The sequence below is a fragment of the Equus przewalskii genome, chromosome 1 (genome assembly GCF_037783145.1).
Source record: "Equus przewalskii isolate Varuska chromosome 1, EquPr2, whole genome shotgun sequence".
In the NCBI taxonomy this organism is placed as follows: domain Eukaryota; kingdom Metazoa; phylum Chordata; class Mammalia; order Perissodactyla; family Equidae; genus Equus; species Equus przewalskii.
The window spans coordinates 109,836,556-109,908,644 of record NC_091831.1 but is presented as its reverse complement, the minus strand read 5'-3'; the positions used below and the strand labels follow the sequence as shown (position 1 = coordinate 109,908,644).

Here is a 72,089-nt window from a genome sequence, read left to right as displayed (position 1 = left end):
CATATAACGGATTTGCTGGGAGCTGGCATTGTATGGCGGTGCTATTCATTGACTCCAACTTCAGTGAGAACAACTCGGCCCCCCTGGTAGCCATTTACTGTGTGGGATGACCAACAGCATGGTGGACTTAAGGCTAAATCTAGCATAATCCTGAAAAAGAAATGGCTAGTGGAAGAACATAATCTCTGAGGAATTTATAGATTTAAATTGGAGGAGGAAAATAGCATGCTTTAGTGAGCGTAGAATTGTCACAGACTGAAAAATGAACTTACTTTCCCAAAGATATCCACAGCTAGTAACTGTCACATGGCAGAATTGGTGATGGGGAACGGGAGGGTTCTGTGTCTAGAGTTGGCCTCCCTGAAGTGGTTCTAAACTCCTACCAAACTGAGAAGTCTTATATGGACTGACAATTAACCAAGAAGAGGGACCTGGAAACCGTGAAGTATGGTGGTATCCAACCTGTAGAAGCAGATCTCTGGGAATATATAGGAGGGACATATCATCAGGTACCATGAAAGAGCTGCTTGCCTTTGAAAAGAAAGATGTTTCTTGGGCATAACAAGTCTGATTTCTCATCCTTTAAATTACCAGAGAAACCACTAAAACTTCATTTTCAAATGATTTTTTGATTATGTAAGGCAATAATAAAGTTAGGAGTGTGTATATGCCTTCATCGGGATTCATAAATTACCAAATTTGAGGGACACTGGCTTGGTGTACCTCAGGAGGGGTAGGGTATGGCTTCCATCATTCTTGTCTGCCCCCTTGTGGCTTGCAACCCCTAAGCTGCAAACACCATCTTCTAAAGTAAACATCCTGATATTTAGTGTTTTGTATATTTCCAGAAAACTACTCACCCAGAACTGAGACTGTCACTTCCTTTCAGCATGAAGTTGGACAGTGTTACTCAATAATTTTCATATCTTCTACTTTATCTATTGATACATCATCCGTCTAATTTTTATATTGATTATGTCCATGAGTAGATTTCCCCCCAATTTTTATTTTTATTCTTCACATATTTTTCCTATATATTAACCTTGGATCAATTCATTCACTCATTTTATTATTTTCTAGTGCATTGTTTTCATTTTCATTTTTACAATTTATTTTTTGCTCTGCAACTGATGAACACCACCAAGAAACTTGCCCTTTTCTTTCATCCCAGCTATTCCACAAGAATTTTTCCTGATACTAAAAATAGTGCTCTCCCTTGATTTGTGGAACATCTTAATTTCGAGGATTTCTTTCCTTCTGTCTCTAGTCTTCGCCATCCCCTTTCTCTGCCTATGTCTAGAAATGCCTGCATTCCTCAAGACATCTCTCAGGAATTTCTCTTTCAGCACTCTATTTCTTCAACCACATTCACTTATGCGGTTCTACTTTCATGAGGAGTACCTTGATCCCCAGCTCATTTTTCTTCTGAATCCCAAACCATTATCCAAGAGTGTCTACAGAGTATCTCTCCTTGGCAGTCCCGCAGCACTGTAAATGCCCATGTCCCAATCAATACTCATCAATCTCTCTTCCTATGTGCCTCCCACTGTGTCCCTACAAGAATCAACTGCATCACAATTTCCTACACTCCCAGGACAGAGACTTATATGCCTTCTCCATCTCTTTTACTCTTACATTAAGTTATAATAGCTGTCTACTAGACTCCTGAATCTCTCATAAATATCTATGTACTTTTTTCATCCTCCGGTTCCGGTTTTGCTGTATCTGAGCTCAGACCACACCATCTCTCTTCTCATGGATGCCTTCCATGTTCCCAGTGGTCTGTTCCCACTCTATACTGCAGTACAGTGATTTCTAAAACATAGATCTGTTCCTGTCACTCCCCTGTGAAAACTCATCCATAGAGAGTCTGACCAAACTGCATTTGGGGACTGGACAGAGCGAGAAGAGATCTTGTGTCAGCCAGGATTTCTGGTAGACGCCCCTATGCACTATCCACTTGTGGTGGTCGGGGGCGGGGAAGGGGCGGGATTGAGCCCCCTTCCCCCCTCCTCCTTACTGCGGAAAGCTGCAGAGCTAAGGGCACTCACTTCCTATTCACCAGTCAGCAGGGAGGGATCCTCTGAGCAGCCACGTAGGCATTCTCTTCTCTCTGGAGGAAAAGGCCCAGCAGCTGTCGGAGGAAAAGGCCCACCAGCTGTCAGAGCAAAGGGACATGTCGCAGCTAAGTAAGAATTTGGGTGATCCGAGTCCCCCGGTGGAGGGCCCTAAGCCTCCGGTCTATAGCCGCCCTACGGTTCTGATGCGGGCCCCGCCCGCCTCCTCTCGGGCTCCGCCAGTCCCTTGGGATCCACCTCCGATTGATTTGCAGGCTTCATTGGCCGCTTGGCAGGCACCTCAGCCTGTCTGGGAGGCCCCACAGGGCCAGCCGCCTGCCCCAATGGCTCCGATGGCCCAACCTCCGGCCCTCGGTGGCCCGATGGTCCAGGGTCCCCCTCTGGGAGGCCCGATGGGTAAGCCTCCGACTCCCGGAGTCCTGATGATCCATCCTCCCCCTCCGGGAGCCCCGATGGCCCAGCCTCCGACTCCGGGAGTCCTGATGATGCATCCTTCGGCTCCCGGAGCCCCCATGGCCCATCCTCCCCCTCCGGGGACCCCGATGGCCCATCCTCCCCCTCCGGGGACCCCGATGGCCCATCCTCCCCCTCCGGGGACCCCGATGGCCCATCCTCCCCCTCCGGGGACCCCGATGGTACATCCTCCCCCTCCGGGGACGCCGATGGCTCATCCTCCCCCTCCGGGGACACCGATGGCTCACCCTCCCCCGCCGGGGACACCGATGGCCCATCCTCCCCCTCCGGGGACCCCGATGGCCCAGCCTCCGACTCCGGGAGTCCTGATGGCCCAGCCTCTGACTCCAGGAGTCCTGATGGTCCAGCCTCCTGCTCCGGGAGCTCCGATGGCCCAGCCTCCGCCCCCGGCAGCCTTGATGGCCCAGCCTCCACCTCCGGGAGCCCCGATAGCCAAGCCTCCAGGTCCCGGAGTCCTGATGATCCATCCTCCGGGTTCGAGAGCTCCTATCAGCCAGCCTCCAGCTTCAGGAGCACCCATGGCACAGCCGGCAGCCCCACCTGCGCAGCCTCTGGCTTCCTGGGCCCCACAGGCTCAGCCTCTGATTCTACAAATCCAGTCACAGGTTATAAGGGCTCCTCCGCAGGTTCCCCAGGGCCCACAGGCCCCGCCGGCGCAGCTGGCAACACCCCCGGGCTGGCAGGCCACCTCGCCTGGCTGGCAGGCCACCTCGCCTGGCTGGCAGGCCCCGCCCCTGGCATGGCAGGCCACACAGGTCACCTGGCAGGCTCCGACCATCACCTGGCAGGCACCACCAGTGCGCCAGGGTCCGCCGCCCATCCGACCCGGCCCGCCACCTATCCGACCGGGGCCCCCGCCAGTGCGCCAGGCACCTCCCCCAATCCGCCAGGCACCACCACTGATCCGCCAGGCACCGCCGCCCATAAGGCCTGCTCCGCAGGTGCTGGCCACCCCACCACCACTTTGGCAGGCCCTGCCACCGCCGCCGCCGCTGCGGCAGGCTCCACAGGCTCGGCTGCCCACCCCGCAGGTGCGGGCGGCACCTCAGGTGCGGGCGGCCCCACAGGTGCCCACTGCCCCGCCAGCAACGCAGGTGCCCTCTGCGCCTCCTGCTGGCCCGCAGGCACCCCAGGCTGTGCTGTCGGCTCCGCTGCCGGCCCCACCAGCTGCGCATTGCCCGCCTATCATCTGGCAGGCCCCCAAAGGCCAAGCACCGGTGCCACAGGAGCTGCCCGCGTCGATGGAGTTCCAAGAAGTGCAACAAGCCCAGCCGCTGGCCTGGCAGGCTCCGAAGGCCCCTGGGCACTTCTGGCAGCCAGTGCCTACCCAAGAGGCCCAGAGGCAGAGCCTACCGCTAGTTCAGCTGGAGCAGCCCTTTCAGGGGGCCCCAGCCTCCCAAAAGGCCCTGCAAATCCAGCTACCCACCCAGCAGGCCCAGCCCTCGGGCTCGCAGGCAGAGCTGCCCACCTTGCAACTCCAGCCCTCCTGGCAGGGCCCCCCTGTAGCCTTGCAGGGCCAGCCAGGAGCACCCATAGCAGCGGCAAATTTTCCCGTAGGCTCTGCTAAATCACTGATGACTCCATCAGGAGAATCCAGGGCCTCTTCAATAGAACGCAGGACCTCTTCAAAGGACCGTAGGACCTCGTCAAAAGAACGCAAGGCTCCTTCAAAGGACCGCATGATCTTTGCTGCCACTTTTTGTGCTCCAAAGGCAGTGTCAGCTGCTCGAGCACACCTGCCGACTGCCTGGAAAAACTTGCCTGCCACACCAGAGACCTTTACTGCCACGTCAAGTGTCTTTCCAGCTACCTCCCGGTTCCAGCCTGCCTCTTCTAATGCCTTTAAGGGCCCGCCTGCCATCTCAGAGACCCCAAAGTCACTGCCACTTGCTTTGCAGGATCCATATGCCTGCGTAGAGGCCCTGCCTGCAGTTCCTTGGGTTCCACAGCCCAACGTGAATGCCTCAAAGGCATCCAAGGCAGTGCCCACCATCCTGATGGCTACGGCAGCTGTCTCCCCAGCAATGGCCACCACTCAAGAGGCCTCAAAGACCTCTGCGGAGCCTCCACGTCGCTCGGGAAAAGCTACCCGGAAGAAGAAGCACCTGAATACTGAAGAAGACAGCAGTGGCCAGATGTTGGCCCTGGGTGACTGGCGGGCCCCCAGGCCCTGGGAAAATCTAAACCTGAATGACTGGGAGGTTCAAAACCCTATCCAGGTCCTGGGTGACTGGGAGGGCCCAAGCACCTCCCGTGGCCTGAGTGGCTGGGAGGGCCCTAGTACCTCCAGGATCTTGAGTGGCTGGGAAGGGCCCAGCACATCTTGGGCCCTGAGTGCCTGGGAGGGCCCAAGCACCTCGAGGGCCCTGGGTCTCTGGGAAAACCCAGGTAGCCCTCAGCCCTTGATCATCTCTGAGCTCCCTAGTCTCTCTCAGGGGTTCAGTGCCACCCAGGATGAGCCCAGGTTTGAGACTCAGCCATTGTCTCCCTTGGATGAGAGGGCAAATGCGTTGGTGCAGTTCCTCTTGGTCAAGTACCAAGCAAAGGTGCCCATCAAGCGCTCAGAGATGGTGAAATTCATCATCCGTGAATATAAAGATGAGTGCTTAGATATCATCAACCGTGCCAACAATAAGCTGGAGTGCGTCTTTGGTTATCAATTGAAGGAAATTGATCCCAAAAACCACTCTTATATTATCATCAACAAGCTGGGGCATCATAAGGGTGAACCAGTGGCATCCAATTTGGACACACCCAAGTTAGGCCTCCTGATGGTAGTCCTGAGTCTCATCTTTATGAAAGGCAATTGTGTCAGGGAGGACCTGATCTTTAATTTTCTGTACAGGTTGGGGTTGGATGTCCAGGAGACACACACTCTCTTTGGAAATACCAAGAAGCTCATCACCGAAGTGTTTGTAAGGCAGAAGTACCTAGAGTACAGGCGAATTCCCTATACTGAGCCAGCAGAATATGAGTTTCTCTGGGGCCCCCGAGCATTCCTCGAAACCAGCAAGATGCTTGTCCTGAGGTTTTTGGCCAAACTCCATAAGAGAGATCCCCGGTGCTGGCCGTTCCAGTACATTGAAGCGCTGGCAGAGTGTGAGTCTGAGGATGCAGATGATGATGAGCCTGGCTCCAGTGATAAATGTGGTGACCCCACCAGCGGTTCCCCTCCCCGCTAATGAGGTTTAGCAGCCTCCCTGCTAATGAGGTTTAGCAGATATCTCATTGCTTTGGGTCCCCGGCCAGAGGCCACACAGGGTGGGGTGGGGGGGGCGTTTTGTTTCTGGTGTTTATGTTCCAGTTCTTTGTGTGTGAGTTTAGATTTCAATTTGGTTTCGTATCTGCCAAAGCTTTGTACATTTTCATGTGGTGTTGATTTCAATCGGCTACTGTTCTATTTGGTATTTTGGCATCTGTATCTTTAAGTGAGATCTGTGATTCTCTGTTTTGTGTTATAATTGTTATGTTTTGGTATCAGAGTTGTGCTGGCTTTGTGAAATGAATTAAGCTATCCATCTCATTCTGGTACGGATTATGTAGCATTGAAATAGGCTGTTCTTTGAATGTTAAAATGACTCATCAGTAAATGCTGTCTGCAGAGAAATAAATATCTATATCTATATATAAATATACTTTCAGCATAACATGGAAGTGTTTGTCTTTATTCTAATTTTTACTCTGGATGACGGGAGCCAAATTTTACCATACTCTCTCAATAGATCTGAATATCAAGACTACTACTAGTGATAGTAGAAACCACGATGATGAAATTGTTTTTCAAGGACAGTGCTACATTCATCGTAATGACACAGTGATTTTGATGGGTGTGAAATGTAATATTTCCATTAAACCAAGAGTAAAACTTTACAAGTCAGTGAGGTTGATCCAAGAAAATGTTGTATACCTTGTCTGATTTAATCTTCACAATAATCTTTAAAAATAGGCATTATTATTCCCATTTTGTCATTGAGTGTCTGAGGCTCAAGCAGATTAATTAAATGGCATGTCATTGCAAGGTCAGTAAAGTTGTAATTCGAAGCAGAAAACTTCCTTAAGGTTACGTAGGAAAGGGGGACCATTTATCTGCAAGACCACAAGTATCTGTGTTTGTTAGCCATATGAATGAATTGGCTAAAGGGGCATTTGTCAATCACATGGCCTGTGGTGGGTGCACGGGAAATTTGGGTTTCATCAACACACTGATACTGGGATGGAAACATGCTCCCTTAAAATTATCCCGGTTTGTAACAGGGAAGAGGAAATACCAGGCTTCCAATGAACTAGGGATCCTGCAGATCACACGCGGTGGGGTTGGAGGGGAGAGAATACCTAACCACAGGGAGGTCTAGGGGAAACCTCTGGGAGGGGGACATAAACCTTAACATACAAGGGAAGTCAGCTGGCAACTTCTGAGCTTGCTAAATAACCATAGTCCCGCCCTTGGGTGCAGGGCTTGATGTAGGAGGGAGGGGGATGGCAGAGTGAACAGGCCTGAGTGTTTTGGGGAAAGATATTTGTGCACACGCTGGTCTGGTGTATACAAAAGGACTTTCCTGAAGTTACTACTCTGTTCATGTGGATGGGGATCATCAGTGCTGCTGCCGCCTCTACTGTCCTATAAGGATCAAGAACCCCAACCCTAAACCCCCCTTCTCTGGCTAAAGATGAATAGTGAGGTAAATGGTGATAGTGGAATTCTTCTGCCACCTAGTGGCTTGTCACTGTTTCTGTCATTCCTGCACCTGCACAGTGCAGCCTCTGTCGCGGTGCTTAAATTCATATCCCAAATACCTGGGTTGCAGGTACAACTTGCTTCATAAACTTTGCCTGTAATTTTACTTACATCTGTGCACAAATATTCCTCTTTTTCTCTTATATCATAGGACAAGGTGAAACCTCTTTTCCAAGTCCAATCAATTGGCACTTAGGAAGCTGAGCTTCTAGAGTAGGAGAGAAATTCGTAAGATGGAGAGTCCATTCCTAGTAGAGGCAAAGCTGAGCTTTCTAGGATGACTGGCCTCATCCCAGGACCTACCTGACTACAGGAGATCCTTGTCAAGTTGTCCCAATGGCCAGGTTTTCCAGAAATTTAGAGGGAGTTTCTTGCAAACTCTTTGAGTCAGAGAGTACTTTACTTCAGCCCAAAATCAATCTAGGTATTTTGACAATAACAACAAATGTGCATTGAAGGCAACATCACTTCCCCAACTGAGAACTATCCCCAAAAGAGGCTTTGCTGCACCAGTAAAGTGGCACATAGATCTGGTATTTCTCATTTGTTTTTACTTTATTTATTATTGTTTCTCTAGTTTTCTCCAAACTATTTACTCATGGGGTGCTTGAGCAAGTTGCTCTTTGTGGAGCAAAATTTGGAAAGTAGCATTATGTATAACTTTTGTGCTATACTTAATGAGTGGCTCTACCCCATGATAGAAAGGATCACTTCCCATTTGTAATCCTCCATCTCATTTATCTCATATCTGATATAAAGCAAATAACCTTATTTAAGCAATGCTAAAGAGCTATGAGCTGAATTGGACTAAGTTGTAATGAGAGACAAATTATAATAAGAATGAATTTTTAACTACAAATAAACTAAATTAGACAAATATACAACAGAAAAGCAGAACACCTGACATTATGAAATCAGAAGGCAGAAAGCAAAAATCCGGGAATGCATGAAAATACAGGATAAGAAGCTGTGGGAACAAATTCAAAACACATTTATTTGAGAGCGCTAAAATTAAGATATGTAGTTAAATGTAGTACAAGCTTTTTATTGTAAAATGGAGAAAAAATAAAACCGTTGTAACTAAATGGGCAAAAGGTATCAGATAACAAAGACAGAAGAAATACAACTGGCAAGTAACATTGAAAACTGTTTCACCTCACTAATATTTAAAGACATAAGTATTAGTCCAGGCTTCCCATTTTCATTTATTAAATTGGCATAGAATAAAATAAAAGCCCATGGAACATCCAATCTAAAGAAAGTTGTTATGAAACTGGCACCTTTACACGCTACTAATGGAAGTATTAATTACCACAATATTCCCTGAAATAAATTCAGCCAAGTACAACTTCAAGAGGTTTAAATATGTTAATACTATTTTATCTAGAATTCCCTCATTAAGGAATACATTGAATTGAAATAACCTGCAGTGAGAGGCAAAGAGTTCTTTACAAAGAGCGCTGCTTTGAAAGCAGAGGAGACTTCCTATGATAGGTACACCATCCAGCCCCCACAACCACACCAGCATCAAGGCAGTCGAATGAGCTTTCTTCTGAAAAGACCAAATGCTTCCTCAGAAAATGAGTGCAGTTTGCTCCAACACAAAATTATGTGCTGTAGAGCAGAGACATAACAAACTGTGACGGAAAATTTTAAAAGTGGTTGCTAGTAGACTCGCATCAAAGCCACAAAATGATTTCAATAGAAGTCATTTCACATTAAACTGTATGACTCTTAGTGAAGAAAAATTTTAAAAAATTTTCTCAAGGTGACAAAATCTAGTGCACTCTTCTGTAGGGCAAGTTATAAGTAAGTTAATATCTTAGGATATTTACCTAAAAATTATGATCTTAATTTTGGAATAATTTTACTCTAAGCCGTTCCTACTAAGAGCAGTAGAGACAAGGGCCAGTCGCTTGTCAGCGCCAAACATAAAGCAACCTTGCCAGCACACAGGAATTAACAATTGTAACTGTGATGGACAGAGCACTCTCCAGGGTCCCTGCAGCATTTACCGGGCATCTAACCCACACGTTACTAACTTATCTTTGAAATTGTAGGCACACCCACAACTCATGGCACCTCCTCATCTATTGTCATAGTACTCAAAAGGATCATTCCTGACACTCCTTCACTTAGTTACCAATGCCAAAAACCTGGGCTTCTCCCTCATATGATCAGTCGCCCTGACATGCCAGTTTTGCCTTCTTGCATGGTAAGTATTCTCCCTTCTCTCCATCCCTGTAGGCACTGTTTCCTGCCTGGACTTGGCAGAGACCTTTGACGTGGTCTCTATCTTCAGTACTGCCCTTCACACAGACTGCTACTTTGGCTGCACAGATCATAATGTTTCACTCAGTTTAAAGCATTTGGTGGCTCCCAGTTTTCCTTAAAGTTAGATGTAACTCTCCTGAGTTCACCTTCCTCACCCTGAGGGTCAATAAGCACCTGTTTAGAGATGAGTTTGCCTAAATCAGAAATTGGAAATGAGAACAGGGTTCCCTCTGCTGGATGGCTTCAGGAACTCCTCAGAATCTGCATTGAAACTCCAGATCTATCAAAACCGTGGGTCCTAAAGAGAAGGCCTTGAGATATAGATCACAGACCCCTTCTGCTTTCTCTTGCCCCAACCCAGAAAGTCACATGGGAACAAGAAATAAATGGTTAGGAAAATAGTTCTGGCTTATCTGCAGAGAATCTCTAGGAAAGGAACCCTAGAGTGGATCCATCTTCAGAACTCAAGCCACATTACCCTGAGTGCAAGCAATTTCTTTCTTCCAAATCTTCCAGAGAGCTCTGTTGTGAATCCCATGAAGGTATCTATAAAACTACTAATGCATTGGTCCAATCCTCAAATTATTTTAGATTCTGAAAGTTATCCGTGCCCCTTTCTGTTTAAGAGATAAAGCATATGGGGAGCCTCCTTCATCATCAGATTCCTCCTGTTTAGCTTGGTGGTACTGCAGAAATCATTCTTGTGATCTCAGTGAGATGCTCTTCTCAATGCAAATGAGTTCGCTTTGCAAGCTGCCAATCTATCTCCCACTGAGACTGGGTTTCTATGCTGTCACTTGTTCAGAGTGAATTCAGCTTGAGTACCATGGTTAGCAGAAGGATTGGTGCCATTCAACCAACCAGCAAAACTATAGAAACATTTCCTAGACCTAGTAGACTTCCTGGAGCATGCTCTATGGTGGCTGAGAATCTTCTCCTAAAGTAGAGTTAGTTGGGGACACAAACCTGTGGGATTTGAACGTTGGCTTTGTTGGCTTCTGTGAGATATCCTTAAAAACATTTTCTTTTGACGTAATTATAGATTCACAGAAAATTGCAAAGATCGTACAGGACAGTCGCAAGCACCCTTCATTTGTTTCCATTTTATAGAGCTGTAGTACAATATCAAGAACATTGACATTGGCACCATGTGTACATATAGTTCAATGATACCTTATCACAAATGTAGATTCTGTAAACATCACCACAATCAACAAATAGAACTATTCCACCACCACAAAGATTTCTCTCATGATAGTTATTTATAGACACATGCATCCCTTGCCCACCACTCCTAATCCCTGGCAATCACTACTCCGTTCTTTTTCAGAAAATTATTTTATTGAGGTCATATTGGTTTATAACATTGTGTAATTTCAGGTGTACATTTTTATGTATAAGTTTCTGTATAGACTGCATCGTGGTCAGCCACAATAGTCTAATTTTTATCCAGCACCGTACATATATGCCCCTTTACCCCTTTCTCCCTCTTCCTCATCCCCTTCCCCTCTGGTAACCACTAATCTGTCCTCTTTATCCATGTGGTTGTTTATCTTCCACATATGTGTGAAATCGTACAGTGTTTGTCTTTCTCTGGCTTATTTCACTTAATATAATACACTCAAGGATCATCCATGTTGTTGCAAATGGCATGATTTCATCTTTTTTATGCCTGAGTAGTATTCCATTGTATATATACACCATATCTTCTTTATCCATTCATCCACTGATGGACATTTGGGTTTCATCCACGTCTTGACTATTATGAATAATGCTGCAATGAACATAGGGATGCATAAATCTCTTTGAATTGTTGATTTCACATTCTTTGGATAAATACCCAGTAGTGGGATAGGTGGATAGTATGGTATTAATATTTGTAATTTTTTGAGAAATCCCTCACTGTCTGCTGATGACATGATTCTATATATACAAAAACCCTAAAGAATCCACCAGAAAACTATTAGATATAATGTTCAACTACAGGAAAGTTGCAGGATACAAAATGGACATTCAAAAGTCATTTGCAGGGCTGGGCCTGTGGCCGAGTGGTTAAGTTTGGGCACTCCACTTCAGCGGCCCAGGGTTTCACTGATTCGGATCCTAGGTAAGGACATGGCACCACTCATCAGGCCATGGTGAGGTGGTGTCTCACATAGCACAACCAGACACACTCATAACTAGAATATGCAATTATGAACTGGGGGCTTTGTGGATAAGAATAATTAAAAAAAAAAAAAAGAAGATTGGCAACAGACGTTTCCCTCAGGTGCCAAAAAAGAAAAATAGGAATAAATTTAACCAAGGAGGTGAAAGATCTATACACTGAAAACTATAAGACATTACTGAAAGAAATCAAAGAAGACATAAAGAAATGGGAAGCTATTCCATGCTCATTGGTTGGAAGAATAAACAAAGCTAAAATGTCCATATTACCTAAGCAAATCTGCAGATTCATTGCAATCACAATCAGAATCCTAATGGCATTCTTAAAGGAAATAGAACAAATAATCCTAAAATTCATGTGAAACAACATAAAGACCCTGAATAGCCAAAGTAATCCAGAGAAAAAACAACACAGCCAGAGGCATAATAATCTCTGACTTCAAAATATACTACAGAGGCATAGTAATCACAACAGCATCATAAAGGCAGAAAAACAGACACACAGATCAGTGGAACAGAAATGAAAGCCCAGAAATAAAACCATACATCTATGGACAGCTTATCTTCAACAAAGGAGCCACAAACATAAAACAGAGAAAGGAAATTCTCTTCAATAAATAGTATTGAGAAAACTGGGCAGCCACATGAAAAATAATGAAATTAGATCATTATCTTACACCATACCCAAAAGTTAAACTGAAGTTCACTAAAGACTTGAATATAAGACCTGAAACCATAATACTCCTAGAAGAAAAAATAGGCAGTACACTCTTTGATATTGATCTTTGCAGCATCTTTTCGAATACCATGACTACTCAGGCAAGGGAAACAAACAAACAAAATAAACAAATTAGTCTATGTCAGAATAAAAAGCTTCTTCAAGGTAAAGGAAACCATGAACAAAATGACAACTCACCACCTGGGGGTAAAATTTACAAATCATGTATGCGACAAGGGTTAATTTCCTAAACATACAAAGAACTCATACAACCCAACAACTAAAAAGCAAACAACTTGATCAAATAACGGGCAGAGGATAAAAACAGACATTTTTACAAAGAAGATATACAGATGACTAACAGGCACATGAAAAGATGTTCAACATTGCTACTCTGTTCTTCATCTCTGTAATTGTGTCACTTTGAGAATGTTACATTAAAGGAATCAGGCCTTTGAGAATGGCTTCTTTTCACTCACTTTAATGCCCTTGCTATCCATCCAAATTGCTGCATGTCAATAGCTCATTCTTTTTTAATGTTGATAAAATGTTTAGCTATTATGGACATTTTGGTTGTTTCCAGGTTTTTTTTAAGATTTTATTTTTTTCCCTTTTTCTCCCCAAAACCCCCCTGTACATACTTGTATATTCTTCGTTGTGGGTCCTTCTAGTTGTGTCATGTGGGACGCTGCCTCAGTGTGGCTTGATGAGCAGTGCCATGTCCGGGCCCAGGATTCGAACCAACGAAACTGTGGGCCGCCTGTAGTGGAGCACGCGAACTTAACCACTTGGCCACAGCGCCAGCCCCCTGGTTGTTTCCAGTTTTGAGCCACTGCAAAGTTGCTATGAACAATCTTGCGCAGGTTTTTGTGTGGATATACCTTTTCATTTATCTGCGATAAATGTCCATGGGTGTAATTGCTGGGTTGGATGGTAAGTATATGGTTACTTTTTAAAAGAAACTACTAAACTGTCTTGCAGAATGGCTGTAATATTTTACATTGCCACCAGCAATGTGTGAGAGATCCTGTTTCTCCATTTCCTCACCAGCAATAAATGTAGTCACTTAAAAAAATGTAACTGTCCTAATAGGTGTGTAGTAATATCACATTGTAGTCTTAATTTGCATTCTCCTAATGGCTAGAGGAGTTGAACGTCTTCCCATGTGCTTTTTTTTTTCATTTGTACACCCTCTTCGGTGAAATGTTCGTTCTTCTCATTTGCCCATTTTCTAAATGAATTTTTCTTTATAATGTTAGGTTTTGAGAGTTCTTTATGTACTCTAGATTTGAGTCCTTTATTAGATATACGGTTTGCAAGTATTTTATCCCAGTCTGTAATTTGGCTTTTCATCATCATAATTAGGCCTTTCACACAGCAAAAGTTTTAAATTTTCGTGAAGCCCAATTTATTGATTATTTTTCTTTTATGGATCATGCTCTTGGTTTCATATCTCAGTAGTCTTCATTGGACCCTTTGTCCTAAACATTTTCTCCTATGCTTTCTTGTAAGAGTGTAATAGCTGTATACATTTAAATTTATGATTCATTTGAGTCTATTTTGTATAAAGTATGAAGTTTAGTCAGACAGTTTCTTGTTTTCTTTTGCCTATAGATGTCCAATTGTTCCAGTAATATTTGTTGGAAAGACTATTCTTTCAGTATTGAATTGCTTTTGCACCTTTGTCACAATTCAGTTGGCTACTTGTGTGGGCTACTTCTGAGTTCTCTATCCTGTCTTACTGATTTATGTATCTATCCTTCCACTGATACTACACCATCTTGATTACTGTAGCTATGTAAGTTAGTTTGAAATCAAGTGCAGAAATTCTTCCCACATTATTCTTCTCTTTCAAAATTGTTTTTAGCTATTCTAGATCCTTTAACTTTCCATATCAATTTTAAAATAAGCTTGCCTATATCCACAGAAACCTTGCTGAGATTTTTATAGGAATTTAATTAAATTTGTATACCAGGTTGGACAGTGTTGATACTCTTACTGTGTTCGGTCTTCCAATCCATTAGCACAGTGTATCCCTCCATTTATTTAGATCTTCTTTGATTTCTGTCATTAGTATTTGTATTTTTCAGTATACAAGTCCTGAATATGTTTCTTAAATATTTACCTAAGTATTTTGTTCTTTATGAGTGATTGTAAATTATATTACATTTTAAATTTCACTTTCCACCTGTTTAATTCTTGTATGTAGAAATGCAATTGAATTTTGTAAGTTGGTCTTGTAGCATGAAACTTGCATGTTAGTTCCAGGAGTTTACATGTAGATTCCCTAGTATTTTCTATGTAGAGCATTGTACCATATGCTAATAAGGACAGTTTTATTTCTTGCTTTCCTTTCTGTCTGCCTTTTCTTTTCTTTCATTGCCTTATTGTGTTGGACTTCATGTAATATGTTGGACTGGAGTGGTGAAAGCAGATGTCCTTTCCTTTTTCTGTTGTTAAAGGGAAAGCATTCGGCCTTTTACTATTAAATATAAGTACAGCTGTGGATTACCTGACACCCTTTATCAAACTGAGGAAGTTCTCTTCTATTTATGTTTTTCTTAGAGTTTGTATCATGAATGGCATTGAATATTGTTAAATGATTTTTCTGCATTGATTGCTATGACCATATGCTTTTTCCCTTTTAGCCTATTAATGTGAAGAATTACATTAACTTATTTTTTTAATATTTATCAGTCTTGAATTCTTGGAATAAAACTCACATTTTTATATTTTATTGTTGAACTCTCTTTAATAACATACTGTTAGGATTTTTGTGTTCGTATTCGTGAGAGATGTTGGTCTGCAGTTTACCATTCTTCTTTTCTTTCTTTCTTTATTTGGGGGGATGATGTGTTTGTCTGATTTTGCTATCAGGGTATTACAAATCTCATAAACTGTTCCTCCCTCTTCTATTTTCTGGAAGAGATTATGTAAAATTGGTGTTAATTCTTCTTTAAATACTTGGTAGACTTCTCCTGTGAAACCAGCAATTTTTCAAGGAAGTATTTTATAATATAGTTATGCTTAAAGATTGAGGGAATTCTGCTGCACATGAGCATAACATTGAGTGGAGATTCCAAAGAAAAGATTTCAGCCTATCCCTTAAGATGCTCCAAGAATGGGTGTCATTGTTTCTCCTTTAGGATTACACAGGTTCAGCACCAGCTCTTCCTTCATGGCCAAGGATAGAGTCCTGGTTAGGCTCCAGCCTATGATTGATGTCTGAAATTCCAGTATATCACATGCTTTTTCGTCTCTGTTTTCTGTTGCCAGACAATAGGGTGTTTGGCCTTGGTCTCTGAGATATTTATCTTTCACTCTGTGTGTGGCTCATTTTCACGGCATTAGGAATTTCTATATTTAAAAATAAAGATATCAGCATCCTTACCCAGAAGAATTGAAATTGTTAAGGATACATTAAGAAAAGAAAGTGCTTCTCCAACATAGTGGTGGTAAAGGCAGTGAGTTCCATAGAAGGAACTCTAGGGCTCAGCCACTATAATTACGCCAGCTACTATAAATTTTTGAGGTTTCTCTGCAGTAAGTAGGCTCATATTTGAAACTTCGTTCCGCTGCCACAGAACAGTCGCGCTGAAAATCTGAAGATGGTAGAAGTTCAAGGAAAATAACTGTGGACACTACAAATGTTGAACAATACACACATATTCCAAAATGCTGTGAATGCCATACTCAATTTCTTGGAGAAAATGTGTTGCACATGTATTACATGACAGTACATGGTAAACATTTTTTGTAGATGATCACATCCAATTTTCTCACAAACCCTAGAAGATAGGCCAACTATTTGTTCTTATTTTACAAATAAAATTGAAGCTTATAAGACTGTAGTAAATTTTTGAAGGCCATTCAACTGGTGATGCTAAAATTCATAGCCAGTCTGTACAATCAGCAGTGTTATGAAACTAGGTGCTGCTCTCCTTCTCATCATATGTCTTCTGGCTGCTCACAGGAGTGAGCATGGCTGTGGCTTCTCTGTATGTGGTCCCCATATGTCATGCATTGCCTCTGGAGATTTCTCTTTTGTGGCTTTCTGTCCTCTTGGATATACCATGCTGTTTTTAGCCTCCTGGGGTGACTAGACTTCCTTGGTTTGGATAACCAGCCTTGTCAAGGATTGATGTGAGTGATCAACTTTTTTTGAAGACTCATACCCATAAATGAGCAGAGTAATTTTGGAACATTAATTTGTCATGTTCTCCCATTATCTGACTATAGGTTAGTACATAACACGCTTGCTTTTTGACTGCACACAGGATCCCTTAGGAAGGTTAGTCATGGAAATGAGTGGACTGAGGCTAAATTAATCAGGTTCAGGTTCCAGCTGGCTTTAATGTCACATTTACCACTTCTTTCATACCTTAGGAAAGATGGAAGTAACCATGATGTTTTTAATATGATGTACACTCCTTAGTAGTTTTTGGACCTCGTGAAAAGGATATACTTAAGGGAAGTGTTCCTTCAAGTCATTGAGAGAAGCCATTATTCAAAGCTGATAGTAGTTTTAGAGATGGCTACCTCAGTGTGTGGACAGAAAGTGGATATATTCTATTAGTTCTAGAAAAATAACCTTCCTCGACAATCTTTGTATGAGTAACATTTATGTGGATTAGGTGTCAAAATGTAATCAAGTCCGGGTTACAGAATTCACTGAAAGGTTTATACTGTTTTCATGGAGAGGCAAATAGTGCTAGTGGCATTTCTAGGCCAGGAAAACATGCTGTGTGCTGATGCCTAGAAAGATAGAGCTTGTCAAAGATAAAGTCCATCATCACTGGTCATTTTGAACCCTTAGATAATGTTTCTTCCATATTAAAATCTCTAAGCCTTGGTTATAGATTCCTAACATCTGGGGAAGAGAAGAGATAAATTATAATGTGAACTAGAAGTCTGCAGGAATGAAAGGGAAGCAGGTTGCATTCAGGAGAATCACATAATAAAGCTGATAGTTCCTAATTGTTTTGGAAGCCAGTGGGGAGAAATGCACCATCTGAAACCAAGGTCTTATGACAGCACATAAAAGGCTTCCTAACAATGTCATACATTTTGAATTCTGTTTCTATGCATCTCCATCAAGGTAATAAAAAATTAGCATTTTAGTTCAGCTCTGACATGTAAAGAGTTTGGAAGTAATCGTTCTTTTCCTCAATGAAGAAAAATCTGCACAAATAAAATATCAATGAGTTTTCTTTGACACATCAGAGAACAGATGTTGCAAAGAAAACCAACCACCTTGAAACCTGGAGAGGTGACTCCAGAGAGATACAGGATGTGAAATACTGGGGCAAAGCTACTGGTTCTTATAGACTGCAGAAAAGCCTTCAATAGAGAGCAATACTGAAATCTCATCCCACAAGGAGGAAGGGAAGCCTACTCACTCCAGCCTCACTGCAGCCTCCCTGTGTCATCTAAGGAATGAAAAAGCTGTAGCCAACTGGGAGAAAGCTCCAAGGAAATAGACTGGGAGCATCATAGCCAGGAAAGATAGTAGGATACTGGGAAAAATTATCTCCCTTGAAGAAGGACAGAGACACTCACGACGATCCCAAAGACAGAAGCACACTGTACCCTCCAAAGACTAAGACTTAATCAGAAGTTTGAGAACACTATCTCCCTCACACTCTACCACCACACTAGCAAGCCTCAAGCAATAATAAAAGGCTATTAGAACAAGGGTTGCAGGTGCACAATCTCTCTGAGGAGTAGCACAAAGGGCTCAAATTCAACATCCATGCATGACAAACACTCTCAAAACAGTAGAAATCGAAGAGATCTTCCTAAAACTAATAGAAGATATGAAAAATGTACTGCTAATGTCATGCTTAATGGTTAAATGCTTTCCCCCTCAGATCAAGAAAACGTGACATTGGTGAAAGAATAGACACATAGATCAGTGGAACAAAACAGAAAACCCAGAAATAGACCGTCACAAACATAGTTAACTGATTTTTGCCAAAATGCAAAAACAATTCAATGGGGAAAGAATACTGTTTTCAACATATGATAGTGGAAAAATTAGAAGTCCATGTGAAAAAACTGATCTTTGACAACGACTTCACACCTTATACAAAAAGTAACTCAAAATGTATCATAGAACTAAACATAAAATGCAAAACAATATAATTTTTAGAAGAAAATAGAGGAGGAAGTTTGCATGCCTTTGGGTTTGTTGACAGAATCTTACATACAACAAAAAATTGTGATCTATGAAATAAAAAAATGGATGAATTGGAATTTTTAAAAATGAAAATTTTTTCTTTGTGAAAGTCACTGTTGAAGGATTGAAAAGACAAATCACATCCTCAGAATATATTTGCACATCATTTATCTGATAAAGGAGTTATATACAGAATATATGAAGAACTCTTAGAAGCCGATAAATAGAAAATTAATCACCCAAATAATAAATTGTCAAAAGAACATCTCACAAAAGATTTTTAAATCACTTCTAGATAGTCTGTAGCAAGCCCCAGTTTATTTTTCTTTCATTGTACCCTTCTCTATGAATACAATCTCTAAATACAAGTGTCCAGGAGCTATCCCAGAGGATGGCAATGAGATCTCTATATTTTTCTAGCTAAAGCCCGAGAATAAGAGTACACATTTTTCACACATGCACTTTGTTAATCTTTATCCTAAAATGAGTACTTATCCATCTCAGGAAAATCTTATGTAACTCAAGTTTTGTAGGATCCTATAGCATAGCTTCTTAGGGTCTGAACTTATTATTTTGCATAATGTTGTTGAGGATTATTTCCCATTCCCAGCAAACAGCAGCAAAGATTTTTATAAGGTAGAGTCTTCAGTCAGATGTATTGGGTCTGTATTGCATTCTCTGAGAAGCAGATTCTGTTAGGGCCATCTGGTGGCCACTGGGTAACCCAGCAGGTTTTTGTGTTTCCTGTTGCTGTGAAGACCTTTAGGTGTACTAAAGCTATATGAAGAAGTATAAAAAGTCTAAAACTAGGACTTGCTGCAGACTATCTGCAAGCATCCCAAACATTTAACAGAATTCATGGCCCATATATTTTGTTAACATATTAATTATACTATACATCTTACATATAAATATTACATAAATCTATAAACCATGTGATTTCCCTAGACTTGATTCATTAAATTACTCAGTGAAATATATCCATTTTTTCCCTTTCCAACACAGATTTCTAAGTTGCTAACATCTCTTGCTTGGAAGACTGCCAGTATCTCCTAACTAGACTATCTGCCTCCCCTCCTGAACCTTATACTCCATTCTCCAAAGAGTGCCCCAAATTATCTTTCAAAAACATATGTATCAGTATAAGATCATATCTTTTCCTCACTTAAACTCTTCCAATGATATTTCATCACAGTTAGAGTGAAATGTAAGCTCTTTATCACTGCCTACAGAGTCTTAAATTATCTAGTCTCTACCTACTTCTTCAACATGATTTTCTATCCCTCTCTTCTTCATTCACTAAAAATCAGATGCACTAGTTTCTTTCTGTTTTTTAAAAACATGCTCCCAGACTGAGGTCTTTGTATGTGCCATTTCCTCTGCCTAGAATTATTGGTTCTTGGGCTATGTACATGGATGTCTTTTCCATAAAATTGTGGGTAATTTTGGATAAATACCATGTTCTCAGAGATATATCCCTTCTAAGTTACTCAGAGAAATTAACGCTAGCTACAATAGCAAAGAAATTCCCAAATATCAATGGCTTAGCTATACCATATAATGTTATTTTATGTTATTCCATGTCATGTCATGTCTTATTGCATTATTATTGACTATGAAAAGTTCAGTATGGGTTAAGGAGAGTGGAGATTGAGAAGCTCTGCTCCAAGCAATTATTCAAGGACTCAAGCACCTACACCCTTATGACTCTGCTCTCTACTTGGTTCTCAGAGTCTACGCCATTAACCTGTCAGATGAGGTAAAAGAGCATGGAGGATTATGTCAGAGGTTTTTAAGGACCAAATATGGTAGTTAAGCACTTCCGTTCTGCATACATTCCAATTGTTGGGATTCAGTCATGTGGCCTTCACCAACTGCAACTGTGGGTGGTAACTGTAGGCCAGCTGTGAGTCCAGGGGAAAATAGGATTTGATGAAGACATAGCATGTTCTCTGCCAATGTAGCCCTTTTGTTCATCAAATATTAACTTCACTCTTCTTCTCACTGCTGAACATATTCCTTTCATAAGGGGGACAACCCAAAATTCATCTAAATATTGAATCCAGTTGAAGTTCAGGATTTCTGAATTAGTACTGAATTTCTGATGTGGTTTTTCATGGTCACAGACTTGGGAACTAAAAGGATAGGTTATCTTCTCCCATCATTAAATAGTCAATCAGAGAAAAGGAGAGGATAACCGTAATGAAAACCCTCATTTGGAAGAGGAAAAGAGACACACAACACTCATTGACCCATAGAAACTTTGGAGTCCCACTGACAATGGCGATTTACCTGTGAGGCAAGTGGTAAGTGGTATTCCAGAGGAACATAGATGTGGGATGTATTCTAGTTCTTACCTTTTTGGGTAAGAGGGGTGAAATTGGAGGGACTGGAATAAGAAGTAAATTTCTTTACATTTAAATACTGAACAGAGAGAGGACATGTGGCTTGATGAAAGGCTTATTGAAGCCTTTTTCTGCTCATTTCACATTCGTCTCCCCTCCCCTTTTCCTATGTGTTTTCTGCGGTCAGACTACTCATAAGCGTGAATCGGCTGCTTTGAAGGAGTGGCCAAAACTCTGACTCCAAAGAATGAAGCTTGATGTTTGAAAAGAAATATTCTATTGCATGCTTATGTAGCTAACTTTTCAGTTCTTGAAAGCTAAAAAAGGACCTAAGATATGGAGAGACCACATTGATGTATGAGAGAAAGGAATGGGTAATATGTGACTGTGAGAGGTAAGGTGATGGTTGAGGGTGACGGTACAGTAAAAAGGAATATTCTTTTAGAACATGGATCCTTTTTATAACATGTGCCCTGACTCATGACTTTCACATTTATCCTGGGACTCTCTCTAGCGAGAGGTCAGTCTTTAGCCATTGAGTATCTAGTCTGAGATGAGCCTTACCTGTATTTCATTGTTTGTATCCAATGATTGTGGAAACTTGTAAGAGATTCTAGGACAAAGGGTAGGTTATCTGGACATACTGGGGAATGACAGTGTAATAAGAAAGCCTAATGACCTAATCATGGACAGTTGAGAAAGACTCATAGAAATGAAAGCTCTGATTCAGAAAAGGAGTATATACTTTGCCTTTGCTACTTAGGATACCACATAGTACTTATTGGAGCTCTATGATTATCACCTATCTTCCCTATAAGGCTGCAACCTCTATGATGGCAAGAAGGTGTCTCCTTTTCTCACTATTTATGTCTGCTCTTATCACAGTGCTAGATTTATAGTAAATTCTCAGTAAATGAGTCGCACAAATTAATAAAATTTCCAGGAGCCATTGATTTTTAAACTGAATGAAAAACAATCCTTGGATACTCCCCATTCTCTCTGTGTGTACACAATACGGTTCACAGTCAAATGTCTATGACACATATTTGACATCCCTAGGACCTTCTTTAGAAAGAGTTGGCTATGTCGAATGTTCTATGCTTAAAATCTTCAGAGTTGACCATATAGGTGCCACCATGTCTAACAATCGACCCACTTTCATCATCTAGAATAGATCATTGAGTTGGAGGGTGAGTGTTAATTCTTGGCAACAAAAACTTAAAATCTGTATCACAACTGAGCTCTCAAGGAGCAAACTTCATTGCATAGACTTATGGGCATTGGCCTACCACTTTGTGTTGGTAGCATTTTCAGATAGCGGAATGGTTTTTGAGTGGAGAGGCCACCTATGACATGTATAGTAGAGGGTCATGTGGTGAAGAAAACAGACACCATCCATGTCTTGTGGGCCTCCCAGACTAGTGGAGAGGGGAGGTAGACGTTAGACTGATCCATCATAATTTAAGTTTAATGATAACGAAAGTATAGTGGATTATGGAATCACAAGTGAGTGATATTTAACCAAATTTAAGGAGATTAGGGAAGGCCTTCCAGCAGAAGTGTCACTAAAACTGAAACTTGAAGGCTGAGTAAATGTTAAAACACTGAGAGATCAGCTGTTGCAGAGGGGAAGCAGGAACGAAGGCCCAGGGAAGGGAGGGATCATGATGCGTTTGAGAAACACAGAGGCAGAGACACAGAGGGAGAAGGAAGATGATGTACTCTGGGGAAAGTATTCTGCATTCAAAGAACTGAGAGAAGATCATTGTTGCTACAAGTTCAAATGTGTGTGAGTGAGTGTGTGTGTGTGTGTGTGTGTGTGTGTGTGTGTGTGAAGGTGTTGGGAATGGAGAATATTAAATCTGGAAACATTAGCAGAAGGACTACAATAAAAGATTTCTGTACATTATAGAAATAGGTTTGGTCTTTATTCTAATAGCAACAGGAGGTCTCGAAGGATTTTAGTCAGGAGAATGGTATGATCAGATTTACATTTTGAGAGAGATGAAATGACATCTGTCTTGCTATCCACCCAATTTTTCCACTTCCTAGAGATCCTTTTATCTGGTTGAAAACCCTGGGACTTAAAGATAATTGATTTGAGCAAGTCACCAATCACTATCAATAGTACAGGGGGCTTTAAAAGTAAACAAGGGCTCAGAACGCACCCTTAGCATAATAAGACCATTAACACTAAGCTGGATTGTCTCTGATGTGTTTGTGTAGATTCAGATTCTCATAGAGAAAACCAGTTCTGGCTCAGAAAGGATACCCTTTCCTTTACCACCCATGGAATGAGAGTACATCCTCCTCCTCCCCTACAGAGCCAGCAGGCAATGAAAAAAAAAAAAAAAGAAAAGAAAAACAATTGTTCTCCTCCACACTGACTATTGACTTAATATACACTGAGCTGAAGCAAAAATGACTAAGATACAGTGGACATATGAAGTTGTGGTAAAGGTTCTTGGTGTCCAGGACCCCATTATGCTAGAAGAGGTAGTGGCAAAGGAGGAGAGGGCAGACCCTCTGGAGAGTCCAGAGTTTTAAGGGAGATGATTGTGGTAGAGGACATACAGAAAATGAGAGTTAAGAGATGATGGAAGCTGCTTCATATGAGCCCTCTTCCCAGAGCTGGGGCATGAGAAATTGTTCATAAGATTGATGGATCATCGCACAACCCGTGGTATCTGCCCCTGACTCAAAATTCTAGATCACCTTGAGGTAATTGGAAGAACTCTGCAGAAAACACATGTTTAAACATGATTTGTGATTTAGTAGCTATTTGGTTTGAAGAATGAAGGTGAGAAATCGTCTGTGTTCTTTTTTTTTATTTTTTGAGGAAGATTAGCCCTGAGCTAACTGCTGCGAATCCTCCTCTTTTCGCTGAGGAAGACTGGCCCGGAGCTAACATCCATGCCCATCTTCCTCTACTTTATACGTGGGATGCCTACCACAGCATAGCTTGCCAAGCAGTGCCATGTCCCCACCCGGGATGCAAACTGGTGAACCCCAGGCTGCCGAAGCAGAACGTGAACACTTAACTGCTGCACCACTGGGCCAGCCCCTCATCTGTGTTCTTAATAGGAAGGATGCATCCCACTCTGAGGCAATTACATGGTACTAGACCACACCCAAATCTTATCCTTCTTGGCAATGAAAAGTATCAACTAGTTAATTTTCTATCTGAAAACTGTAAGGCTACCCTCAACCCTTCTATCCCCAGAGTGAAATTTGTGACATACACCTAGGGAAAGAACAGAGGATCTTTCCTATTAGGTTAGAAAAATCATCCTGGCTAGCATAAAGAGAATGGATTGGGCATGGGGGATAATTAAGGAGGAAGGGGAGCCAGATGGAAGTTGTTCCAATTACACAGTAAACTATACATATATATATATAGTTTGGTTCCAGGGCAATCTGACCCAAAATGTTCCACAACGGCGTGTTGATTATTTTGAATTACAGTTGCTTGATAAGCAGCTAATGCAATAGGGCATTTCCTTCTCCTCTCTCTGTTAGCCCTTGAAAGCCGGAAATGAATCATCCATGTGAAATGTACCTTCCCCACAGCAGGAGATAGAGACATTCTTATCATCAGAGCTAGTGAATTCAGGGCAAAGAAACCTGTATAAACAAACTGTGTTACTTTTACTAATTTACTACCTCAAGCTTGAAACTCCTCTTAAATTCTTCAGTAACTGTGTACCACAAACTTAAGTTTCTTTGTGCTATCAATTCCTCACAAATTTATGTTTTGTGTGTAAACTGTTATAAAAGCAGCCTGCTTTGCACGTCTCAGAGAGGATCATTTTTATGATCTCCATTATGTACACATTAAATTGTTTTTTCTCCTGTTGACCTGGTCTTGTGTAAATTTTATTATTAGTCTAACCATAAGAACTCAAAAGGGGTGGAAGAGAGAATTTTCCCCGCCCTTAAAGTTTTGGTGAGCCAGCCAGGAGTATCACCAGCTGGAAAACTTTCTACCTGTGACTACTGCATCTAAGAGATCCTGGGACATCTGACACAGAGTCTGGGAAGAAAAGGCAAATTTTCTTACCTTGTCAACCTCCCAGATCTCTGCCTGCAGTGTCCAATGGAAATGAAAATGGTGAGAATTGTATTTTTCTCTATCTCTGAATTTAGATCAGGAGAAGAAAATACTTGTGATACAAGCTTTTTGGGCAAAAGCCACTCTGATAAAGATTTTGGATGAGTACATTTTTTTCTGTTGATCCCGTTCCTCCCAGAGATGGTCTTTATTTCTCACAGCCATAGGATGCTTACAGCTGAGTAGGCTGTGGATCCAAGCTTAGGAATCTAAAAAAACTTGGGGTGAACTTTTGGCATGGTAAGTCACCCTATTCTGTTTAAAACTCAGTGGGAGGGGAGAGGGGCATGTGATTCCCTGTGTTTTGGAGTGGCTTTTTAAAAACAGAGCCCCCTATAGTTACTGCCTTTAATTTCTTAGGCTAACTCTGGGAGTAAACTTTTTGGATCTTTTGAGGGCTTCATTCTTTGCATTCTCCTTTGTGGATTCTTCTTCTTGCCATGGTTAAGCAATAAAAAGGCCTATTGGCTTGAGTTGCTGTTAAGATCCTACTCGTCAATGGCCAGATGATGGATCCTTTGAATTGGAAAAACCTCTAAATCAGAAAAAAAAAATTTAGAGTGTTCTCATATCAGTATAATGACTAGCTATAAAGCTCCTTCATAATACGGAAGAACAGAAATTAAAACAAAATTCAAAGTTCTCTTAGACCCCTTCCTATTTGTCTTCAGAAATTTTCAAATATTGCAGAAAATCAGGACATTGGAAGTACAATTGTCTAGCACTTAAGAAGCAAAAAGAAAAAGAAAAAACTAATATAACAGCTGCACTTAGGGACTCCCAAGCAAATAAAAGGACAAAAATTTAGACTTAAGATAAGAATCCAGTGTAAAGCCTACTTTGTAAAATATGGCCCCATCTGCCTGTTCTAGATTCTCTTTTCCTGCAAGATGTACAGAGAGCACTCCAGCCTAAACTCTAATACAGGCTACTCATATAAATGCTGAAAGCCAGAAAATAAATTTAACAGAAGCACTTGGGATACACAGTAGGGCTTGCTTTGCTGGGCTCTATAATCAGGCTCTGTGAATGTTAGGACTTCCTATACAATATCCTTTACAGATATACCCTAGAACCCCCTCCCCTGGGAATATATGGACAACAGCCCTATTGCTTCCAGTCAATGGCCAGTCTATAATGCACAATCAAAATAGGAAAATAAGATTTCATGCTCCCCTTCCTTTCCAAATGCAGACTTGCTGGTTACTGAGGCTTTCTCGCCCAGGGATAGCTATTGCCTTCTTGCTCATCTACTTTTGTGTTAAGGACCTGCCTTGCCTTTCTACCTACCTGGAACATGCCGGCTATTGGTTCTTTCCTTTGGCTATCTTTGGGAATGACTCTGGATCTTGAAAATTTAATAACCATTGAGGATGCCTCTTTGGGCCATGGAGTTGTTTAATGCCACCAAAAATATTGACTGTTTGTCTGAGCTTAAAACTGGCAATATACTTAGAAGGATTTGTTTTTAGTAGCTATGTGGTAAAAAAAAAAAATTGACCAAATTGGAATCTGATATTCATAGTCCGACAGGATTTGTTATAAGCCTTCTTCTCCAAGTTAAAATAAAACTACGTACCCAGAGGGAAAGGAGCCAATTAGGGACACTGTAGTTACATGAGTAGATGTCCTCTAACTTATGATGTCATTTAAGTTACAAAGTAATTTCTGAGGAATTGGTAGCTACTGTCCTTATGTTACAAAGCTTTGCAAAATTGTAAATGTGGCTCTAGAGGAAGATTCTACCCATTTTCTTCCACCAATTCCAAAAACTCCTGTGTTTATCTCAAAAGGCTTGTAATTTCTCAGGGAGCTCTTATCTATACCATTCCCAATTCGAAAGACTGAAAAAAAATTTCAATAGCAATTATCCCAAAACTCCTAAAAAAAAAAAAACCCTGCATTTTTTTAATCTAACTTCTGAAGTTTTAAATTTTACCATGTCTTTAGAAAGTAACACCCCAAAGATAACAGGCCATAATTGCCTGGGACTAAGCCCATTTAGCTCAATAAGTAAAGCTTGAGGTTAAAGAAAAAGAAGAGGGCAAAGCTTTCTGTTTTAAAATGCCAGCTTCTAGAAAGTCTCCTTGCCCAAAATCTAATTCACAGCCTCCTTGTCTAGGACAAATAAACTTAAAATTCTTCTTCACAAATATTAACAAAACACCTTTTAAGCAGGTTGCCTTAATTTGTTCAACCTGCTAGAAACAGAATTACATATAAACTAATGAGTATCATATTGTACCTGATTCATGGTTGAAGTTTTGAAACAAAGCTATAAGATCTCTGTTGTGTATGCCTATATATATATATGTATTACATTGTTGATACGGCGTTTTTCTACCTCTGGATGATATAATCAAAATTAATTTCTAAAGAGCTCTAATTGATTAGCTTAAGTGAGCACTTATATAAATCAATTTTAAATATCATAGAAACTAACCCAAACATTTCACAAGTTAAACTTATATGAAACAATCTTTGGTGTTAAAAGTTTGCTTAAGTTTATTGGTTTAACCAAAGTAGGCACGTCTTCAGAGTCATTATTTTGGATATAATGCAAACATGCAGCTTTTTTTCTACCTGTGTTATTAGTCAAAAAAGCTCATGTTATCTCTGTTACAAAATGTGTCAGCAAGAAAAAAATTAGCAAGATAATGGCTAACTGCCTTATTGTCTCATGAAATTCTTATGATTAATATAATTATGATTGTTAAGAACAAATGAATTATATATGTGTACGTGAAATAAGAATTTCAGGTGCAATAATTATGTTTTATGGTATATGTACTTAAAAATAGCTTCCCCAAATATCTTTGGTAATTTGAAACTTTATAGATTTCCTAAGTTAAATTAAATAATGGGAAATTCATTGAATATCGAGATCGTTTCCTAAAAGATAAAATAGGAAAGCACTAATTATTGAACAGAGGTTTATCTACTTTTGGCTTCTTTAGGGCCTGGGCCTTGCTTGCTCAGCAAAAGCCAACAAGCCCATTGCAACATATGTCCTTCTGGCTCTGTTCTGGGCAGGGTGCCCAGCTTCTGGGATGTGTACCAGTTCAGGGCCTGGCCAGCCCAGATCTTTCATTACCCTCACTTAAAGAACATTGCATCTTAAAGGGACACAGAGCCCCTTCATGTAAGCTACTGTTCCTACGGATGCTGGGCGTACCAGGGACAGCCCCTAGGCAAGCAAATGGCCTTTGTGTCCTCTGCCTATATAAGAATATATAGTGGACAGTGCATGTTGCTGTAGAGCTGGCCACCATTGGGCCTGCCTGTAAGTAACTCCCAATAAACCTATATGACTCGTTTCCCAGCTCAAGGGCTTTTCTTTTGTCTCTCTGCAACCTATGCCACGCTGCTCACCCAGCTGAGTGTGTGTAGGGGCAGCTTCTTACTGCAGAGAAACTAAAGATAAATTTGAGGGTGTTTATAAATATGTCTTGTGCCACGTTGAAAGATTACATTATAAAAAAAGATATGTTTCCAGAAATTATAAAATGGATTCATAAATTTGCCAATCTAAACAATATGGGTATAATATACAGTTGATAATTGGTTACTTCTTAGCTTTCACTAGAAATTAAGGTTTCTAAGGTTTAAGGATTCTATTTAGTAAATATAATGAAAGCTACTAAAATAATAAGGAAAAATCTCTGTATGCAAAGAAAATAAGATGTATGTTTTTGACAAGAAAATGTATGAGAGATAGAGATGTATTTTTATTGAAAGAAAAGTAATTTTGTTTCAAATAAAGCTGGTTATTTCTGAATAAAAAAAGAGAAAAATGGACAAACTAAAATGGGCATAGAAAGTTACAGAGGGCTTATGGAAAAGGAATATTTGGAAAGGAATATTATATCTGGTCAGGGCTGACTAAGATTGGAATAAATTTAGTTAAGTGAATCAGTTTTAATATCAAAAGGAAGCTGGTACAAAACTAAAATTTGGTTTTCTATCTCATGTAAAATGACAAATCAAATAGAAAGTGAAAAAAAAGAGAGAACTATCTTACCTTGTGTGGTCAAGTTAGATAAAATTAAATTGTCATTTTAAGAGTTTTAAAGTTAAACCCTATAAAATTAAGCTTTAATATCAATACTGTACCTATATAAGATTTGAACTTGATTTTCTTTTCCTTTTGAGTCGTCTGCCTAGAAGATGAAGATTCTGTGTTTTTTCAAAATAATTTCTTGTGTTTCCTGTCTTTATCAGGCCCTTGAGTACTTAGGAAAATGGTCGTTTTAATATTAAAAGAGTTATTTTGCTAACAGCCAAGTGACCTTCTATATTTGCCTTTATCTTTTTTTTATTATCACTTGGTTAAATGAATAACTAAGTATTGCTTCAGAGTGACCTATGATCCTATTTGATCTGTGTTTTAAAATATTTTCAATATTTTTAAAAAACTTCCCCAAATCAAATTCTAAATGAAGTTTTTTGACCTCAACTAATTGAAATTTTTCAGAGAGCCCATAGGACATCTCAAAGAATATATTCTCTCTCATATATATATATATTTAGAAGATATTAGACTAATTAGGATTACCTAACATGTTAAATTACATTGGGAGCATTGTCAAATAAGAAGTGACATTAAGTCTTCTCTATGCCGTGTCTGTATATGTTATGATTTCCAGCAATTACCTGAAATTCCTAACATTTTGATACATCCTAGTATAACATTATTAATCATAATTCTAGTTATCTTAAAGTGTATGTCACATGAATGAACAAATTTCTTTTCCAATTGCATTATAATGAGTTATTTTTAAGGTTTTTTTTTTTTTTCATTTATAGTTACTTTGATGCTTTTGCAAAAATGCTTGATAGAAAGAAACCTCATAAAACTGGACTGCTGTCTCTACCATTAAAATTTAGGCTCACACTAAGTGGAATGAATCTGAGTGCATAGAAATGCCCTGGCTGATTTTCACACAAAGACAGCAGCAACAGAATACATAAAGACTATGGCACATGTGAAAGAAGTCCATTCGGCTTCTGCTGAAAATCTTTTGTTCTTCTAGATTTAAGAAAACTTTTTTTTCTTTTCTCTTAAACTATCTATATTTTACAGCAATTTAGTGAATTGTGTCTTTCTTCACAGAATTGAAACAGTTACTTTTTCTCTCTACCTCATCCCTCCAGAATTCAGAAACTCTCAGTGAGTATTCTTATTTTCATGGCAATATATTTATTTGCATAAGTTCAATAAGAATCTGTTCTCCTTCTAATGGGACACAATTGGAAACATCGGTTGTATTACCAATGCTTCGACTGGAACATCATGCTTAAGAGTGGCATGCATAAACTTAGATATGATCAAACATCTTTAAGGAGCTAAGGTTGACTTCATAAAGCCAGTAAAGCTCCTTGGAAAAACAGCCTCATATCTTACATTCAGGGTTCCTGACAGCCTAATCAAGTGAGTAAATACAGTAATTTTTTGACAGGTGCAAGAAACTCAAGATATATTGGGAGCCTCAATAAGAGAGGAACTCACCCAAATCTACATGTATTGCAGGCAGAATCAAATGGCAAATGTTTGGTTTGGCTTTTTAGCCTTGAGAGGCTATTAAAAGTTCAATCTGGAAATTCCTTATAAACTGTTCAAGCAAAGTAAATTTAAAAGAGCCTATTTCATCAATTTCTATTCTTGCCGTACTTATGTAAATAACTAAGCCAAGTTTATTGAAACTAGACTTATTTTGCAAACATATTAGTCTTAATTTACCCATCTTTGGCAAAAATGAGTTTAATTTGAGAGGGAAAAAGTATATTTCAATAAAAACTTTAATATACACTTATGGATATTAGATTTTAGTGCTATTAATTTTTCTTGAAGTTTTGTTATTTACCTAAAAACTGGACTAGATCTTAAATTCTTCTTGTTTCCTCCAATATTTGGCTGCAGCTCTCAAAACTAATGCTTGCAATCTTTCTTTCACTTTAGACTCAGAATCGTTGAGAACTAAAGTTACCCTTTTCCCTGAAGCTCTACAAACTGAAGCTGAACAACTTCATATAAATTTGAGAGATCACCACAATAGCTCATGTATAGACAATCTTCATGCCAGTTGCTGTGTAAGCCACTCAGAAAGTTTACCTGGACACCTGATGACATCAGAGACATTTTAAACTGCAAAAGATGCTTTGATCATGACACCAGAAATATTTTTGACTGGCTGCACCCTAGGCGCAGAAACTGGTTTATAACTTACTCCAAAGATTAACCTTTGTATTTCTCTGTTTCCACAGAGATGTATCTTATTAAATATCTGATTGTTCGCACCATGGACCTAATTTTGTTATCCTACCTGCATCAGCACCTCCTAAAATGAGACACAACTGTTAAACCTCCTAAAATGAGACACAACTGTTAAATTGAACTGACTTATGTAAGGAAGTAATGGAACAAGTTACCAGCTCAACTTTTAATATGTGAAACTTCTAGGGAACTTTCAGAGGTGGGAACTGTTGCTGCCTAGGGCAGGTTGCCCCCAAATACCCCACAATGGCATATTGATTATTTTGAATTAAATTTACTTGAGAAGCAGCCAGTGCAGAAACAGCATTTCCTCTCCTCTCCCTGTTTTCCCCGATGGCAGAACATAAATCTCCCCTGTGAAAGATAACTTCCTTCCACCAGGAGATAGAAGCATCCTTAAATCCAGAGCCAGGGAATTCAGGGTTTATAAATCTGTGCAAACAAACCTTGCTACTTTTACTAATTTACCACCTCAAGGATGAACTCCACTTAAATTTCTCACTAATTATGTACCCCAAATGTAAGTTTCTCTGTCCTATCAATTCCTCACAAATGTAGTGTTTCTTTGTGTAAAAAGATATAAAGGTAGCCTGCTTTGTTCATCTCAGAGTATAATTTTATGGTATCCAATATGTACATATTAAATTAATTTTGTCCTGTTAATCGAGTCATATGTCAATTATATTAGTTTAGCCAAAAGAACTCAAGAAGGGTGGAAGGCTGAATTCCCTCCCTTCCCAACTGTATACATATATACATATGTATATACACATGTGCACACACATTCACACTTATATATAAAATACATATATTAGTAAAAGAAAATATGACAGCTACAGTGATGAGGAATGTAGCTGAGGGGAAAATCTGCAAACTGTCTAGGCCCTGCCTAAATGTTTCTTCTTTAAAAGATCTTCCCTAATGCCTTAGCCTGATACACTGTCCTCATTTTTTGTAGTACTTGTTTTTATTATTACAGTCTCAGAGAACATTACAACTGGCCTGATTCTCTAGTTGTTTGGCTAACTGAGGGGAAATTTTATTAAGAATATGAGTTTCTCAAAGGCAGGGTTATTGCTAAGATCTCATTATCTGCCATCACCATGTATCACAGCACAGGTGGAATATTCTAGACCTTCTGGTTTGTTGGACAGATCATGAGAATACATATGGAATACTTCCAACTACAGGGAGTTTAATTGACCTTAGGGCCCCAACTGCTGTGCTGTGAAATCCATTACTGAATTTATGTCAAAGCAATGCTTCCCATGGGCTACTCCCAGCTAATTCCTGAAGGTGACTATGCCTATTTCTAAGGGTTATGGGACTCCAGTGATGGTGGACTGTGGTTTAAGGACTTAAGGATGGCCCTGATGAGCCTCCACTAGACTGCACAGCAGTCCAGGATGCTTCCATCCTGCCTTCCCTCTCTCTCTCCTTCTCTTGCAGTCAGATATGGTCTGAAGTATCTCCTAGTCTTCCTGGACCTCTCCCCATTTTATCTCATGGGAATTTACCCAAATAAAATCTTTGCACATTTAATCCTGTCTTGGTGCCTGATTCTCACAGCACCCAAACTACTACCCCTTGTTAACCATTGGGTGACATCATTTTGGAAAATATAATGTTGGAAGAAATAAGAAAAGCTATAGTTAGGGAGGCTGAATCATTAGCACAGGAAACAAACAAGCATAGCAAGGAGATTGTTGTTTTCCAAATCTGAGGAACTAGACAGAGTTCAGGCAGTGAAACAATTGGCCTCTTGTTTAGAGGCTGTTAAGATGGAAAGATAAGATCCAGAGAGCCCTGCAGTCTTTTATTCCCACCAAATCAGGGATGCCCAGTCCTTACCTATGTGAGTGGCCCATCTGCAATGAAAGGATGTGTACTTTTCTCCAAGCATCTTTTTGTAGGAGACCCTCCCACCCTACACATACACATACTCAGTCCACATCAAAAGGGTAGGGTAGGCAGAATAGGAGGGGGCAATCAACTCAAGTGTTCTAGAAATGTAAAATCCAGGTTCAAATCCTGTCCCCATACCTTTCTGGATGTGGGCCTAACCATGGGTAAGTTGCTTAACCTCTCCTTCATTATCTGATCTGGATAATGGTAAGAATAACAGTACACTACTCTGAGTGTTGTTTTGAGAATTAGGTCATCCTTATAGACTCATTTTCACATTGCCTACTACCTGGTAAAAACTTATTCAATGGTATCTATTTTTATCAGAAAGACGGGTCATGCAAAGGCTTCTAGGTCAGGGCTTTTGGTCAGTGATCTTTCTTTTTTTCTGCTATCTCGGCCACAGAAGTGAACTTTTCCATTTGATGATTGTAGGATTCTAAACATGACAATTAAGTCTATAGTGTTCACTGCGTTATTTAAATCCTTGTTGTTAGTGTTGTCTACTCCATTCTGACTCCTAGTGAACCTGTGTTCATCAGAGCAGAACCCTGCTCAATCTTTGTTGTACCATCCTCTCATCTTCTGTCACTATATCAGACAATGTTCCACTGCTATTCATAGGAATTTTGTGGCCAATTTTTTAGGAAATTGGTGGCCGGGTGCTTCTTCCTAGTCTAAGTCTGGAAACTCTGCTGAAACTTGTCCACGATGAGTGACCCTGCTGTTATTTGAAATATTGGTGGCAAAGCTTTCAGCATCATAGCAACACAAAGCCACCACAGTATGACAACCAATAGATTGGTGGCGTGGTTCCCTTACTTGGAAACAAACTCAAGCCATGGCAGTGAAGCATCAGATTTTAACCAGTAGACCATCATATTTAAATCTAGTCTTTCAATATTGCTTTTTAAATAAGTGACTGCATAAGGCATGTTAAAAATATTCACCAATCTTATGTGTTCTTGGATTTCCCCTATTAGTTCTATCATTTTGTCTTTGTATTTTCTGAGGCTATGTAATTACAGGAATACAAATTTAAAATGCTTTTAATGTATTGATGCATTGAACATTTCTTATTTTCTCTCCTAACACCTTTGCCTTAAAATTAACTTTATCCAATATAAATAAATCTAGAAAATGTTTCTTTTGAATTACTTATGTTTAGTTTCCAATATTACTGTTTACATTCTATTTTTCTTGCCGTTCTATGTCAATTTCCCCTTCTTTCTTACTTCTTACAAATATATTATTTTTCAGTCTCCTTTTCCCGCGTTTTAGTTACTATTTCAATAATTTTTCAAAAAAAATTCTTTAGAGAGAGCTCAGGAGAATTTAGAATATTAAGTATAAAGACCTGTACATCTGAGTCACAGGCTGAATTATTACAGGACAATAGCAGAGTACCAAGCTTTATCAGCAAACTCATATCTACAGCTATGGGATCCCTGAGAGTCATCTATGTTGCCATATTGACTAGCAGCACTGAGTCATTGCTAGGTCCTTACATTAGAGTAGCTTTTAGCTGAAACTGCTTAAAATTTTTTCTCAATAATCAGTCACATCTAATCAATCACATCGTTGCATCTTTTCTTCACGCAACCCACACTCATAAAGGAACCAATGTACTAACGATTGACATTCAGTTTTCAGCTCTGTATTTATTTTACATACATACATGTATATGTATACATAGCCTCCTGTGTGTATATTTACTTAATTATATATATTTTACACACATGTATTTGTATGCATAGATAGCTCTATACATACATGCATATATATATTTAAAATTACACATATTCTTTCACAAATGATTTTTCAGGAGAATTTTAGGCACATATAAGCAAAGTCACCAAACATAATTATATATATAAGCAAAGACATTATATATAATCATCACTGCCTTTATATACAAGTAATATAATTCCGTAAAGTTCTACACATTTAATGCCTACTTACCACTATGTTTCCAGGTCAGCGCATGCAGATTTGCTCATGCTTTTTTGTTTGTTTACTATTTAAATGTGACTTCATAATATTCCACTGTATGTCTCTGCCATTATTTAACCATTGCCTGCTGCTGGAATTTTTAGTCATTTCCAATTTTTATTGTTATAACAAAGGCTGCATTTACCATCCTTGTACTCGAATGATCTTATATGTGTAGAATATACCTGTAAATCACATTTAAACAAATAGAATGGCTGGTCAAGTAGGTTATATATGTGAATCTATGATTTGATTGACATTATCTTATTTTCCTCTATGGAACGTGTACCAATTACACTCCTACAAGCAATATATGAGGGTGCATTTTTTTCCCCAGCTGTCACTAGAGTGTGCTTTCAAATGTTTGGCTATTTGACAAATTGAAAGGAGAAAAATGAAACTCCATGCAGTTTTAATAAGCGTTGATAGTAGTGATGGTTAACTTTTCCTATCTTTAAAACTATTGGCATTTAATTTTCTGTGCAATATCTATTCATACTTTTTGTTAAGTTGGTCTTTTGTTTTATTGGATCACTTTATGAATTATTGAAATAAGTTCTTGACTTGTTTTATGAATTCTACTTTTTAATTGTAGTTTGATACTTTCTTCTGATCTTTCTCATGTCAAATTTGTCAGTTTCATTTTAAGGGGGTCAAATTTGTAAGGTAGTGCAGTGGCTGAGAGGATGGGCCCCGGAGTCAGATGTCATCAATTTTGTGGCCATGAGCACATCTCTTAAGCACTCTGAGCCTCAGTTCTCTCAGCTGCTACAAGGGGATAAAAATAATACTTACTGCTTTGGATCGTTGGAAGAATTAAATGAGATAATATTTCTTAGAACAAAACCTGGAACATAGTATGCTCCATACAGCTGCTACAGTTGTAGTCAAAAGTTCCTTTAAGACTTCTGTTAATCGTGTCATAGAAACATGTTTGATCACAAGACTTTAAAAGACAAAACTGTCCTATGTTATTTCTGTACATGTTTTATTTCATATTTAGATTTCAAATTTTTATGTAAGTGGAAATCATACCAGTGTGATGTATGATATACTGATGCCATGCATTAGTTTTCAAGATGACTCCTAAGTTTACCTACAACTTTTATTGAATAAACTAAGTTATTTTGTTATAATCCTTATCATAAGCTCAATTCCCATAACTATTTGTGTCCATTTCTGTAACTATTTAATATATTTTTTAATCCCTCAATTCAAGTGTGAATACCTCATTCTTCATAATGCACGCACATGATATCACATTTTAAGATTTGATAGGGATTAAAGACTGGTTATTTTTCTGCCAGAAACAAAAGGGAGAATAAAGGAAGGCAGGAAATAAGTCAATGCATGATGCTTGAAGGAATAAAACATTTTAATGTCAAAGATAGAAGTATATATTACAATTTTAATTATTAACAAATGTTCAATTTCTACTGGCATTTTTTCTTTGTATGAACTTCCACGATAATTTTATTTATTTATTTTAGCTATTCACAATCTATTTGTATTTGTCTTGTCTGTTGTGCTGCTATAACAGAACAACAAACATTTATTTCTCCCAGTTTGGGAGGCTGGAAGTCTGAGATCGGAGGTGTTAGCATGACCGGGTCCTTGAGGCCCCTCCTCCTGGTCTGCAGATGGCCTTCATCCGTCGGTGCCCTTCTTTGGCAAAGACAGAGAGATCATCTCTCAAAGTTTTTCTTACAAGAACCTTAACCTCATTCGTGAGGGCTTGACCCTCATGGCTTTCCCGAGGCTCCACCTTCAAATACCATCACCCTGCAGATTAGGGCTTCAATATATGAATTTGCAGGGACACAAACATTCAGTACATAGCATTCCACTCCTGGCCCTCAAAATTCTCACATGCAAAATACATTCATTCTATCCAACAGCCCTGAAAGTATTAATTCATCCCATCCTCAACTGTAATGTCTGAATTCCAAAATTTTATATAAATATCATCTAAATCAAATATGTATAAAACTTGAGACACTATTCATTCTGAGGCAAAATTACTCTCCAACTGTGAACCTGTGAAACCAAACAAATCATATGCTTCCAAAATACAGCGGTGGGACAGGCAAAGGATAGACCTTGCAAAAGGGAGAAATAGGAAAGAAGGAAGGTGTGACAGGTCCCAAGCAAGTCCAAAACCTAGCAAGGCAAACTGCATCTATCTTAAATTTAAGGAATACTCATCTTTGGCTCTATGTTGTACATTCTGGACCCACTGGGGCAGTGATCCTCTCCCCACAGCTCTGCCAGGTGGGGTCAAACCCTCAGGGCCCCACCAGATGGGAGTCATCCCCTCAACGTTCCAGACAGACCCATCCCCACAGCTTAGGGCAGATGTTGTATAGCCTGTTGAAACCAAGGTAATGACACCTCCTCTTGAAACTAAGGAGGCGGCCCTGATGATCTCTGAATTGCCTTTGTGGTCATTCTCCCTTGTCTTGAAAAATTGAGCATTTACAGAGCCAAATAGCTCTTATGGTTCTGTCCTGTAAAATCCAAGAATTCCGACAGTCTTCCTTCATTCTATCTCATCTCTGTTCCCTTAAGTTCAAACTGGCAGTGTTCCTGCTGGGATGGCTGATTAGGTCCGTGGTTCACACTCACACTAATCTCCTTATCAACTGGTTGGTCTGATACATCTTTAGTTTTCTCTTTGGAACACATTTCCTTATTTTTTGTAATGTGGACAGGCTAAAAGTTTTCCAAATCTTTATATTCTGATTCCTTTTTCCTTATCAATTCTGTCTTTATTTGTCTCTTCTCACATTTTATCATAAACAATCAGAAGCAGCCAAGCATCTCCTTCAACACTTTTGCTTACAAATATCCTCAGCTAAATATCCATTTCATCACTCATAAGTTTTACTTTCCACAAAATACTACTAACATGAATACAATTCAGCAAAGTTATTTGCAAGTTTATAACAAGGATCCTATTTTCTCCATTGTCCAATAACATATTCCTTATTTCTGAGACCTCGTCAGAATGGCCACTACCATCCTTATCCCCACCAACATTCTGAAGATGATTTTTTATATATTATCTAAGAAGATAGAAGCTTCCCTTATAGCCATCCTCTTTCTTTTCTGACTTCTCACTAGAGTTATCCTTAAAAGTTTCTTCATAGGGCCAGCCCTGGTGCCCTAGTGGTTAAGTTTGGCACACACTGCTTTCGCGGCCATTGGCCAGTTCCCAGGAGTTGACATACACCACTTGTCCATCAGTGTCCATGTTGTAGCAGTGGCTCACATACAAAAAGAGGAAGCTTGGCAACAGATGTTAGTACAGGGCGAATCTTCCTCAGCAAAAAAGAAAAAAAGTTTCTTCACAGCAAGTTCAATTATTTTAGCACACACCTAAAAACTCTCCTAGCCTGTACCTATTACGAGTTCCAAGCCACTCCCACATTTTTAGGCATTTGTTAGAGCAGCACTCTACTTCTTGGTACCAATTTCTATCTTATTCAGTTCAAGCTACTATGGTAGAATACCGCAGACTGGTGGCTTAAATAACACATTTATTTCCCACAGTTCTGGAGGCTGGCAGTCCAAGATCAGGGGTCAGGTTCTTGCTGAGGGCCCTCTTCCTGGTTTGCAGATGACCACCTTCTATCTGTATCCTCATATTTCGATGAGAAAGATCATCTCTCTTGTGTCTCTTCTTAAAAAAGGCACTAATCCCACTCATAAGGGATTAGTGGGACCTCAAGACCAAATTACCTCCAAAAGGGCCCACTTCAAAATACCATCACATTGGGCATTAGGGATTAAACATAAGAATTTCTGAGGACACAAACATTTAGTCCATAGCAGTACTTTATTAGCATTTTATCAAGGCCATTAATAAAGAATTGACAGTTTAAAGATGTTGAGTTTCCCGAACAAATTCCCACATATTGTTTTTTACAAGTATGAGTGCATGTGTTTGGCTATATGGCCTATATCCTCTCTGACACCATGCTGACTCCACAAAGTATCTTGAGTGAAAATTTTAGTTTTCTAAGACTTTCTGCCTCATTGGCAACTTTTCCATGAGAAAAGTCCTATCAGTTCAGGAAGATGAAAAAATTCTGGAGATGGGTGGTAGTGATGGTTGTACAACAATGCAAATGTACCTAATGCCACTCAACTGTACACTTAAAAATGGCTAAAATGGTAAATTTTTCAACATGTATATTTCACTATGACAAAAATGTAAAAAGTAAAAAAAAATCCATGTCATACATTTTCATTTCTTCAAGTATTCTTTAAGGAAACTTGGTGTGTTTAAATGTTTCTTTTTGTAGTTTTTTAGATTTATTTTTAAGTTTACTCTTATGCACTTTAAATAATTGATTCCATAAATAAGAGGTCTTCATTAAATTTTTATATAGTTATTTTTAATATATGAATGTTATTATATTTTCTTAGCTCTTTACTGATTTTTGTATTTGAAGTTTTCCAGACAGTTTTGAATTTTCAACATACAATATCATACCATCAATCAGAGAGATAAATTTACATCTTTCTTTCACATTTTTATGTCTTTTTTTATTTTTGAGGAAGATTAGCCCTGAGCTAACATTCACCATTGATCCTCCTCTTTTTTCTGAGGAAGACTGGCCATTAGCTAACATCCATGCCCATCTTCCTCTACTTTATATGTGAGATGCCTGCCACAGCGTGACTTCACAAGTGGTGCGTGGGTCCGCACCTGGGATCCTAACCAGAGAACCTCAGGCCGCCCAAGCACAACATGCGAACACAACGGCTGTGCCACTGGGCTAGCCCACATATATGTCTCATTTTTTATTTTGTATGCAACTGTATTTATTATCAAAATGTTAGCTGTCAACAAAGAGAGTGATCTACTTGATTTTTCCTGATAACAAGAGATGATCATATGATTACTTTCTTTTGACTTATTAAAAGGATAAAAATACACATTCTTATTCTGATTTTTACTATTTTTTTTTTTTACTTTTTGGTGTCATTTTTCATAAATAAAGTTTATCAGTTGCATGTGTGTGTACTACCTTTGTTATACTTTTGTATCAATTATGTGTCACACAATGGAATATTATTCAGCAGTAAAAAAGCAGGGAATCCTGCCATTTGTGATAACTTGGATGATCCTTCAGGCATTATGCCAACTAAAATAAGTTACAGAGAAAGAGAAATACTGTATGAACTCATTCATATGTGTAATCTAAAATAAACAAACTCATAGAAACAGAGGGCAGAGGTTTCCAGGGGTTGGGGGTGGGGGGTGGGGGAAATGGATGAAGGTGGTCAAAGGGTTTAAACTTCCAGTGGTAAGATGAATGAGTTCTGGGAATGTAATGGGCGGCATGGTGACTTTAGTTAACAATACCGTATTGTATATTTGAAAGTCACTAAGAGAGTAGATTTAAAATTTCTCACCACACACACACACAAATGTAAAGATTAACTGATGGATATCTAAACTAAATGTGGTGATCATTTTGCAATATATACATAAATCATTACATTTTAAATTTAAACTTACAGAATGTTATATGTCAATTATATCTCAGTAAAGCAGGGAAAAAAAAGAAATAAATTAATGTAAGTGGCCCTTCTTTCCATCTCTAATTTCTGAATTGCGTAAAGTAGCACTGAAATTATCTGTTCTCTGAAGGTTTTATGAAAATCCCTATTTTTTAGATAAAAATGCATAATGTGAAATAATTTATTAATTATATGTTAAATGGTAGGTTACATTTTAAATATACTTTGTAGCCAATATTTGATGGATTATATATGCCCTGAAAATGACCAATTTCAGATTTTGCCATTAATTGACATCTGAATAACATTTTTTCTAATGTTTCTTTAATAGAATCTCTCTTTTTGATGACTTCCTCCTATTAGGGGGGTGTGGGTGATTGTTTATGTGCTTTTTCTTTCTATATTTTCCTCATTTCCTTAAATTATATAGTTATCTATTTTATAAATTGTTTTCAAAAAATAAAATCAGCTTTAATATTTAATCTTTTTATTATTTAATTTCTACTTTCACCCTATTTACTTTCTTTAGTTATACGTTTTGTTGATGTGTGCATTTAAAAAAAGTATAGACATGTATAAAATAAATATGTATACACATACATATATATAGATAATATTTATAACTTATGCATCTATATTACCTATAAAATAATCATATTGATCATGAATTTAGTGTTTTTTTGGATATATGAAGATGCTTGTATGATTATTTCTCTGGATATATTAAGATAAAATATTTTCTCTTGTTCTATTATCCTTTTTTTCCTGGAATATAACATAGTCCTTCCTGATGTCTTATTCTTCTACTACAGTGTTATGTTTTGTTTGTTAACATTTCATTTGCAATTTTTGGAATCAATACTCATAAATAAGATTGAGATATAGTTATCTTTGTAGTGTACTGTATTGGTAACATTTTGATACCAATGTTATGTGTCATTCATAAGGGCCCCTCTTCTGTTCTCTCAAATGGTTTATACAGCATTGTAATATAGTTAAGGTTTTAGTAAATTACTAGGTAAATATCTTTTCTTGCTCTTCTCTTTTTTTGGGACAGCAGAGTAAGTACATTCATGACAACTTTAATTTTTCATCAGTAACTGGTTTGATTTACTTTGTCTTCTGGATCGATGTTTGGAAAATTATGTTTATTTTGTACATTTTAAATCTATTTCACTTTTCCAACTGCATTTGCCTCAGTATAACAAGGATTTTTCTCCCATTTCTCTAGAGTCCTTTTATCTTTGATTACTTCCTATTTATTGTTTCCTATTTTGTTTAATTGCACTTTCTTCTTTATTTTTGATTAACTGTTTATATGTTTATTTTTTCAAAGCAGCAGCGTTTATCTTTCAATTTTCTAATCCACTGATTTTTGCTTTAATCTTCCTTAATTCTATCTGCTGTGTGTGTGTTGTAGTTTCTTTAAAATTTACAGATTTTGTTACCTATTTAATTATGCAATTTGTCTTTCTAGACAATGTATATTAGTATTTAAAATTAGTTTTACTCTGAGCATAGATTTGGCCCTATCCTATAGATTATGGTAAGTATAATTTTCCATTAATCAAGAAATATTAATTTAGTCTTTGCCATAATGCTAGGTTATTTTCCAAACATCCCTTTTCCCATCTGTACCCCAACTCCACGTCACACCAAGGTTTTAGTTTAGCATCTGCTGTGGAAACAGTACCACATCTCTGAGATATTTTACAAAAGTGCAAAATGGAAGAGCACATGGGCATTGATTATGGAATGAGACTGTTTCCCTTTAACTCATTGAAATTAAGTAAATGGATTTAGTAACACGTAAGACAAAGTGGTTTCCACATCGTAGAGAGGACAGAGTAACAAGTAAACTTTTAGCGTATTGCTAAGTCTGTACATCCCTCAAATTTAGACACCAGGAGCTCAAGCAAATCAGACTTGCTTCACCCAGGCATTTTTCCTGTGGGTAGAATGATACCTTTTATACTGACTCCCAGGCTAAGTCTTGAGTCCTTTAAGAAGGGGTCAGCACACACTGACTCATTCACAGAACAAACTTTTGTTTGCAAGTGTTCCTTTGTTCCTGACTACAACAGGGATAGCCCAGCTGTCCTCATGGGAAGGCCTCTGGAAGACTTTGTCCAGCCTTCATGGCTGTGACATCCCTGTTATTTGATTCTTTCTGAATGATCTGAGGTGGGAATAGGGAATCCCATTTTTTTTAAACATCATCTTATTTCTTATTTTCCTCATGTAGGCATCCAAATAATACATCTTTTTTGTTATTTACTATATTTTCAGCAATTGAATAGCACACTTTTAACTGGATGACTTTTGCTGAAAAAATTACTTGGTCTTTTTGAAATTATGAAAATAAAGGTAATGAGCTCCCTTCCTATGAAAGTAATCATAAAATAATAATGTTACCTAAACACAAGTTGCAAAGATTCCCAATGAATAAAAATTGGTGGAGTATTAATTCTGGGCCAGCTCTTCTCAGATCCACTAACACACACTAATCTCTTTTTTTATACATGCCACTTTAAAAATACCACCTGTGTTGCAAGCTATTTGTCCAGCTTAAATTTGATCCTCACAAGAACCCTACAAAATAGGTGGTGTTATACCCATTTCTCATATAAAGAAACTGAGGAGTAGAAAATTTAAGTGACTTGCTCCAGACTGCACAGGCTGGTAAAAGGCAGAGTTAGGATTCTAATCACCCTTTGTCTGTCGCCCAAACCATTTTATCTTCTCCTAAGCCTGGCCCTACTATAGCTCCTGAACTTCATGATGATGGTTTGGGTAAAGATATTATCTGAATAAAAATGAGAGGGGCCAGCCCGGTGGTTCAGTGATTAAGTGTGCACGTTCTGTTTTGGCGGCCCAGGGTTCACCTCGGATCCTGGGTGTGGACATGGCACCACTTGGCAAAAAGCCATGCTGTGGTAGGCATCCCACGTATAAAGTGGAGGAAGATGGGCACGGATGTTAGCTCAGGGCCAGTCTTCCTCAGCAAAAAGAGGAGGATTGGCAGTAGTTAGCTCAGGGCTAATCTTACCCCCCCCCCAAAAAGAAGTGATTATGTCACAATGTTAGTGTATATTAGGACATAGTTTTCAAAGTGTCCCATGCTTGGCTTAAAAACCCCTCCTTGACAGCTAAGCCACTACTCAGAGCTCTTTTCTTTTTTTTTTTTTTTCTTTTGAGGAAGATTAACCCTGAGCTAACATCTGCTGCCAATCCTCCTCTTTTTGCTGAGGAAGACTGGCCCTGAGCTCACATCTGTGCCTATATTCCTTTACTTTATAGTGGGATGCCTATCACAGCATGGCTTGCCAAGCGGTGCCGTGTCCACACCAGAGATCCGAACCAGCGAACCCCAGGCCACCAAAGCAGAAGGTGCCCAATTAACTGCTCCGCCACTGGATGGCCCCAGAGCTTATCTTCTGAGCCTTTGGTATCAGTACCGTCTTCTGGAGTGCCTCATCCGGTCCTGTTCTTTGGTTGGTTGGTCATCAAAGCCCTATTTCCCCTGCATGACTAGGGCAGCCTTGGAGGTGGGAGAATGTTTGTATTTCATTTTGAATCACTCACCCTACATGCCAGTAATACCCAGCCATCTATGGGCTCCAATTGGTGAATTCTTTGAATAAGAGAAAGCAAGAGGGAAGGAATATGGTAAAGAATCTAGTGAAACAGGCTGAGATAGTTACCCATAGAATCAGGAATCATATCAGAAGGTAGGGAGTGTAAAATATAGATGGCATATCCTTAGCAGTGGGCTAAGAAATACTGAGTCTGGCACAGCTAAAGCCCCAAGCCTCCCACATTTAGTAGGAGCTTATTTGTGCCCATTTTGTCCCACTTAGCTGAACCTAAAGATTTCACATGTGCTTCCAGTAGCTATATTCAGCTGGTCCACCCACTCCTGGTCACATATGTGGGTGAAGAGGCAGCATAGTGCCTGTGCTCTGGAAATACACTACCTGAGTTCCATTCACTCTTCCACTAGTTTATACATATGGGTCATAGCTACATGGGCAGGTAATTTAATCTCTCTACCTTATTTACCTCATTGGGATAATGAGAAAAATCATACCACATACCTCATAAGGTGGTTCTGAGAATTAAATTGGTGCTTTGGAGAGTGCTTAGTAAATGGTCTAAAACCTGTGAATGTGCCCTGTCTTTGTTGGATAGTCAGGCCAGTCTGAATTTCCCGGGACTCCGGCCCCCCACAATATTTTCAGCTATCTTAGCCAAGAGCATTCTGCAGTTGATGCATACAGCATTTTATACTGATCAATAAGGTAGAATGTTAAAATTTTGCTGTTCAACATACAGTCTTTCTTTCTTTGCTTCTTCAGTTACTGAAAAGATGTATTAAAATTGTCCACTAAGATTTTCTATTTTTCTACTCTCAATTCTGTGTGTATCTGATGCTATGTTATTAAATGAACACAAAATTGGAATAGTTTTCTTCCCAGTAAATTATAGTTTGTTTATATACCATCCTTATTTATGTTCAGTAATGTGTTTTTCTTTAATATGAACTTTGCCTATGACAAAAGGTCAAAGCACCTGTTTGATTTTTTCATCTTCTTATTTTTAATGTTTCTGTATTCTTATATTGTACATGTGTATGTTAAAGAGCATACAGTTTCATTTTAATTTTAATCAGGTCTGATAATGTTTAGCTTTTAGTTTTTAAACACTTTTCATTTAATTATGGTGTATTTGTGTTATAAACTTTACATATTACTATGATATTTAGTTTTATTCCTTTCTATATTCCACTTTAAATTTTTCCATTGTTGCATTCAGACTGGTTTCAATATTTTTATTATTTCGTTTTCTCTTTTATAATCTTGTCATTTATACATTGAAATTTTTGTCAAAATCCTTTGTTTGGAATGTCTATAGATAATAAAAAATATTGGATACAAAGAACTGTGTGTCTGAGTCCAGGATTGTACTGTTATAAGAAATAATAAGATGGTGCTAAAATGCACAGGAACACACACTTCTGTATTTATAATAGCAGAGTGAGCTATTAATGCCATCATAGGAATTACCAATATCATACTTTGTAAGTCGTTTAAGATCTGTGTCTGCCACATTTGACCACAGCCACTTGAATAGCTGTTTTCATTAGATGCTAAACACTGAAGCCTGTGAAAGGGACAGAAAGATTATTCACACACCTCACACACACACAACAGTGAGTCCTACTAGCATCTGACCTTCAGCTTTCAGCTCTGTATTTACTTTATTACATAAACATTATATCATAGGATGGTGTATATCTTTTATATATATATTTTCAAATACATAACTTTTATACACGTTTATATGCATCTCTCTCTTTATATATATAATTCTTAAATATATGCTTCCAAATATAAATAATTTCACATCAAGCTAAACAGGATAAAAACATGTAAACATATGCACCTGGTTCTGGTCAAGCAAAACACAAAACCACAAGGTAACCACAAGTTAAAGAGTGCACTTTAAGGGGAATGAGGGAAGGAACAACATGTAAACAACAAGAGATGAGCAGCTGCACCACAAGGCCCCGCCAGGGTCCATTTCTTAAGGCTGTAGTAGCAAAAAGCTCCTTGTTCAGTTAAGACTTCTCCCTTCACCCTGTCACATTTATTCTTGAGGGACTTCAAAATGAGTGTGGAAATTCTGTAAACACTAGACTAGAACTGAGTCAATCCTGTTGAAAACAGAGATGACAAAATAAACCATAAACTGACAGTAATATTAATTTCACCAAACAATAACATTAAGGACTTTCTATTACTTTTTAACACAGTGAGACACCATAATCGTAGCAGGAAACAAATGAGGATGGGCAAGAAAACAGTGATGGATGCTCAATGGAAATGACTTCAACGGCTCCTGTAAGTGACAGATGTGTCTATAAACAGAAAACAGGCAATAGCGGATGACAGAGCCTCAGCACACTAGACCACATGCCACAGCATAATGCTACAGACTCAAATTTAAATATTTTTTCTAGCTCATAATGAAGCAAGTCCCACTGGTCCTCCAAGAAGGGGAGCTCATTGTCTCCCACTGAAAGAAAACACTTAAACAACAGATTGGCCAGCCGAAGCATGACAAGCTCTTTTTTACAGCGTTTAAAGGGCATGTTGCCCTCTCCCACCTGCACAGGCTCCTCTCCCAGGCCCTCAGGGTCTGCATGCTTGTAAAAGCAGTTCTCTCCAAATGGGCAAAAACCCCCACTTTGAGCAAAATACCTGCAGGTCTTGTTGCTCATTGCCTCCTTGTACTGCTGAATAAGTTTCTGCTTCTCTTCTTCTTCCTCCACCCAGAACTCACTGGGTATGACAAAGTTGGAGGTGACCCTGCACTGTGGGCAGGATTTGACCAGCCTGCTCCCAAAGTGTCTGGCACTCCTCCACCTGCGGATACACCTAAGACAGTAGGCATGGTTGCAGTTGGAGAGGATGCCAAAGCGGCGGTCACTGGGGTTGACTCTGTCATAGACAACCTCCATGCAGATGCCACACACTTTGTCCATACTGCGCTGCACAGCAAACGAGAGTTCCATATCCTTCTCATGTGCTTCAACACAGGCCCTTATGTGCTCTTCCCTCTGGACAGCATCCACCGGGTGTAAGACCTGCAGCCCACACATATCGCATATCTCTCCATGTTGATACATACAGCTCTCCCCACGAAAGCACCGCCCCATGGCAGCATCGCGGCAAAGCTGCTCCCCCACGCCCACAGCAATCTGCTCCCTCGCAGTCACTAGGCTCTGCAGATGAGCCTCGGGAACAGTAAAGGTGCTGCGGCCCCAGTAGGGTTGCCCGGGAACAAACTCAACGGCATCTGCCCAGCCTTCTGCACCTGCTCCTCCTGCAGCTTCCAGGCCTACATTGTATCTGGCCACTTCAAAGAAACCCCTTTCAGCAGCTGAGCCAATCACAGGCAAGGAGCGTGAGGACGCAGCAGGGGGGGCTTCCGCTACTTCCTGAGGCAGGGTCTCAACGTGCGCAGCCGTACTGGCACCTCGGTCTGTAGAGGCCTGAGGCGATGAACTGCGGCTCTCCCTGGCCATCTGCCGGCCTGAGAGGTCGTGGGAGTAGCGACAGTTCTCCCCCTCCTTGCACATCCCATGCAGATAATACCTGCAGGTGATTTGCTTTGTCCAGCTGCCGGTGCTCCGGCTAGGCAGCCAGCTGGGCCCAGCCCCTCCCCCTGAGGCCTGGGCAGGCCTCCGACGTGACGTTCGGAGGAGGGCTGGGCTTGGAGCCACAGGCTGCCGGGAGGCCGGGCGCACGGGGACACTGGGCCCAGCTGCACCCTCCCCTGCTGCCACGGCACCCACAGGGGCCCTGGCTGCCCCAGAGGGTTCAGAGGGAGCTGCAGGCTCTTCCATGGCAGCTTCTTCTGCCCCAGATGGTACCGGAACTTCTCCGGTGGCTCTTCCTTTCAGGCATGAGGCCCGGAGAGCACTAGCTGCCCGGGGTTCATCTTTGGGAAGTGTGCATCAATTTTCCTTCCCGTTGCTGTCTGCTTCCTGTGACTATGTGTTCCTACTTCCTATTCTGGGCAGGCGCAGCGGACACTTCCTGTGGGGACAACATCAGTCCTCTACGGTGTCCGTACAGTGTGTACGTTCCGTACGGCTGCGATGGGTGTCTGACCGGAAGCCTTCTTTGTTCATATCGGGCGGGGATGCTCAGCCCCAAGTCTCCAGCCTCTGCCCTGCACCGCTGCACGCCGGCTGGTCCCTCTTCCCCATGTCCGCCGTCTCCGCTGGAGGACGTAATCACATTCTTTGAGGTTTTAATTTAATCTCTTCTAGTGTTCGTTCAAACACATTTTATTTGATTTCTTTTTCACATATGTCTATTTTGAAAAATGATAACCGTTGCCTCCACAAACCGTGATTAAAAATTCATCTTGTATTTTATACACGTGAATTTTATAAAGTATTTTTCTGTCAGTCTATTTTGTCTGTGTGGATCAAGTGGTTCGCGTTTTTTCTTTTTTTTGTCTCATGACTGTCACTTGTGGAAGCTTTTTCGTTTTGTTTTCTCGACAATGCGTGATTTTTTTCTGGTCTTTGTTTTCTGGAAATTCTTATGGGCTTACATTGGAAACCTTTTTCGTAAGCAAGGTTTTAGTGGGAACGCTTCTGATCTGAGGCAGCTTTAGCACCTTTCAGAGGTTTTAGTTTATTGTAATTTCTACCTCTCCCCTCCTGTGCAGAAGCCGCAGACTTTGTCCAGTCCTAATGCTGGCTTAATAAGCCACTGTCCCCTGTGTGACCCTGGCTTTTATTTTCTCTTGCTGGTTTAACTCATACTGGCCCTTTGTTTCCCTTTCTTTCTTTCTTTCTTTAATCCAGCGTCATACGGAATTGTGGCAGGCCAGCCTTTCATAACATATTCTATACAATTCTGTTCACAAATGGTGCTTTTTAATCTCTACGTGTGAGAGCTCTTTGTTTTGCAGATAGATGTTATTAGATTAGTAAAAAAAAAAAAAATTATAGTCCTACTTTGCTAAGGGTACTAACCGTGAATGTATACTGAATTTTCTCATGTAGTTGTCTGCATTTTTTGAGAGATGATCATTTTTTTCTTTTATTCTCTTAATGTGATTATTTGCACTGATAGATTTCCAAAGATTTAACTTACCATTTTTTCCTAAGAATATATCTTTCTGTGTTATGCTGTATCATCATTTTATATGTTACTGAATTTTGTTTGCTAAAATGAGTTTCTTAGAGTGAATTTCATAGCCTAAATTTATATTTTAAAGTGGGAGAAGGTCTGAATGTAGCACAGAAATCAGATTGAAGCAAATAATAAAGGCAATAAATTATTAAAGAAAAACAAGCATGAAGTAAAGGGAATAAATCAAACAAAACACTTTGAAATAATTTATGAAACTGATAAATTGTGGTGCAGTTTATCAAGAAAACATGAAGAAGGCTCAAATAATCAAGATCAGAAATTTAAAAAGTGGTATAACTACGCTAATAACAGACATTAAAAATCATGAGAGGATGCTGGTAAAAAGGCCATTAAATTTGAAAAATTATGTGAAATGGTCATATTTCTGGAAACATGTCTATTAATAAAAATGACAGGAGCAGAAATAGGAAACATAAATATTGATATGTTAGATAAATTAAATCTGTAATTAAAAATAATTCCCTAAATTAAAGCTTTGGAAGCTTTCCCTTTGAAATAAATAAAAAGGCAAAAAGATCTATATTTATTGTTGCAAGTCCTAGACAGTACAATGAGGCAAACAAAGAAATAAAAGAAGTTAGAATTGGAAAAGAACTATTAATGGAAGACGGCAGAAAATTGAGGATAATTTACTGATAAACCATTAGATTTCATAAGTGCATTTGGCAAGGACTGCAATATACAAAATCAGTTTATATACATATATATATGTATATATAATCAATGTCACTTAAACGTTTGAAATTCATAACATTTATAACATTAATAGTTAACTATGCTAGGAATTAAACTAATTAAACTTTTAAAAATTAAAATCATATTTACTTAGGAAGACGTATACAAATTGAGGAATACTGTGATCAAGCAGTGGGAGGCTCAAAATTTTCAAAAGGTTGTCTTTTCCTGGCTTGATAATCATTTGAGAATGTTGCTGCTTATCCACCAGGAATCTAGGATATCTTGGTGATTTTGAATTCTCCTCCATTTTATACTTATTGAGCTTTGCACTAAGGATGCCACTTTCTCCAGAGTCTGACTCAACTCTTATATACTGGGCTCTTCTCAGATTCACAAATATAAGAATCTTGAATATAAGACTATTATTTGTTTAATAGTAATGTTTTCCCAGCACTGTGTCTAAATTATGTTTGATCTAGTTTTTATAGAACAGCATTGTCCAATAGGATGTTCTATGATGATTTTATATTTGTGCTGTGCAGCACAGTAGCCACTAGTCCCATATAGCTCTCGAGCAATTGAAATGTGGCTAGAGTGACTTATGAATTGAATTTATATTTCAAAATTAATTTAAATAGCCATATGTGGCTAGTAACTATTGTGTTAGACAGTGAAGATGTATATGGTATTTGATCATTTCATCTTCTCAAACAGGAGGAAAGGGAGAAGATTTCCTAACTTGTCCAAGGCTATGTTGCTGCCATGGTGCAGTGTTTGCCATCAAATCCACACCTGCGTGACCCCCATCCTGTTCATGTCCTGCCATCTCCTAGTGCACTATATCTTAGAGTTTTACAGTGGTGATATTTCATATACACTGTTAGAAACTAAGATTGTACCTCATGATTTTAAATATCATATGAAATTCAATAACTTGAAATCTTGGGTAGTGCATCTTGAGGGAAATGAGCAAATATTTCCGATCCCAGTAAAATGTCTATTCTCAGACAATTTTGCCTGACTTCTATAGTTCGTATTCTTGTCCTGTTTTTTTGTTTGTTTGTTTTTAATTTTTTGAGCACTGATGTTTTCACACAGTCTCTGAGAAGACACTCTAATCACTTCTTCAGTTACTTGGCTTAGCTGAGCGTTCTTTTCCAAAAAACTTTAGGGCTGAGACCTGGCTGAGGCCAACTTATACACACAAGCCAGTGCGGGATCTCCTGGCTGGTCAGCATTTGGGTGTCCAAGTGGAATGAATCAAAGCAACACTCTACCTGAGCAGGCTGCAGTAAGCACTCAGGTCATTGGGTGCAGAGCAATAAGGGGAGAGGTGGTTTACACCACTGCAGGGCTGATGCACAGTCCAGGCAGCGTAACAAAAGCCTGAAAGATAGGAGCCGAGTTCAGAAGTGGAGGGTAGGATGGGTAGAAAAGAGCTGGGAGGCGCCACAGTCTTTTATTCCAAACAGCTCAGGCCTGCTGTGCCCAGTCCCAAGTGGCTGATCTGTCCGTATTTAAAGGATACACAATTGTTTCAAAGAAGTTGCCTCCCCCACACACATCTGCTTCAGCTCCAACATTTAGGGATGACTGGTGTGTGTGGGGGTATTAAAAGCAAGCCTCTAGAATCAGGCATCAAGGGTTCAAGTCTGGACTTTATCTTTTCCAGCTGAGAATTAACCTTGGGCAAATGAATCTTCTTTTACCTCATCTGGTAAATGATGAGAATAATACTACTAATAATAACAGTAACAATAGTGATTAGCTCACAGGTTTGCTGTGAGTGTTAGGAGATGGAATTCTTATAAAATGACTGGAACAGTGCCTTTTACAAGACACAGTCTTTGAGAGCTCCATAAATGTCTTATGTAGCTTAGAGTCACCCAAATCATCCTATGACCAAAGTCTCTAGGCACAGTCTCCGTTTTATGCTTCTGGATACAGCAGCAATATGTCTATAGGATCCCTGGAAGTTCCTGCACATAAGAGGCAGTGAAAGAATACTTATTTTCTCATACTGATGGAAAAACTGATTTTTATTTTTAAATTTACAGAAACGGTTTTCTCCAACTCTAGTTCAGAAGTCCAAACTCACCAAATTTTATGCATTAATTATGTGCAGTTTTTGTTTATTAATTATACCTCAATAAAGCTGGAAAATAAGTTGAGCTTTAAAATAAGGTAAAATTAAATATCTTATTAAAAAGAAGTTGTAGGTACCTTTATGCAGTATTTTTTGTCCCCTCATCACTTGTAATGGCCATGGGCTTCTTCATGGGACAGGACTCCTTTAGCTCATCCTGGGAGAAGGTGCATTATTCTGAGGAATACACATCTGGTCACCATGAGTGAACAACTAGATAACAAAAAAGTTAATTAAGAATGCCTTTCTAAATGCATATTTCAATAGAGGTGTAATAAGGGTATAAATTATCCTAAAGCCATTCAAATATAGTATCATAAAAATTGCTCTGATTATAAAAAATAGCACAATTATCTATATGTAATTAAACACTGAAAATTTCAAGAAATATTCTGGATGCTTTTCTACAAGTGTCAAGAATTTAGCTACTTTATGTACTTTCATGCAGTTAGCAAAATATTCATATTGATATTCATATTGATGTATGTTACAAATGTAAAACATACTTAAATTCCAAATTCTAGCCAGATTAAATAGCTTGTATAAGGCTAATATTTCCATCCAGAACAATGACAAAAATTGGATAAATACATGAAATAAATGCTTGAAGGACTTAGAAAACAGCTAATGGGGTGAGAGATCAAGGGGCAAAACCCAAGAGAGAACGTTAAATAATCTAAATAACTTATGAGTTTTAGAAGAAATCACAAGGAAAATGAGAAAATAGTTTCAATTGAATGACATATTAAAACATTTAGGATGCACCTACAACTATGCTTAAAGGCAAATTTTATAGCCTTAAATACATTCATAACGAAGGAAGAAGCTTCATTTCCAGGAGATAGAAAAAACAAAGATGAAAAGAAGACAGAGATGGGGTGAGAATGTCACATAATAATGTTGAACTCCTATTGTCTCTTCCCTCTTTAGGAAGATGACATAGATGCTGTGCCATGTGCACACTCAGACCTGCATGCTGTGGACACAGGGAAAAAAGGGCAGAATTAATCTGAATCTGGTTCCTTGGAGAAGTAGTGCTTTTCAATTTTTAAAATATAAAAATACTCATATAATTTTCTGTATTCTTTCCCCTGTTCTTTTCTTCCTACAAAATGTTTAGGGGGTTCTTAAAGAGAGTTGTGAACAACCCTACCTAACTGACCAGATGATGTTCTCCCACATGGAAAATTAGAACGTGCATTAATATTTCTGACCACTAGAGGGCAGGAATGTGATTTCTTGAATAAGGGGGAAAAATCCAGGAAAGTTACAGAGACTTTGACACATGATTAGAACTATTGATCTAATTGATGTGTATAAAAACATCACATCTACCAAATCTAGTCTGCGAAAATCACACATCAGACCCCTATGATAATTTATAGCATATTGGCCCTAAAAATGTCTCAGTAATTTCAAAGGATGGAAATAATTCAGAATATGTTCTCTGAACCTAGACTGAAATTGAGCCAGAAATGAATGACAAAATATAACTAGAAGACAATTTCTTTATTGGGATATTAATAAGTGTATTTCTAAATAACTCACAGGTCAAAGAAAAATCACGAGGTAAGCCAGAAAATATGATTTGATTAATAATGAAAGTGCTTATACAAAAGTTTGTGTGCCGGATGGAAAGCAATGCTTCTCAGAGGAAATTTTATAGCTTGAAGTGAATGTATCAGAAAATGAGAAGGTCTGATTTTTTCTAATACACTCATTTAATTTTGGTAATTATAATAAATGGCAACAAATATAACCAAAAGAAAATATATGGAAAGAAATAACAAAAAATAAGAACAGAAATTAATACAACGAAACAAGTCTATTACAAGGAGAATAGCCTGATGTTGGCTCTTTGATAGGATTAATGCTGTGGATAAACCTCTGGTGTACTTCATTGAAAATAATGGAGATTTCTCAACTAACCAATATCAGGAATGAAAAACAGTAATATCTCTACTGTTCATCTGTACTTTAAGGAGATCATAAGAAGATATCATGAAAAACTTTAGGCCATTAAATATGAAAATGTAGTTGAAATGGCTAACTTCCTAGAAAACACAAATTATCAAAAGTAAAATGAAAGTAAATGGGAAATATGAATAGCCTTGTAGCTATTAAAAGAAATTAATTGTAATTAAAAACCTTCTTAAGAAGAAAACTCTAGGCCTAATTATATTCACAACAAGTTCTATTAAACATGTAAGAAGGGACATTATGGGCACATGCTGCTCATAAATTTTGATGCTGCTTAATGAAAAATGAAATCCAAAGTCCTATAGAAGGATAATACATAGCAACAAAGAAGGGTTAATTCTCATGATTCCAGGTAATGTCAATACTTGAAAATAAATTTTTAAAAAGTGGAACTCAATAGATATTGAGAACAAGTTAGTAGTTGCCAGAGCTGGAGGTGGGAGGTGGGAAAATAGGTGTAGCAGTCAAAAGGTACAAACTTCCAGTTACAAAATAAGTAAGTCCTGAAGATATAATGTGCAGCATGGTGACTATAGTTAATAACACTGTATTGTATATTTGAAACTTGCCAAGAGAGTAGAGCCTAAAATTTCTCATCGCAAGAAAAATTTTTTAACTATGTACGATGATGGATGTTAACTAGACTTATTGTGGTGATCATTTTGCAATATATTTACAAATGTTGAATCATTATCTTGTACACCTGAAACTAATATAATGGCATATATCAAGTATATCTCAATAAAAAGTAAATAAATAAAAAAAGGAAAGAGCTATCTCCTACATGCACATACATACACACACACACAAAGATGTTTCTCAGAACACTAATTAGTAGCAGCATTTAAAATAGTGTTATATAAGGGCCGGCCCAGTGGCGCAGCAGTTACGTTTGCATGTCCCGCTTCTTGGTGGCGCGGGGTTCCCCGGTTCGGATCCCGGGTGTAGACATGGCACCGGTTGGCATGGAAGCCATGCTGTGGTCGGCTTCCCATGTATAAAGTAGAGGAAGATGGCATGGATGTTAGCTCAGGGCCAGTATTCCTCAGCATAAAGGGGAGGATTGGCAGTAGTTAGCTCAGAGCTAATCTTCCTCAAAAAGAAAACAAAGACAGAATAAAATAGTGTTATATCACTGAAAGAAATTGTAACCGTTTTGTAACACATGTAGAGAAGTTTTTAAGAACACTTGTAATAAAAATGTTTTCAAGATGCTACTTGCAAACTGTGTTGAGAACTGTGTTATATTAGTGTATGGAACTTATACCCATTCTATAATGCAGGTAGGTTAGTGTTGCAAACTATTTTAATTAAGATGTTTCTAACAGTGCTATTTGCATGCTGCATTAAGAGCAGTGTTATATTAGTAAATGTAGGTGACACCCATTCTGAGATGGATGTAGAGAAATGTTTGAGAACACTTGTACCAAAGATGTTTCTAAGAATGCTACTTGCGTGCTGCATTGAGAACAGTTATATCGCTGAAATAAAGTTTTATCTACTCAATAATGCATGCAGAAAGTATTTTAAAATACATGTAATAAAGATGTTTGCAAGAATAATGAAAAAAAGAAAACAGTTAGTGTAAATAATTACATTAATATATTAAAGAAAAATAAGACACTCTCAAAAGTCCAGATTTTTTAATTGAGTTCATAATAGTTTACAACATTGGGAAATTTCACTTGTACATTATTATTTGTCAGTCACCATGTAAGTGCTTCCCTTCACCCTGTGTGTCCAACACCAAGCTCCCTTCCCCCAGTTACCTCTGAACTGTTCTCTGTGTCTGTGTGTTTATCTTCCAAATTTGAGTGAAATCATATGGTATTTGTCTCTCTCTGGCTGGCTTATTGCGCTTAATACAATAGCCTCCAGGTCCATCCATGTTGTTGCAAATGGGATGATTTTTGTCTTTTTTATGGCTGAGTAGTATCCCATTGTATATATATCTATCTCACATCTTCTTTATCCATTCATCGGTCTATGGGCACTTGGATGGCTTCCATGTCTTGGCTATTGTGAATAATGCTGCGATGAACATAGGGGTACATAGATCACTTTGAATTGTTGAGTTCAAGTTCTTTGGATAGATAGCCAAAGATTTGTTTTGATCCGGGTTTCCTTTGCCTTGCAGAAGCTCTTTAGTCTGATGCAGTCTCACTTGTTTATTGTTTCTTTTGTTTCCCTAGTATGAGAAGACATAGTATTCGAAAAGATCCTTTGGAGATCGATGTCAAAGAGTGCACTACATATATTTTCTTCCAGGAGTTTTTTGTTTCAAGTCTTAGTTTCAAGTTTTTGATCCATTTTGAGTTTATTTTTGTGTATAGCTTAAGATAATGGTCTACTTTCATTCCTTTGCATGTGGCTGTCCAGTTTTCCTAATACCATTCATTGAAGAGACTATCTTATCTCCATTGTATGTTCTTAGCACCTTTGTCGAAGACTAGCTGTGTGTAGATGTGTGGTTTTGTTTCTGTGCTTTCAGTTTAGTTCCATTGACCTATGGGTCTGTTTTAGTACCAGTACCATGCTCTTTTGATTACTATAGCTTTGTAGTACATTTTGAAGTCAGGGATTGTGATGCCTCCAGCTTTGTTGTTTTTTCTCAGGATTCCTTTGGCCATTCATGGTCTTTTGTTGCGCCATATGAATTTTAGGATTTTTTGTTCTATGTTCATGAAGAATGTCATTGGTATTCTGATTGAGATTGCATTAAATCTGCATATTGCTTTGGGTAGTATGAGCATTATAACTATGTTCATTCTTCTAATCTATTTGCATGGAATATCTTTCCATTTCTTTATATCATCATTGATTTCTTTCTTATAGTTTTCTGTCTTATAGTTCTGTCTTATAGTTTCTGTATATTTCTGTCTTATAGTTTTCATTGTATAGGTCTTTCATCTCCTTGGTTAATTTTATTCCTAGTTATTTTATTGTTTTTGTTGCGATTGTAAATTGGATTGCATCCTTGAGTTCTCTCTCTGTTAGTTCGTTATTAGAGTGTAGAAATGCAACTGATTTTTGTACGTTGATTTTGTACCCTGCAGCTTTACTGTAGTTGTTGACTATTTCTAATAGTTTTCCAATGGATTCTTTAGGGTTTTCTATATATAAAATCATGTCATCTGCAAACAATGAGAGTTTCCCTTCTTCGTTTCTTATTTGGATCACTTTTATTCCTTTTTCTTGCCTAATTGCTCTAGCCAAAACCTCCAGTACAATGTTGAATAAAAGTGGCGATAGTGGGCATCCTTGTCTTGTTCCTGTTCTCAGGTGGATGGCATTCAGTTTTTCCCCATTGAGTGTAATGTTGGCTGTGGGTTTGTCATATATGGCCTTTATTATGTTGAGGTACTTTCCTTCTATCCCCATTTTGTTAAGAGTTGTTATCATAAAGGGGTGTTGGATCTTGTCAAATGCTTTCTCTGCATCTATTAGATGATCATGTGGTTTTTATTCCTCATTTTCTTAATGTGGTGTATCACATTGATTGATTTGGAGATGTGGAACCATCCCTGTGTCCCTGGTATAAATCCTACTTAATCATGATGTATGATCTTTTTGATGTATTGCTGTATCCGAGTTGCCAATATTTTGTTGAGGACTTTTGTGTCTATTTTTATCAGCGATATTGGCCTGTAATTTTACTGTTTTTCTGTTGTCTCTGTCAGACTTTGGTGTCACTGTGATGTTTGCCTCATAGAATGTTAGGAAGTGTTCCGTCTTCTCTAATTTTTTGTAATAGCCTGAGAAGGATAGGTATTACATCCTCTTTGAGTGTTTGGTAGAATTCTTCAAGGAAGCCGTCTGGTCCTGGGCTTTTGTTTTTTGAGGAAAAATCCATATATTTTTTATGTTAATGCTATATACATTTATGGTACAACTCTTAGGACACTAGGATAGAAAATAATTTCCCTAACTGATAAACAGTTTCCTTAAAAACTTTAGGTAAATGTCATATTTAATTTTGAAATGTAGAATGCTTTTCATCCAAGACAAAGACCAAGCCTGCAGTGCCATTAACCATCATTTATATTTAAATTTTTACTCCAGGTCTTAGTGCAATAAGGCACATAAAAGAAATAAAATGTATTATAGTTTAAATAAGTTATTAACAGCAAAAAATAGAGAATCCAAAAGAATCTTCTGTGGAATTATTAGAATTAATAAATTTAGCAAAGGAGCCAGATAAATAGTCAGTATACAAAGGTCAATTGTATATTTACATTTCTATAATGAACAGTTAGAAATGAAATTTAACAACTTATAAAATTAAAAGTGCATGGTGATATTTTAAATATTCTAGGAATGATTCTAAAAATATATACATAGAAATCCGTTAGCTAGCATTGAGATAAATTTGGGAAGTCCTAGATAAATTCAGGTATATTCCATGATAAAAGAGTGGGAGACTCAATATTTTAAGGAGATCAATATTTGGAAATTTGATCTATGGATTAATTAAAAATTCAATCAAAATGATTGTATGTGTGTATAACTTGAAAGGGTGAATCCAAAATGCATATGTAAATACTAATAACCAAATATCTTCAAGTAGCCTTTGAAGGAGAAAATCAAAGTTGGAAGAATTACCTTTACTAGATATCAAAATGCATTTCAAAGCTGCCATAATTAAGAAAATGCATATTTGCGCAATCATAGAGAGAAAATCTTAATAAAGTAGAGAGTTCAGATATAGATCCTCATACAAGGATATTTGATTCATATCAAATATTGCACTTTATAATACTGAAGATAGTTTTTTCAATAAATGGTGTTTAGTTAATTGGATAACTAACTTAAAAAAGTAAAAGAGGGGCTGGCCCGGTAGTGCAGCAGTTAAGTGTGCCCGTTGTGCCTTGGTGGCCTGGGGTTCGCAGGTTCACATCCGGGGTGCAGACATGGCACCACTTGGCACGCCATGCTGTGGTAGGCGTCCCACGTATAAAGTAGAGGAAGATGGGCATGGATGTTAGCTCAGGACCAGTCTTCCTCAGCAAAAAGAGGAGGATTGGAAGCAGTTAGCTCAGGGCTAATCTTCCTCAAGAAAAAAAAAGAAAGAAAAAGAAACTTGATCTTTATCTAATACATAAAATGTTATTGCCAGATATCAACCTGAAATGTAAAACAATTAAGTTTTTAGAAGATAACTAATATCAATCCAAGAAATAACGACCGAAGTCTCACTTTCTGGCTTTAAACACAAACATATATGCCACATGAGATTCTCAAATGCAGGGGTTGTATTATTGTAGCTTGTTGATGTATCCTCACATACAAGGTGGAGATGTGCTATTATTTTTCTGCTATATTAGTCGGCTTGGGCTGCCTTAACAAAATACCATAGACAGGGTGGCTTAAACAACACACATTAAGTCTCACAGTCCTGGAGGCTGGGTATTTCAAGATCAAGTTGCTGACCATTCCTGTTTCTGATTAGTTTCTCTTCCTGGCTTGCAGACACCATTGTTCTTCACATTGTGGAGAGAGAGAGAGTCAGCTGTTTGGTGTCTCCTCTTATAAAGACATTAATCCTATTGGATCAGGGCCCCACACTGTGAATTCATTTAAGCCTAACTGTCTCCTTATAGGTTCTATCTCCAAATACAGTCATTGGGGGTTAGGGCTTCAATATATGAATTTTGAGGGGACATAATTCAATCCATAGCATCCTTCCTTCGGCTCCCCAAAGTCATGAACTCATTGCTCTCAGTACTTTCATTGCATCCCAACAGCCACAAAGGTCTCATTGGAGCATTAGCTCTAAAGTCTAAAGTCCAAAGTCTTATCTAAATATTATCTAAATCAGGTAGGGAGGAGAATGAAAGTATGATTGATCCTGAGTTAAATTTCTCTCCAGCTGTGAATCTGTGAAACTAGATAAGTTATGTGCTTCCAAAATACAAAGGCAGATCAGACATCCTCATTCCAAAAGGGAGAAATTAGAAGGAAGAAAGGGATTATACTTCCCAAAAAAGTCCAAGATCTAGCAAGGCAAACTCCATTAGATATTAAGGCTGGAGAACAAACTTCTTTGGTTCCATTCTGACATCCCCCAAGCAAGAAGGAATTTGATACCAGCTCAGCACAAGGTTGACATAAGGGAAGCCATTCTGTAGAAAAATCATATTGTAACTTTGAATGACCTCTGATTAACCAAGCTGGATATGCACCCTCCAGGAGATGTACATGCTCTGTAGATTTTATGGCCCCTCTCAACTGCGATAAGTTGATAACTTTGTTCTTTTGAGTTCCTTAGGGATGTGGTGACTCCCAGGCAGAGAGTCTATGCTGATAGCCGTCATCAAGCACAGCTGAAAGATCTGGGTATAGGTATAGGGTGTTGCTCTGGTCTCTGATGCATACCTAGTAAAACAAAAGATTATCAGGAACTAAGACCAGATTCTGTTCCACCCGAAGATCAGATGCCCCCAACACACACACACACACACACACACACACACACACCGCACACCTGGAGATCTGCACACTATATAAGTGGCCTGTAGTGTTTGTTCAGTAAAATTGTTCTTTCGGACATTACTCAGCCATATTCCCCCTGGCTAGCAAGCTGTTTTAAAACCTTTCTCTCCTACCTTCTTGCCCCTCAACAATTGGCATGTCTTGTCGTGGGCAGATGACCTCCCTTAGGCAGTAACAAATTCTGCCAGTAAACTGTCTTTGGACTTGAGCTGCAACTCTTTCCTGAGTCTCCAGCCTACGAGCCTACTCCATCAGATTTTGGACTCACTTCGGTCTCCACAATCACCAGAATGCCACAGGGGTGGCAGCATCATCCCTACTTCTCTATGGAGATGCCCCACCCCTTTGGTTCTCTGTAATGACCCTACCCACAGGGCTCTGCTGGTCCAGGGTCACACCCTGGGTTCTGCCAGCCATCTGGCCTATAGAAACTGAGGTATTAGCCTTGATGGTCTCTGAATTCCCTTCAGTATCATTCTTTCCCTTTCTTGAAGGATAATGCATGTTCACAGGTAAATAGCTCTCTGGTCCTATCTTGTAGAATCCAAGAAATCCAACAGCCTTCTTTTATTCCAACCTGCTTTCTCTCTTCCACTTATTTGAAACTGGCGGTGTCTCTGTTTGTATAATCTTATCGCTATCCTTGATTTCTCCTGAAACGTCTGATTAAGTCCATGAGTTGTACCCACAATATCTTTATCAAATGGTTGTTCAGCTACCCCCTTCCTGTTCTCTTCAGAACAAGCTTTCTCAATTTTTGCAGTATGGATAGGCTGAGAATTTTTCAAATCTTCAAATTCTAGTTGCTTTTGCTTAGCAATTCCTTCTTCAATTCATCTATCTTCTTTTGCATTTTACTATAAGCCGTCAGGAAGAACCAAGCCACTTCCTCAACACTTTGATTAGAAATATCCTCAGCAAAATATTTGATTTCATTGCTTGCAAGATCTACCTGCCACAAAATATTAGAATACAGTTCAGCCAATTTCTTTGTTACTTTGTAACAAGGATAGCCTTTCCTTCAGTTTCCAATATCATGTTAGTCATCTGAGACCTCATCAGAATTGCCTTTAAAGTCCTTATTTCTAGCATGAACCTCAAAATGCTTCTAACCTCTACCCATTAGCCTGTTCCAAAGCTGCTTCCACATTTTTAGGCCTTTTTTTTCAACAGCACCCCATTTCTCAAGACCAAAATCTGTATTATTTTGATCAGACTGCCATAATAAGATAACGTAGACTAGTGTCTTAAACATGAGACATTTATTTTCTGACAGTTCTGGAGTCTGAGGAGCCCAAGATCAACGTGCCAGTTGATTTAGATTCTGGTGAGGCTCTCTTAAAGACAGCCACCTTTTTTTGCTGTGTCCTTACATGGCAGAGAAAGAGAGCAAGAGCCCTCTGGCGTTCTTTTCTTATGAAGATGTAAGGGTCATACCCTTCTTATAAGGGCCTCTCACTTATGACCTCATTTATCCTTAATTATCTGCTTATAGGCCCTATCTCCAAATGCAATCCCTTTGGGGGCTAGGGCTTCAACATATGGATTTTGAATGGGTGACACAACTTAGTCCATAGCATCTACCTATTATAAATGTTTTATGGGAGGTTTCTGCAATACTTTCCCTTTTCCGTGTGTTGATACCTGACATATGTACATGGTTGGCTATTACTTTAGAGGAGATATACTAGATCAGAGGCAGGGGCCAGTATTTTAGCTGCTTCAACTCAGTTGGTTACCTATGGGGAAATAAGAAAATCAAGGAGAAAGTTCAGATGCTAAATTCTAAGGACTCTATATTAAGATTCTCCAGAGAAACAAAAATAGGATATGTATGTATATATGTATGTATGTATCCATCTGTCTATCGTCATCTGTCTATCTGTCTATCAAGAGATGTATTTTAAGAAGGTAACTCATGTGATTGCGGAGAATAGGCAAGTCCAAAAATTCGATGTGGTTTTCTGGTAGGCTTGCAGGTAGGAGACCTAGAGAAGAGTTGCCATTCAAGTCCAAAGGCAGTTGCTGGCAGAATTCCTTCTTGCTTAGGGGAAGTCAGTCCTTGTTCTATTAAGGCATTCAACTGATTGGATGAGGCCCACCATATTTAGGAGAGTCATCTGCATTGATCAGTCTATCAATTTAAATATTAATCTTATCCAAAAGAACTCCATCAAAGAAACAGTAGAATATTGTTTGACCAAAGATTTGTACATCATGGACCAGCCAAGTTGACACATAAAATTAGCCATCACAAACTCCAAACTAAATAAAAGGAAGACGAAGATAAAATTACCCCATATTGTTCCTTTTGGGAGTTTTTTCTATATAGCAGTTTTTCCAGTTAATCAATCTTTTCTTATTTATTAACATGTAACAGACATACAGGAAACTGCATAGCGTTTGAAGGCAACATGATCAATTTTAAATATAATACATAAGGATATATGCTAATTAGATAAATATGTTAAAAAATGCCATCATCAATTTCTCCTCCATGCAGGTCACTGAAAGCCACCTATAACCACTATTATTCCATGCACATGCCCAATCACTGTATATTAGTTGTGTCTGCTTTTCAATATCTTATACATGGGGGCATAAGAGGGACATTGAGGACATGTCACCAGTGTCTCTAATATTAATCAATTTTGTTGAATTTAAGAATTGCTTATGTTACATTTCATTGCTGTATAATATTCTATTGAACAAACACATTATATGTTAAAATAATCCAAACTGCTGTTGATGGCCATTTGGATTTTTTTTTCAGTTTTATTATGATTCCAAAAACATCCCATGAACACTTCTAATGTTATATCTTCATGTAGATATATATGTACTCATGTTAGGCATAAAATATGGTTGGGATGTCTGGGGTCATAGCAAAGGTGTACCTTAGACATTGACATAACTTCATATGTGCCGTGAACACATGTGAGTCAATACTTGATGTCAGTTTTTCTTAAATTTTTAGCCTGTCTGGGAGGAGTGTAGTTGTGTCTTGTGGTTTCATTTTTGCATATTCCAAATGAGTATACATGTTGAGTATGCTTTTCATTTGCTAATAAGTCACTTGAACTGTCCTGTTTTAAAATATTTATTTAAATGTTTAATCTTTTATTGGGGTGCGTAATAAAGTCTTTGATTCTATTTTTTAAAAACTCAACATAAATTTATTATCTTGCAGTTTATTTGGTCAAGAGTCCAAAGATGCCTTGATTATTCTCTCCTCAGGGTCTTACAAGACTCTGGCCAGTCCAGAGGTATACTGGTTAAGTTCATGTGATCTGCTTCAGACGGCCTGGGGTTTGCTGGTTCTGATCCCAGGCATGGACCTACACACCACTCATCAAGCTATGTTGCAGCAATGTCCCACATACAAAATAGAGGAAGATTGGCACAGATGTTAGCTCAAGGCCAATATTCCTCACCAGAAAAGCAAGACTCCAGCCAAGGTGCTGACCAGCTTATGTTCCCATCTGGAGCTCAGGGGCCTCTTCCAAGATCATTCAGTTTGTCGGCTGAATCAGTTCCTTGCAGTATAGTATACCGAGGCCCTCAACTTCTAGAGGCGGCCTCTCTGGTTGTTGGCTTCTTCCAGGTCAGGCACATATCTTCACAGACACGTTTTTCACTCATGTTCACTGCTGTTTGGGGAGTGTTGCGTTCAGCTAAATGTCACGGACAATTGAAACTTAAACAAAATGTCACGGACAATTGAAAAAAAATCGGAACTGTGTGATTTCTTTTGTCAACAAATCCCTTTTGTGACAAGACCATGAATATGTGGTGTTTCAATCTCTGTTCTCTTTATTTTTTTAATGAAGATTAGCCCTGAGCTAACATCTCCTGCCAATCCTCCTCTTTTTGCTGAGGAAGACTGGCCCTGAGCTAACATCCAAACCCATCTTCTTCTACTTTATACGTGGGACACCTACCACAGCATGGCTTGTCAAGCGGTGCCATGTCTGCAACCGGGATCCTAACTGGACTGCCAAAGTGGAACGTGTGTGCTTAACTTCTGCGCCACGGGGCCAGCCTCTCAAGCTCTTTTCTCTTAATGGCCTCATGGGACACTAGGATACAGCAAAGTAGGCTTTATCTTAAGACATGAATTGAGAATATTAAGAAAAAATTGTAATAGGGGCTGTGCTAGAAATTAAAATAATTGTAAACAATGAATTTACTCTGGGATTACATTAGTCTAATAGGAGGAAATTTAAAAGTTGTTCTAAAAATATTTAGATATTGTCTTTTGAAACTGCCTTATATTATTCAAGGGGCACATTCCCATTGCTGAGTAAAAACAGGAAAGGAAAAGCTCATTTTGACACCAGGTTAAATCTGAAAAATGATAACAAATGAATTCCTATAAACTCTGCTCATATCCACCAGCCCCAAGAAAAGCTCTTTATTTATGCACATTTTATTTTGCACCGATAAATATTTTCAGCATTTCTGTGTTTTCAGGCAGCTGTTGAAGCAGAATTTTCAAGGTAAAATGAAGATTTGCACAAATGCCTGTCACACACATATACCAATAAGAATAAGTAAATCAGCCTATAGTCTAACATAGCAGTGAAAATGCAGATCAAACCTGCCTAAAGGGGAAGAAGTATGTCTAGCATGACCCAAATACACTAACATTTAAATACACTTTAAAAGATATTAGTTAGTAAGACAAATGCAAAGGCAATTGAACTTGTGTTAACAATAAAATCACAATCCATCAGTTGGTACTTTTTAAACTTTTTAATGAGAACTTGAATTTTATGCCTTAAAAAGGCATCAAAAGACAACTAAACTGTTTGCCCATGACAGGAATCCCCTTTGACTAAAGTTTAATCAGACTCTCTAAGCCCTCTGCTCAACTAGGCCCACCCCTAGGCTTCCCTCTGTCCTTGTGGAATCTGGTTTGAGCAAGAGTAGTGAAAAGTCAGTCTAGTAAAAACCTCTCACCTTGGTGACTGACCACTCTTGGTATCTGATCACATTCCTCAACCTCTACCCTTGATATCTTATCACTCTGGCCTACTTTAAGTGAGAATTCTATTGAGTCAGTCTAACAAGAATATCCCTATGCTCTGATGTTTCCTTTTAGTAATTTCCCATCCACTGACCCCCGACCTGCTCTTTGGATATAAATACCCGCTTGTCCTTGTGGGATTTGGAATTCAGTGCAATCTCTCTCCCTTACTACAAAACTCCATTGCAGTATCCCCTTTAGTAAAAGCTGCCATACTGTCTTTAATGAGAGTGATAAATAATTTTTCTTTAACTGTTATGGTGCCCACAACTCAGATAGGATCAGATTAATCCTTGGAACCCACTCCCCACTACTGTCACCCAGGACCCCAAGTGTACACCTGTGAAGCCTATATCTAGACTCATGGCTGATTGATCAGAGATCCACTGATGAGTCCAATTCCTGAGGCAGTGATCTGCTGACAGTCCATCAAAGCATGATAATTCCAATATGCTCTCTGAAGCTGAGCTATACTCCCAGATTTCTTTAGAAAGCTTCCTACTGGGCTGGAAGTTTCTGTCCCTTACCTCTGGGCTGGTAAGTTCTTATTGAGTAGGCATGACTCCCTGACTTCCTGGGATGAAAGATTTTCCTGGCATTTTTGTTTTGAGTGGAAATCCCCTCCCCAAATCTTGGGCTGAAAATATCTTTTCTTGGCTCTTAGTGAGGCCTATCTGCTCTGTTTGATCCTGTGTCTCCCAGAGGAACCTCTTAGTCAACTGAACCTCCCTTCTTGCAGCCTTGCTGACTTCATGCTGCACCAACTCTGTCTACCTCCAACTTGTTGGCATGATTTTGAGAGGATAATTCGGAATATCGGTGACCCTTTTGGAAAACTTAAGAGCTCCCCAAATTGGCACCTCTAAGCCCTATCCCTTACCATCACCTCCACTCTTCCTTCCTCTTCTGACAACTTTCCATCCTCCCATTAGTTCCCTTGAATCCTCTGATATGTCCCCCTTCAAACTTCTACCTCCTCCATCCCTAAGTCCACCTCTGCCAGACCTTTCCTTTCCTACTCCAGCACCTCAGTCACTTGAACTATTGGGCCCCTGCTTCCATGAGGGGTTCTCAAGGGACTCAGGATCCCCCAAAAGCAACTACCAGAAGCTAAAAAGGAAAAATAAAACCAATTGGAAATAGACTGAATATTTAATCCACTCAGATGCACTTTGGAGGCATCAAGACAGGTGCTAGGTGTCTCTTCAGCATAAAAAGTAGTCCACAGCTTCTGTAAGATTCTCTATGATTATGCCTCAGGGCAAAATAAAACCTTAAAAAGTCTTCTCCACAAGCATTAAAAAGGCATTATCTCTTATTGAGTAGGTAACCTCAATTTGTCCTATTTTTGTCGGAAACACAATTCAGATAAAAATATAAGTTGGAGATAAACCAGTGAGTTTGTATCACTATGTTGCCAGATTCTGACTAAAATTTTAGAATGAAAGCTATAAGATCTCTGTTTGCATCTGTCTGTGTGTTTATGTATGTGTATAAATGTATGCTGAGAATTTAACACCAGTCACCCACTCATCCTTCATGAGTCTTTACCTGGGAAGGCCACCGTTCCCCTGGCTGACCTTTCCCACCCCTGAGCACACCAACTACTCAGGTGATGTCACTCCAGGCCAGGAGCTCAATGTTGGAGATGACTAGATCCCAGATGGCGATGACACAATCCAAGAGATGGGCAGAGGGAAACAACACTCCCCAACCTTGCTGGACATTGGGACTTTAACCTCCCAGATTGCCTCTGCACCAAGAGGAAAATAATTGTGGTAACTGTCAACCTCAAGATCGAATTGCAAAAATGCCTCCAGTCAATAGACCCTGAGACCCTATAAAGTACTATTTTTCTAAAATAGCTAACTGCTTGCTCTTTGAACTCTGCCTCTATCAAAATGATGCAAAATCGTGAGTAGTTCCCCTCCATACTGCCTGGCAGCACTAGACATGTTTTCAACTTTTTGACAAGTTAAAGAATGTATTCTAACTCACTCTAGCTACAATAAGCCACCCCTAGCTTGACCTGTCTGGACCCCATGGTCAGGGACCTTTTGCTGCTGTATTCAGTGTCAATGTACTAGATTACAGTTTTTGCCTTCTGCCTGATATATCCACAATAGATCCTCTCCCCTCTCCCACCGCCACCACTGCCACCCCCTCCATACCTGAAATTGCTATCTCCACTCCCTTACATATCTTATCTAAAAGCCCCTCCTTGTGTATGCCTCGACCCTGCAAGACACCACTACCAAGTGGGCCAGATCAGACACAAAAAATATATTTATACAAACCTCCAAGAGAGCAGCTCAGTCCTTGAACGTAAAACAATGTTGGATCTGTCACTACATAGGGCGAGATCCCCATGTCACTGTCTATCTCACAGCTCTTCCTAGTAATCAGCTCTTTGTGCTAAATCTCTCCACAACACCAAACAGGGCACCTCATTAATAAGCATCAAAATAACTCACATGCAAAGGTGGTAATTTCTAAAGGCTACCAGCTACACTCAAACACAAAGCCTGGACCTCATCCAGTACACTCATTGCCCTTTAATGATAAATATTGCCTCATCTGGGTTCTATTGTGGACCTGACTCAAGGGTCCAGGAAGAAGTCCCCTTGACCCTGCTAAGTCCAAATGGTATCCATGGAGATGACATGACCTTTATTATTGCACTATATTTACTTTTAATATTCCATCCACTCTTTACCCTCCTGACACCTCTCCACTGGAGACATCACACTCACATACCAAAAGGACCATTTTTATCCCCATCCTGTTGGGAATGGCTATCACCACTGGATTTGCAGGCGTAGGAATAGGTGCTACCATTCTAGCCCAACAAGATCCAATATTAAAAGCCACCCAACAATTAGCAGCTACCTTTACCAAACAAAGTCTGTTTTAACAAAGCCCTAACACTTTCTTTTCAGTTCTTTCAATGTTGGCTTTATATATTTAGGTGTTCTGACGCTGGCCACATAGATATATTTACCACTGTTATATCTTCCTGCTGAATTGACTCTTTTATCATTATGTAATGATATTCTTTGTATCTAGTGATAATTTCTGGCTTAAAGTCTATTTTGTCTGTGTTGACCTTAAACAAATAGATAGCTAGCTATTTTTCGGGGAAAACTGATTTATTTTGCACCACCAAAGTATTGCAGTTCAGGACCTGCCACCATCGTGAGCCATGTGTGAGTTCCCGGCATCAAGGGAAGGAGAAACTCTCTTGAAGAGGGAAAGAGGAAGTTGGGAGGGCTATTGTGAACAACAAATTTATTGGAGGAATTGAGAGTTCAAAGTATAGCGGCTTTTTATTGGCTTGTGACAATCTTCCATTGGTTGAGCTCTTGCTGGGCAAGAAGAGAAAGTTTTTGTTCCCCTTATTGGGCTCTGCCCTCCTCGTGGTATGTGAGAGCTCCCCCTTGTGGCCTCCTGACTCCATTTTACATGAAGTTTCTGTTTTTTAATTTTCACACCTGATATCAGTATAGTCACCTCTGCTTTCTTTTGGTTACTATTTGCATGGAATATCACTTTCCATGCCTTTGCTTTCAGGCTATGTGTGACCTTAAATATAGAGTCATTATCTTGTAGACAATATATCCCTGGATCTTGTTTCATTATCCATTCAGCTACTCTATGTTTCTTGATTGGGGAGTTTAATCCATATGTATTTAAAGTACTATTGATAGCTGAGGACTAGGTGTTGCCACTTTGTTAGCTGTTTTCTATTTTGCAGTTGTTTCATTCCTCTATTCCTTGCTCTTTCCCTTTGTTATTTGATAATTCTTTCTAGTGATTTGCTTTGATTCTTTTCTCTTTCTTTTTTGTTTATCTATTATAGGTTTTTTCACTGTGGTTACTACAAGGCTTGCATAAAATATCTTGCAATTATAACTTTAAGTTCATAACTTAATTTCAATCACATATAAAAACTCTAGACATTTACTCCCACCCCCCCACACGCTTTGCATTGTTTAAGTCTGAGTTTAATTGTTTATATTGTTTATCCATTAGTAAATATTGTGGTTATAGTTATCTGTAAAATTTTTGTACTTTTAATGAATTATACCACTCTCTCCTGTCCTGCAGTTTCTGCTGAAAGACTTGTGGGAATTCCCTTGTGTGTGATGAGCTTTTCTCTTGCTGTTTCATAATTTTCTTTGTCTATATTTTTTGACAGTTTTTTTTCTTCTGAGGAAGATTTCCCCTGAGATAACGTCTGTGCCAATCTTCCTCTATTTTGCATGCGTGTTGCCACACAGTGCAGTCATCGTTAAGTGGTGTAGGTACACATCCAGGAACCGAATCCAGGCTGCTAAAGTGGAACACGCCAAACTTAACCGCCTGGCCTCAGGGCTGGCCCCTTGACAGTTTTTTTATGGGTCTCAGTGATATTTTCTTTGGGCTAAATCTGATTTGGGACCTTTGAACTTCATGAACCAGTATGTGTATACCTTTCCTCATTTTGGGAAGTCTTCAGGCATCATTTCTTTACGTAAGCTTTCTGCTTCTTTCTTTCTCCCTTCTTCTGGGACTCTGTTAAGTCATATACAGTAGTCCTCCTTTAATCTGAGGTTTTGTTTTCCATGGTTTCATTTACCCATGGTCAACTGCAGCCTGAAAATATTAAATGGAAAATTCCAGAAATAATCAATTCATAAGTTTTAAATTGCAGAATGCTCTGAATAGCATGATGAAATTTCAAATCATCTTGCTCCATCCTGCCCAGGAGGTGAATCGTCTCTTTGTCCAGCAAATCCACAGTGTATACACTACCAGCCCATTAGGGAAAAAACTTGGTATATATAGGGTCTGGTGCTATTCCTGATTTCAGGCATCCACTGGGGATCTTGGATCATATTCCCCATGGATAAGGAGGGATTGCTGTATTGTTTTGAATGGATGATTTCAAATGCCTCTTCTTCACCTTCACTGATTCCTTTGCTTGATTGAGTTGCTGTTGAAGCTCGCTATTGCATTTTTCATTTCAGTCATTGTACACTCCAGCTCCAGAATTTCTGCTTGAGTCTTTTTTATGATTTCTTTGTTGAATTTCTCACTTTTTTCAAGTAGTGTTTTCCTGATTTTGTTGTGTTGTCTATCTGTGTTCTCATGTGATTCACTGAACTTCTTTAAAACAGGCATTTTGAATTCTTTGTCAGGCAATTAGTAGACCTCCATTTTTGTGTGATTGGTTACTGGGAATCTATGGTATTTCCTTGGGATTGTCATGTTTGCCTGATTTTCCATGTTTACTGTAGCCTTGCAATGGCTTCTGCACATTTGAGGAAGAAGTTACCTCTTCCAGACTCTGCAGACTGGCTTCAGTAGGGAAAGATCTTGACTTGTGGGTAGGCACAAGGACACTGGCTAAGTGGGATGTGCAATGATGCTTGATCTCATGGGGGTATGAGGGCACTGGGTCTGATGTGCATGCAGGGACACCAAATACTAGGGCCACATGGTGAAGTCAGTTGGGATTGGGGGCATGATGACAGAAGCTTTGGGGAGCTCAGGGAAGTGTCTCTTGGGAGATGATTTTTCAGCAGATCTATCTCTGGAGAGACATGGTAGTGTAGCATCTGGGCAGCTATGGCAGCTGGTGTCTGCATCAGCAAAGACTGCAGGATCCTTGGTGGTGAAATCTACACAAATCTTCTTTCTCTGCTTTCCCCCATGGGGGAAGGTCAAAGAGATTTCTCTCCATGTTAAGCTGTGCCATCCTGGGGAATGGGGTGATGCAGGTGGAAATAAAACTGTTTTTCCTACCTTTTCTATGTGGGTATCATCACATTTTTTGCTCCACTAGTTTGCTGCCGCTTCCTAACTCAACTTCAGAGCTCTTCACAGCTATTTTCACCCATAAATTATTGTTTATGTTGCGGGGAGAATGCTGGGGCTTCCTAGTCTTCCATCTTACTGATCTCATCCTCCCATATTCTTTCTTAATGTGGGAATTCACAGCTTTATATTTCCCTATCATCGCTGCTTTAGTTTCATTTTATACGTTTTTGTGTCTTGTGTCTTCTTTTTCATTCATTCCAAAGTATTTTCTGATTGCTCTTTTGATTTCTTCTTTAATCAGTTCATTATTAGGATGATATTGTTTAATTTCTACATATTTGTGAGTTTCCTCATTTTTTTAATCTTACTGATTTCTAATCTCATTCCACTGTGATCAGAGAACATACTTTGCATTATTCCTATCCTTTTAAATTTACTGTGT

General features: G+C 39.0%; 2 protein-coding genes and 1 long non-coding RNA gene across 4 annotated transcripts; 2 read left to right on the top strand and 1 right to left on the bottom strand.

Annotated features, from left to right (window-relative positions):
• Nucleotides 1–1,977: 1,977 nt before the first annotated feature.
• On the top strand, nt 1,978–6,199 carry MAGEL2 (MAGE family member L2). 2 transcript variants are annotated; one of them, XM_070620709.1, is made up of 2 exons: nt 1,989–2,189; nt 2,883–6,199. In XM_070620709.1, exons 1-2 carry the CDS (start codon nt 2,177–2,179, stop codon nt 5,732–5,734), a joined length of 2,865 nt encoding a protein of 954 aa, XP_070476810.1. In that variant the 5' UTR covers nt 1,989–2,176; the 3' UTR covers nt 5,735–6,199. The 2 variants fall into 2 exon arrangements, with proteins under 2 accessions (XP_070476801.1, XP_070476810.1); XM_070620700.1 differs by having other exon boundaries at nt 1,978–6,199.
• Nucleotides 6,200–28,177: 21,978 nt separating this feature from the next.
• Nucleotides 28,178–36,392, top strand: LOC139083521 (uncharacterized). The gene is made up of 3 exons (XR_011540316.1): nt 28,178–28,362; nt 30,193–30,249; nt 31,039–36,392. It is a non-coding gene; the product is annotated as an uncharacterized lncRNA (long non-coding RNA).
• Nucleotides 36,393–46,012: 9,620 nt separating this feature from the next.
• Nucleotides 46,013–49,285, bottom strand: MKRN3 (makorin ring finger protein 3). Its single transcript, XM_008530343.2, has one exon. The coding sequence runs from the start codon at nt 48,191–48,193 to the stop codon at nt 46,703–46,705; it is 1,491 nt and encodes a 496-aa protein (XP_008528565.2). The 5' UTR covers nt 48,194–49,285; the 3' UTR covers nt 46,013–46,702.
• Between the last annotated feature and the right edge of the window lie 22,804 nt (nt 49,286–72,089).

What these genes read in the sequence shown, in the direction of transcription:
- MKRN3 (XM_008530343.2), bottom strand. Translation starts at nt 48,193, where the DNA reads ATGGAAGAGCCTGCAGCTCCCTCTGAACCCTCTGGGGCAGCCAGGGCC.
- MAGEL2 (XM_070620700.1), top strand. Translation starts at nt 2,177, where the DNA reads ATGTCGCAGCTAAGTAAGAATTTGGGTGATCCGAGTCCCCCGGTGGAG.